Source organism: Triturus cristatus, chromosome 11 (genome assembly GCF_964204655.1).
Source record: "Triturus cristatus chromosome 11, aTriCri1.1, whole genome shotgun sequence".
NCBI classification, from domain to species: domain Eukaryota; kingdom Metazoa; phylum Chordata; class Amphibia; order Caudata; family Salamandridae; genus Triturus; species Triturus cristatus.
The window spans coordinates 794,283,414-794,355,167 of record NC_140594.1 but is presented as its reverse complement, the minus strand read 5'-3'; the positions used below and the strand labels follow the sequence as shown (position 1 = coordinate 794,355,167).

Below are 71,754 nucleotides of genomic sequence, written 5' to 3'. Positions count from 1 at the left end.
AACATACTCGAGAATTTAACCAAAGTGCATCTGTACTTGCGCAAAACGTGGGCTCTGACAACACGTTTGTTCGCCAAGATTTACACTTACTTCCTTTTGGAAGACCAGAAGGCCAAACAGCTTAATTTACATATATTGCTGGCCTAATGGTAAGCGAGTGAAGTGCAAGCCAGTTGCTCTTCAATTGCTTGTAGCTGGGACTCGGCGGTCCGTGTTGCTAGGCAAGTACGTAATCCCTTTGCGCTATGCGCTATCTTGGTGTAGCTTACTTTTGCAACATTTTTATCTGGTTGTGGATCCGAACCAGATGCAGGGTAGATGGGTGCAAGGGCCCGAATGATGTTACAGAACCATTGTGGATGAGCCTCATGTGGGGTGCAGGTGGCTCCATGCCCAAAGGGGCACGGGGATATCGTGCTCCCCTCCGATTCAGTATCTGGTCTTTAAGTGGTCTTGTGATGAAAAGGAGCTTCAGGCATTCTGCAGACAGTACTTATGCAGTAATAGGGCGCGGCTTCAAGTCCTGGCAGGGGCATTCAGTCCATCTTTCTGTAAAGGTTTCTTGATGGCAGATTATGCGATGCCATGTATGAAAGAATCCTATTTGATGTTCTTCCTTCAAGCAAGAGCCTTTGGGGTGCTATAATGCATGAAGTAATCTAAACATTCATCCCAAGGGCCACACTTACCAGTGGCCCGCAATGTAAGTAAAATAAGGAGCAGTTGGCAACGTAGAAGGTTCAAGCGTTTATTGGCCACAACAGAACTCTACATAGAGGAGCCTCGTCCAGCCTCACCCATCAGGTGCGCCGAGGAAGACTGCTGGCTCCTTGACAGAACCACACTTTTATACATTAACAGTTCAGCATACAAAGCCTTAAAAGTGGAAAAGTACCAGCTAGCCCAGGCGCTCCTAATGAGCTCATACCGTATCTAGTTTTGGTTACACACAAAAGGGGTTACTATCTTTACAGAGAAGGTCGGCGGGGTGACTCCCTTCTCATCCCAGGTCTAGAGGAATTTGCTTGATACTCCCTTTAGCAGATGTGGCCTTGGGTCTCGGTCGTAAATACAATTCAGCCTGTCTCTTAACTGGTGCATGCTAAATTAAGCAGATGGTGGGCAGAGAGAACCACATGATCAGTTTAACAAGGCAAGTCATAATCCAAGATGGCCGCAGTCCTGCTTTCGGCCCTTTCTATCGTATCAGGGAAACCTGGGAGAATAGGCCTCATCTTATGCGCATAACTAACGTGGCTGAAATTAGATACACTGTGCTAACTATATATATTAGCTCGATTCCTTCATGCACTAGGACTCACTGCGCCGGAGCGTACTGTAAACGTGCAAGAGGACCTTGGGAATGGTGCGTGTTAACCATTTTCGAATGTCTATCCTGCCTCAGTGAGAGGGGATGTGCGAATAGCTGATACTGCTCTTTTAAGTCTCTTGGCTTGGTATCTGTTAATGAGTATTTTGTTGCAGATAGAAGGGGGAGTTGCCAAATATCTGATACGCCCCCTTTCTAATAGCCTTTGAGTTGATACTCGGTCATGCCCAGCTTGTTGAGGTACATGGGACATGGCTCAATTTCCGGTAATTTATCCTTTAAATTGATGTTTTATGCCTCAGACACGTGTGGATTGGTATGCTTGTATGACCCCTTGATTGTGATAGATGCGCTGCATGCGTAAAAACGGATTTAATATTGTGCCACCTGGAGAACAGTGGTTTAGGGTTGGAGATGTCGCCAGAGAGGCAAATAACCCAAATGGTTCGACATGCCAGTTTAGGTGAAGATACTCTGTTGATTTAGGTTCTTCCTAAAGAGATCGGAGCTGTGCCTAAGGGAAGTGTTGATCAGGATATGTGGTAGGAGTGGTTTCAGACCATTAGTTTAATTTCAAGTGACATCATTGTCGAGCAATATTAAACAGCGCCTTTAATTTAACCCCTTGTCTAGTACAGGTATAACAGCGGAGTTCTTAGGATAGAACATGGCGCTTAGTAAACCTAGATTGAGCATGGGGAGATTCATTGTCAGCAGGTCCACAGCAATCCCCCAGTTCGCACCCTAGCACTGGTATTAAGGTTACCCCAATTTATTATTAGGATAATGGAAATTCATAGTATCACTGCGCCATATGGATCAACAAACTCACATTGCATCATAAGAAGCCATTAGCTTCAGCTTCTAAAGTAAATGCCTCTATATATGCCTTTATAATTTAGTGGCTCAGAGTTCCCCGGCGGGTGCAGTCTGTACGCCATATTTATTATGACCTAGGAAAAGTAACTGGGCTGCATCCAGGACCTGCAGCTCAGAGGCAAGGCATTTCACACCTGATGTCACAGGCCATGTCCAAGTCAAGGTTTTCAAATCCCAGAAGTATGGGCAAGGGCACCTTTCAGTGATCACCTGACTGCAGCACTTTCACCCAAATTCCATGCAGCAGGCTTGGGATACGATTCCACCTGTCTGAACTACAGCTGGCTGTTCTTTTTTGGGGGGGGGGGGCTCCATAACAGGGTGTATCACGTTGGCCTAGAATGCAAAAGTCCCAATGGACATAGTAGAGCGCACACTGGTTCTCCATTTCCTGCTCTTTCCAGGTTCCCACAGAGGCACCATCCAGCTGCATGCTTTACACCTGGAGGTTCCTTTGGGAAAATGCCACAAGTTTATGCTTCAATTGGCTAGAAGCAGAGATTAGAAGGGGCATGTTCTTCAGCCTGTGTAGGAAGGTAGAATCTGACTGCATGGTCACCCCCACTGTTTTGCTGGTTTTTGACGAGTCTGACTGGGATCCTGCTAATCAGGACCCCAGTTTATCTGCTTTCTTCCTAAATTGGTTGTGCATGTACTTTAAGTACACTACAGATTGGATTTTGGGGTACCCTTATCAGTTCCTAGAATATGATACCCTCTGTACCCAGGGCATAGGTACCCCAGAGGCCTCCCAGGGGTTTAAGCATGTATTGTGCCACCCCTGAGAGGCCATTCAAAATGACACCACAGGTCTGCTACTGCAGCCTGTGTTAGGTGGTGCATGCACCACTTACTTAGATATAGGTTACCTATATCTATTCTAAATCACTGCACATATAAACCTACACTGGTACATCGGGTACCAGCTTTCTCGACCTGGGCATCACAAAATGGATGCTGCCAGCCACAGACACAAGTCTGCCCTCCTGCTGCTGAGCCAAGCTCGAGCAGAGGAAGGCCTGACAATAGGTTTCCTGTCACAGGGAGGTGTGACCACCTTCCAGACAGGCTTTAGTGTATTGGGGCTGGGTGGGTGCACTCTTAAGAGTGCCAGAAAGTCTGCACTGGGGACACATTTGGTGTCCCCATGCACAGTCCAGCTCAAACCGGTTGCAGGAGCCATTTGCTCCTGCTCTGGCACAAAACTGGACAAAGGACATGGGTGTAGCCACCCCTCTGTCCTGACCCTCCCCTAGGTGGGTCCCCAGAGTTAGTCTAGCTCCTTCCTTGGGTATAAAGTAGGAAACCTGACTACAGGACTTTGGATTTTACCTGGACTAAACTCTACACGCAGAAACCACGTACTTCGACAATCTACACTTCGCTGGACGACAGAAGAATCTCCCTTGGAGTAAAGGAGTTACTCCCCTGCAGCAACAGGCACCTAAACGCATCTGACCGGTTTGCATCTCCTGAGGACTCCGAATATTTCTGCAACACAGGAGGTGGGTTCCAGAGCGTCTCTGAGGTCGATCTGCTATCTCAGGAATCCTGAGGCCAGTATCCCTCGCGGGGACCGTGCAACCCAGACCCCTGTGCACCGTGTACCTTTGCAGCAGCATATGCTTTTTGGGGTAAATATCCTTCACATCAAGTATTTTATTACGAATACTTTTACCCCACATACAATTTCAACGCATGGTGTTTAACAACGCAGTCTTTTACCCCGCATACCATTACAACGAAAATACTATTAGCACGCATCCTTTACTACGATTTCTCGTTGTAATGGTATGCAGAGGCAGTTGAGGTGTTTGTCGCTTACCTGAAGTTCAGAACTGCATCTGCACTGCAAGTACATGAAGGTGGGTTGCACCGAGTGTGCGGTGCCGATTGGTGGAGGATGTTGCCTCATTCTACATTTGCTCTGGAACCCTGCTGATGCCTTTTCATCCTCTTCAGCACGTCTCGGGCAGAAGGATCGACGAAATGGCCCAGTATGGAGGACTCTGCACCCCCACTCACACATGAATACTGGCATGCAGTATACTAAACTATTGTGTGCACAGGAACCGCATTGTAATGGTATGCGGAGGCAGTGCTCAGTGGCAGTATGTCCTTTTTTTACGTTTATGCCTGAAAATGACGAAAGCACTAACATGCATAATACTTTTAATTACGGAGCGTCTCGATAAAGAACGCCAGCAAGAGAGATCTGAAGGTAAGAAAAAATTAAATTGGAGAGTAGGAGAGTAAAAGAATAATGCGAAAATGAAATGTGATAAAGTGTATTGATTTATTAAAATATTTTTATTGATTTTAACATTTCATAAAATATGACATTTTGTCACTGAATATTTTACAAAGACATTTAATAAAAAAGATAGTATGTATGTTTATTTGATGAAACTATAATACATTTCAAAATATTTTTGAAAAACTGCAAATGTCCTTCTTATTTATTTATCAGTTGGCAAAGACGGATTTTTGTGAGAATCTTCGTTTTAATTCGGCGACCGTCACAAGCAAGTTCAGACAGAAGAGAGAACTGCGCCAAGGTAAGTCAAAATTAAATGATATCTAAGACAAAATAGCAGGCTTCCAATTTTGTTGTACTTTCATGCATTTTTAAATTATGCGTTGTAAATGTACTTTTAATAGATTAAATACAAATTTCGTTGTATTGGCTTCGTTCTAATAACTTGCGGGGTCATTGCATTTGCGTGGTGAAAAATTTGTAGTAATGGTATGCGGAGTGTTTGCGGGGTAACGTCGTATATTCACTTTTTAGCGATCCCGGAGGCTGTGCTTTGGACTATGTGTAGTCTCGACCCCGAGCAGTATTTCCACTGAAGATATCCGGCCTCCACTCCACGAGTGCTCTGTGGGCTGGTGCTTTGTGATTCGGCTCGAGGTCCCTTTGCGATCCCTGGTCCGTTGGCCTGTGGGTCCTAGCGAGGGTCACTTTGAATTTCCTTGGGCTTCCCTGGTTGCTCCAGACGTGCCTGACTCCCCATAGCTTGGAGAGTCCCCAGGACCTTGCTGGTCCTCACCGTAACTTGTTTCCTCTGCCCCCGTGGGTTGCCTTTGCCAAGGCTTGTGGGTGTTCAATCCAGACACCGACCCCTCAGAACATCCTTCGTGGGACAGCTCACCTCCGGACTTTGGTCAGCATCGACGTCTCCAGGTCCCCTTGGCTGCAGAGTCAAGCATCCTATCTTCACAAGTGAAGCATCCGACATCGGTGGGCATTCGTCTATCGAGCCCCTGGTCACCCTGAAGTGACCCAGAATCTGTCCCCTCTTCTTTCAGGTTCTTCTCACCTCAAATCCAGGCTTGGATTCCACCGGACACTTTTCATTTTCCCGGCAGCAGCACTTCTTCGCATCACTCCATTGAAAACAACGAGGGTTTCCGACACCACTTGACCCCTATGCACCCGGCTTCTCTGGGATAGGTAACACAGGTACCTCAGTACTCACAGGGGTGCCTGCCCGAGAACCTTCTATGTTCCAAAGGGTTTGCTTGAAGTCCTCTCCGAAGTGTCCTTAAACTGTAATTTTCCAACCGCGACTTTCCCATAGAGTTGTACGGAGCTCGCGTCTGTGTTCCCATACTGCAACCGTTCTCCGTGGGCTCCCTGTATCACTCCTTTTGGTGGTTCCTTGGGGTCCCAGTGATTCTACGTGCTCTAGGCACTGTGTCTAGTGAGGTTGTTGTTATACAATTTATTTAGTATATGGATCGGTCTCCCTCTGGAGCCCGCTGTGTATTGTGCTATTTACTGTTGTTCTATTGATTAAGTATTGTGTACTTTGTGCTCTAATCTCATATAGAGATTAGTAGAGAGTATTTTGTAATAAATACATATATTTTAAATAACACTTGTGTAGTACTCCTTTCATTTGGTCACTTAGGAGGTTCTGATCTGGTAAAACAAGCTGCTTTACATTCCTTCAAGATTAAGCCTGAAGGCGGCTCTCCATAGCTACCACTAGGATAGCTTTCATAAAGGTTATCTTTAACCTAATCACCATAAGGGTTGTTTGGACTGGAACAAGATGCCCACTTTAATTAGTGGACAGCATATACCAGGTCAACTTCTCACAGCCTGTGTCCCAGAAAAATGGTAAATTAATAAGTCTGTTTTCGAAGTCAGGTATTAGTCCCCCCACCCTCCTCAAGTTCACCCAGGCGCTAAATGATGGGATAAAAAGTACTTTCAACAGCCCTAGGCAAACAATTGTAATGCATTTAGTCGCAGCTTCACCAGCTGATCTCATACTGAAATGTAGAGGGTGAGGGGTTGTTGCCTCCATGCAAAATGTTCCCAGTTCAGGAGCAGGGGAAGGGAGATTTTGGGGCAGGTTAGCATACCCCAAAGGTGTCTGAAGGTTTGATGTGTCTTTCTGGTCATTATGGCTGAGTAGAGCCATTCTCATTGTGCATCCTGCCTGCCTTGTGTTCTTCAGCTGCCCCACCTCAGACTTTGAGAGAATGGTGCTTATTATTAAGGTTTTCATGACCAAAGCAGATTGTTGTATCTTTTCAGGGTGGATTCAGGCTGAAGATTACCTGAAAGTAGAAGGGACAGTGTTCACAGTCACTTGCCAGTGAGCCGGGGCCAGGAAGATGGATGCCCACGGATGTCGGGTGATTTCAGGCGATCAAGGGTGTTTTGACTCTTCGCTCACGAGGACCAGGAGGGATCAACGATGACCAGCAGCTGGATTCAGAGTGTCCCACGACGTCTGCAGCTGACTGCGGTGTCGGCAACCGGATTGGAGCCAACAAGCCTTGGCAACAGCAAGTCTCGTGAAAAGTGAATTAAGTCAATGGTGCAGACCAGCAGGGTCTGAGGGACTCACCCAGCGAGGGTAAGTGAGGGCAGGCCTGGAGCAACCAGGGGAGCCCCTTGGTTTGATAAGGAAGTCTTCAGGGGACCAACAAGCCAACGGGCAAGGGATCGCGAAGACACCTCGTGAGGAAATGCTTCACAGAAGCCCACGGTCACTCGGGACGGGGTAGGCCTCTGATTTTTGGCACACAACCTGCTGGAGGCTTGGGCCACAAATGGTCCAAAGCACAAGTTTGTTGAACGTCGTGAAAGGATTGCACTCGACAATAGTGCACGGGACCCGGGTATTGCTGTTCCTCGTCACTCGTGGGGTCCACTCGCCTCAGCTCTTCTGGGGACTCACAATGGTCGTTCCGGGGCTGCAGGGACTTCCGGCTCTAGCGGGAAAGTTTGAGACCGTTGATTCAAAGTTTTGGTGCCTGCCAAGCAGGGGAGTCACTCCTTGACTCCAAGGGAGATTCTTCCGTCTTCCAAAGGTAGTGGAACGTCGATGGACCAGGATTCTTCTTGTAAAGCGTCATCCAGGGATATCTAACTTGGAATGGCAAGGGTTCCCTATCTTATACTAAAAGACAGGGAGGGACTAGCTCTATGACCACTCCTCTGGGAGGGTCAGGGTAGGGGGTGGTTACACCCACTTCCCTTTGTCCAGTTTCGCGCCAGAGCAGGGACAGGTAGCCCCTGAACCGGTTTGAGCTGGCATATGCACAGAGGAGCCTACTGCTCCCCCAGTGCAGGACTTCAAAGCACTCTAGGAGTGCACCCACCCAGCCCCAATACACTAAATCCTGTCTGGAAGGTGGTGACATCGCCCTGTGACAGGATGCCTATTGTTGGGCCTCCTCCACTGCGAGTTTCAGTCAGCAGCAGGAGGGCAGCCCAGTGTCTGTGCTGGTGGCATCCATTTTGTGATGCCAGAGCTCTTTCAGATTTCTACCGTGTTACCACAGTAGGTACATGTCATCCCCTCTAGAAGGGTGGGATCATACTCCCACACCAGTTACTGGTGTGGGGGTATGATTCCAAGTTGTTTGACACCAAACATGACATGTTTTGATGCAGTCATTCCAAAGTTAGCATTTACCGGGAGGTTATAATGCACTTAAGAGTATATGGTTTAACCGCATCCACAAACAGCCACAGGGAATAGACCCTGCCAGCTGCAGAGGGGTCCTGCTCATGCAGAGGCACCCCCTCACATTGTAAACCAAGCACCCTGCCCTCAGGATTGATAGGGCCTGCCTTAGGGGTGACTGATAGGTTTATATGTGTGTGTATGGTGAGATATAGGAACCTATACCTCAGTGAGGCGTGCTAACACTACCTCACCCAGGCTGCAGTAGTAGGCCTGAGGTGTCAGATTTAGTCTGCTTCCCAGGGGTGGCATAATACATGCTTCAGCCCCTGGTAGGCCTGTGAAGTACCTATGCCCTTGGTACCCAAGGTACCATATACTAGGGACTCCTAAGGTACCACAGTATCCAATCACTAGTGCATCTAATATGCACTCCAAGTTGTTTAGAGAGAACAGAGAGACTGGGGCCCTGATTAGCAGGGACCCAGCCAGACTATGGTCCAGATGCAAAGGGTTTTGCTCATTCTGTGTCTATGGGAAAATGTGTTGATGCATATGGCCCTATAGCCATAAACCAGTGTTAACATCAGAAAAAAAGTGGGGGCAACATAAGTGCAGATCCTACTCTCCTACACTGGAACCAGACTTGAGACTATTAAGTGTTCCCCAGAGTTTACCAATATATCGGACTGTGCAAACATCTGTTCACCCAGGAGAAATGTGCACCCTGTAAACCAGTGCATGTTACAGGTCGCTTCAGCTAGCGAAATATTGCTCGCTTCATATCTGGCAGATGCTCAAGGGATAAACATTCACTGAAACCAAATTTCACACTATTAAGTCGTTCTCCGTAGTTTTAGCTATAAAACTGTCTGAAAACGTCCAGTAATTTCAGCTGAAAATGTGCACTACATAAACCAGTGTAGTGGTTGCTTCAGTTAAGCTAAATTTCACTTGCCTTATCGCCCGTGCAGCCAGGCGGGTTGTGTAAGTTTGTTATTTAACTTGTTGCTGTGGTTCCAAAGCTGGGCAAACACTGGGTTAGAGCACAAATGGTCACACATTTTAAAACACATTGGACATTCCCATTATCCAAAAAAGGGCAGGTATCTGTACATATTGGTCTCTTGTCCACCATCCCTAAGCTTTTCCATCCAGTCTGCATTATGGGACCCATTAGCAGAAGTATAGAGCCGGATGACTTGCCCCAGGGTGGTGACAGTCAGCAGGGGACACAGCAGCTATAGATTGCAGTCAGAAGGGGAGGGGCTTACAGGCAAGAAGGCCACATAATAAAGCAGAACCTAAGAGTACAGACGCCCACCGGTTCGCACAATGATGCTAGGGCGGTGGGATTCGCAATGTTACAGGCGTTGTATTCACCCATACAGGGGCAGAAGGGTAAATTGCAGGAATCTGTGTAAATAGAGTGGAACCCAGTCCTATAGATGTGCACCGGGTAAACATGATAGTATGGGGATCAGATCACAATCTCTCAGCGGCCATTCAGCCAGGTGGCTTGCGTTAGTTTGTTATGCCAGAAAGTGTGCCGTGGCTCCAATAGCGTCAAGACATATGGGTTTGGAGCACAACTGCTGACAATTCCAGAGCACATACTGCACTCCTATCTGGAAGGTGAAGGTAAATATGCTGATATAATTTACTCCATGTCCTCACAATCCAAAAGCATTGGCACCCTTTGTGGCTCCTGGGATACCTGCAGCAAAAGCTGGCTATTGGCCATATATGCTTGGTGGGGTCACCAGCTTGGCGACACAGCATCTGAACATTGCAGTCAGACTGATGGGTGGTGCAGGCAAGAAGGACATGAGATGTAGCAGATCATTTGGAGTACCCTTTGGGGACCCCAGGACCCACCCCTCTGTGATTAGATCACCTTTCTCTTGGTTATGTAATGTAATGTAAAAATTACTTATAAAGCGTGACATACACCGGACGGTTTCTTGGCGCTATTTACTTTATTCAGCAGGAGGCAGAAAACGGGGAGAAAAGAATTTATGAGTAGATGCCATGGAAGAGGTGGGTTTTTAGGAGAGACCTAAAATGAAGATGAGAGGGAGAGAGTCTCAGTTCCAGCGGCAGAGAGTTCCAAAAGGAGGGTGCCAGAAAGGAAAATCTGAGACCTCCGTGTTTTTTGCGCTTGAAGCGGGGAATCTGAAGGAGCGCAAGATGAGAGGAGCGGAGGTTCCTGGAGGGGGTATAGGGATGCAAGAGGGAGGAAATGAAGGACGGACCGGTGCCTGCCAGAGATTTATGAGTCAGGCAGCCAAGTTTGAACTTGCAGCGCTCCAAGACAGGAAGCCAGTGGAGGGCCTTAAGGAGAGGACGAACGTGGTGATGTTTTGGTTGGTGGTGGATAAGGCGAGCTGCCTGGTTCTGAATCAGCTGCAGTCTGTTGATTTGGTATTGTGGGATGCCAACGTACAGGGCATTGGCGTAGTCGATCCGAGAGATGACTAACGCCAGCAGAACCAGGGTGAGGGCTTCAGTAGTCAGAAAGTGGGCTATTTTCCGGATCTTCCGGAGTTGAAAGAAGCAGGAGGACACAGTGGCACTGACCTGGTGCTTCATTGAGAGGTCTTGGGAGATGTAAACCCCAAGGCTTTTTACTTTGTCAGCAGGGTGGGGGGGAGGGCCGAGGGAGAGGGGCCAAAAGGTGGAGTTCCAGGGGTTGGATAGGCCTCCGACAAGAACGAGCTCAGTCTTGTCGGGATTGAGTTTAAGATGGTGAGTGCTCATCCAGTTGCTGATATGGCAAAGGGTGGACTGGAAATCTTGAGCCGCTTCGTCCGAGGAGTCGAGATTGAAAACGAGCTGTATGTCATCTGCACAATTAAATGCAGTGACATTCCTGCCACGGAGGGAGCGTATCAAGGGGGTAAGGTAAAGGTTAAAGAGAAGGGGTGACAGGGATGAACCCTGCGGCACACCGCAGGTGACTCTCGTCCGGGTTGCCGTAAACTGGGAAAGACGGACCGATTGATGGCGGTCCGCAAGGAAGGAACAAACCCAATTGAGGGCCGTCCCGCTGATGCCTGCCTCTTTGACACGGTCGACTAAGATGGTATGATTGACCGTGTCAAAGGCCGCTGACAGATCTAAGAGCACCAAGGCTTGGCTGATGTTGGAGTCAGCGCCTCTGCGAAGTTCCTCCATAACAGAGAGGATAACCGCCTCTGTCGAATGGGCAGGTCTAAACCCAGCTTGCTGGGAGTCCAAAAAATTGGAGTCCTCGATGAAGGAGCTGAGGGCGCTGGTCACATGCGTCTCAAGTACCTTGCTCAGGTAAGGTAGAAGGGAAATAGGGCGGAAGTTGCCCAAGACCGTAGGGTCGGCGTTGGGTTTTTTTAATATGGGGACCACTTCGGCGTTCTTAAACTGACTGGGGACCACGCCGAGCAGGAGAGAGTTTTTCAGGAGGGCCAGTGGAGGGCCAGGGCAGGTCGAAAAGGCGGTCCGGAGAATTGCCGGAGGACAGCAATCAGTGGGGGAACCAGATGAGACTTTGTGGAGCAGGGGGAAGAAGTCTTCTTTGGGTATAGGAGGGAGCTGTGTCAGGGAGCAAGAGTTGAGAAAAGGGGCGGCCTCTGGGAGGGACATTGCTGGGGCCCCAGAAGAGATGCTATTTTTGATTTTACTAATTTTGTCCACGAAGAAGTGGTTGAGGGAATCACAGAGTGCCTGAGAGGGAAGGGGTTTGATGGTCACTCTGTCCGGATGTGAGAGTTCCTCCACAATAGCAAAGATGTCTTTAGATTTTTGCGCAGAGTTGAGAATTTTTGTGGAGAAATAGGCAGATTTTGCAACTGAAATTGCATGTTTGTATTCTCCGGATAGATTTAGGAAGTGGGCTTTTGCTAAGGGGTCGTAGTTTCGGCGCCAGCGGCGCTCGGCTTGGCGAAGTCTCAGTTTAAGAGATTTAAGGCTGTCGGAGAACCAGCGATGTGCATCATGAGGGCGCTTACATCGAATAGACTTAAGGGGGCGACTTTGTCGCTGGCAGATTCCAACCAGTCGACGAGTGCGGCTTCCTGAGAGTCTAAAGGACCTAGGCCGGGCGGGGCCGAAGATGTTAAGGAGGAGAGAAAGAGGTCGAGGTTAGCTTTGTTCCAGTTACGGGCCAGGAGGCTAACGCCTCGACTGCGAGGAGGCGGTGGAGGGACCAGAAGAAGGAGAGAGATTAAGAAATGGTCCGACCAGGAGCAAGGAAGAATCGTGAGTGACTGGATTTCAAGATTGTAAGTCCAGACCTGATCCAGGGTGTGGCCTTTGGAATGAGTGGCTGTGTGGACATGTTGATGGCCATTAAGGCCACTTAATAGATCGGTGAAAGCCAAAGAGTGAGGGCTTTCATGTGGGTCAGATGGCCAGTAGTTAAAGTCTCCTAGGACCAGGAGTTTGGAGTTATTGAGTGTGAGCTGGGATAGAAGGTCGCCAAAGAGGGAAGGGAAGTTAGGCATGGGTTGAGGGGGACGGTATACCAAGACACAGGTAAGAGGGGACACCGAGGATTCGAGTCTAATAGCCAGGCAGTCAGCCTGGGTAATGGTGAGTAAAGCGAGGGAAGAGAATCTGAGAGAGAGTTTAATAATAGCGGCTACGCCACCTCCGGGTTTGCCAGTTGGTCGGTTGGCTTGGAGAATATAATACCCCGGAGGAATAGCTGCCAAAATGTCGGGGGGAGGAGTCCTCATTCAGCCAGGTCTCAGTTAGGAACAAGATGTCGGGACGATCTGAGTCCAAAAGATGGTAAATGTCATGTTGGTGACTGACAAGAGACCGGGTGTTGAGGTATGCAACTGCTAGCTCCAGGTTGGCAGGTGACTTAGCAGGCCGGGTTATAGAGGGTGGGAAGGAGGCAATGTGCTCATGGGTAATGGAGGATGAAAGGGCCCTGAGCTCTGGAAAAACACTACGAGCGTTGAAAATCCCCAGTTGGAGTAGTTTAGAATGACTGGAGGGTTCCAGCGGCCAGAGAGAGTGTAAAGCAATCAGGTCCCTAGGGGCATAAGATGTAATTTGGGCAGAGTAACGGGCCCCGGGCCCCTGCCGGCCGCGGACCGGCAGGGGCCCGGGGCCCGTTAGGTGGGACTGGTTAGGTGGGAGGTTAACCTGTTGTCCTAGGGAGGAATGACAAAGCTTAAATTCGATGATCATCATACATTTCAGATGGGTGAGAGGGCCATGCCAAGGTGCTCGTTCAGGCAGGGAGTACCATCAGTCACAAGACTCCACACTGTCCTCGCCTAATGGCCCTCTCCAGGGGCTCCATAATTCACTGCTCGGGCAGCAGTTAGTTATCAGTTTGTACTCTCAAATTTGGGACTCGGGTGGGTGAACATGGCTTTATCCCCTCCCTAATGTAAATGCATATCCTTGCACACAGGGCACAACGGATTATATCACACAGGACTGGTTTCAAAGAGATAGCTCTTGGGGTCCTATCTCCTGTAGGCACTGCACTCCAATACAACTGGAGATCAGTGGGTAAAGATAAGGGTATTGGTTGGTCCCAAACAATAACTTGCAGGGTAAACAAGGCTGTGGTCAAAGAAGAAAACAGTAGTTCCCAACTTCTGGGTAGGCCATCGATCATTCATGCAAAAGGGTAAATAAAGCCATGTACAAGCCCACCAAGCAGGAGGGCTTGGTTCAGCTCAAATTCAATAGAAGGGCTTGGTAAATTAGGCGTGGCCTCTTTGGAGCAAACACCACACAGTACCCCGACAGGGATAGGGCAAACCTATCAGTGGTAGATAGGGAAGTGGTCTAACTAGAAAGATGGTAACTTCAGGTTGCAGGAGGATATGGGGCCTGCAATAAAGTGAAGGGTAATAAAGCTGTGGTTAAAGAAAAGAACAGTAGATCCCCCTCCCAGGGAGGCCATCACTTTCCGACAGAAAGGAAAATAAAGCCACGGAAAAGCCCACCAAGCAGAAGGGTATGGTTCAACTCAAATTCAATATAAAATAAGAAGGGCTGGATAAATTAGGTGTAACCTCTTTTGGGTAACACACATGGTACTTCGATAGGGGCGGGGCTCACCTGTCAGAGGTAGATAAGGAGATAGCCGACCTAGAAGGACTAACTACAGGTTGCAGGTGGTTATGGAGCATGCCATGGTGGGGGGCCCCGGAAATGACAGTGGCCCCGGGCTTTGGGGGAGTTACAGGGCAATCCAAAGGCTGATTGTGCTTCTGAAAGGGTATCCCTTTTTACCAGAGTGGTGCCTTATGCCAAAACCCAGGAGTTTTTACGGCAGGACCCTGGATGAAAACGTCGGTGCCCCGCTAGTCCTTGGGCGGTTGTAAGCCTGATCATCCGGGGGCTGGCCTTGCAACGCTCCACCCCTAATAGGCATGAGTAAAGTTATGGACTGGTGGACTGGTGGTCCATGGTACGTAAGGGGATAATCCCCACATAAATGGGTGCGCCACCTAGGTTGGCCACGGTGCAGTTTGGTTCATCAGGTGGGCAGGGCAGATTAGGTTAGTCACTGCTGCCTGCCGTTGGATCGCCCGTAAGTTAACCCACCACATTGGCATACTTCTTGTATGAAATAAACCAGCAGCAAAACTATTTCCCAACAAAATTTGTGTGGAATGATTATTTGTGTAGCTCGACCAATTTATTGCTAAGAGGGGGGGTTGCCGATATCAGCACTATATGGCTTCCCGAAGCGCACGCGGTGTGCCCTGTAAGAGAGCGGCCCCCTTAGGCACATCCCTGCTGACCAGCTGCCGGGACACCCTTCTCTACAGGAGTCCCACCTATGTCCAGCACCTCTGTTGCATCATTTCCGCTTAAAGGAATCGAGAGCTGAACTCTGTAGTGGAAGAAGCCTTCATGGACGATGGAAATGGTCTTAAATATTTGATTTGCTTGTGTGTAGAGAGCCAATGTTGACGTGTAAACCCCTGAGGTGAGTGGGGAGCGGGAATTGTTGTGTGGAAAATAGAAGGAATTTTACTCTATAAACGTTGGACTAGGTAACCTGAATATAATTCTGTTTTAACACATTATATATATATCACATAGTTCCCACTGGGTTAAAGGGGGTTGAAGATATTAACTGATTCCAAAGAGAACATAAGGTACTAACTAAATGCTGCATAAAATATTTCCCCGAACTCCCGCTAGTAGGCCATAACTCCCTGAGCAATTTCTTCCTTTGGAGTCCATGTTCCAAATCGTCACGTCATTATTTGAGCAATTGTCTAGACTGTACATTCCCAGAGCATGTTCTGATAATCCTTTTTCCTTTGCTTCCCCCTTAAAACAATATGATCTGAACATAATTCACCATACATCGGATTACCAACCCCATCAAGTGATAATTGGGAACTAAGCAGAAAAGCAGTAATTGCCTGGTGTCCTCTTTGATGGCATCCAGTGCTGCACCCGGCTCACTTTTTGATGCTAGAGAGAGCCCTTAAAGAGAGGGGTTATGCACACACACAGGAAAGAAAGCCAGACACTCATAAGTACAACATTATTTTAATTTAAATTATCAGTGTTTTTTGTTTCCTCAACTAGCAGTGTTACAATTATTTTGTTTTGTTCTTGTTCAAAAGTATAAGGACTACATACATTGTCCATCTTCTGCCATCGGACCAGTGGCGTCCGCTCTCCTGGACGCCAGGAGACTGGCGTCCGCTCTCCTGGACGCCAGGAGACAGGCGTCCGCTCTCCTGGACGCCAGGAGACAAATGCCTGTGTCTGCAGGGCATCACAGCTAAAGGGGAGGGGCGGAGATACAGCTTTCAGAACAAGCGGCGCAGCACCCTCTTCCACCCCGTCAGGTGAACCCAAGAGCTAGATCTTTGTCCTGAGAAGGAGGGCCTTGGGTACCTGTGTTTACCCCCAAACACTTGTGAATTTTCAACCATTTGCTTTGGATGTCAACTTATGCGCGATGACTTGAAGAAAAGACCCTAACGATAGTTGGGGGGTTTGACAGAGCTATAATTTATGAATTTTGCCTTTGAGATTCTGCGGTGCATTTTAATCAAGCCCCTCCAATTGTTGGGCATGACTGCTTTATGTTCTTCGGTTCAATGTAGGCCCTCATACCAGGACAAAGACTTAGTGCCAGAAATGTCCTTACTGCCGCGATGCATCTTTTCCTTCTACAGTATATAATATGAAATTATCCCGTTTCGCGATATTTACACTTACAATTGAGTGCTGCGAAAGTGGAATGCAGTGCAAGAGGGATAATCTTAAACACAAATGAGTATTCAACATGTAATACGAATTGTGAACGGGAAGAGTGAGTCAGGTTGCGTTTTGCATACGTGAGGGGCCCGAAGGACTGTCTAGGGCGCCAGGCAGGGGGTTGCAGTTTCAATGTTGGGAGCTCTCTAATCGCCAAGTTTAATGCGCCTGTAAATGAAGGAAACCGAAATACACTGTGCCGGGTCAGTTAAAACAAGAGCATACTGTAAACAGAACCTGATCAACACACTCGAAAATATACCAAGCCTCCTTTTTTTTTAATCACAATATTTAGGATCCAGATACAGATACACAAGATACTAGAGTCAAATATGTCAATAAACCCAAGCACAGAACACCCGAGAAAATGTTGAGCGATTGGGGCAGCGTGAGAGCGACAACTGGAATAAATAGATTTTACTTTTCTCCAGGATCACGTCCAATTTGCTTCAAAAAGAAAAATTGTCCATCCTAAAAGAATCATTTACAGGAAAACACTACAGGGGTTTCCTTGTATCTTGGATGCCACAGAACACACTACTTGCCTTCAGATTTGAATTACAGTGCTTTGCCGCCATCATGCGGAATTGGGCAGTACCTGCTCTCTCCGTCCCCAGACCTCCGGTGTAACCTAAACCAACCGCCACGTTATTTGAGAATTGAAGGACCGGTAGTGACCCTTACTGTTAGCAGTTGCAGTGCCGGTCTGACGGCAGAGCGCGGACCTCTAGGAGCCAAGTCGGCGATCGCTCCTCGCTGCAGCGCGTATTCTGATGTCTGACTGAGCTCCGTGCTTACGGACTGCACTGCAGCAGGCTGCTTGTGAGGCACCACCACTCCGACGGCGGTCGGGACCGGATCCCGCGGGGTCGACAGACTTGAGTGTCTGTCGCATTACGGCATGAATCACCTAGTCCGTTAACAAACGCGCTTTGCGAGCAGAGGCATCTGGACGCTCTTCTAACACTGACCAACTACCTTCAAGTCTGCCGCTCACGCCGGGCTGACCGGTAGCCATTGGCCAGTTTCAGGTCTGCCTATGCAGGGCTTGACCTGTCTCTCAGGAACAGGTATGGACTTTAAGCTCCGCCCATTTTACCACCCATCTTTTCAATTGGCTCCTGTTACTGTCTTTTGTGAATGGCTTTTGATTGTTATTAGGCATATTCGTCTCTGCTTTAAATGGGCCGGTACTCGCTGGTACTGAGTACCGCCACTTCCGAATTTTTTTAACGTCAGTACCGGCATTTCTCTGTAGCCAGGGAGAGTACCGATACCCTGTTCGGCGGCACAACAGGCTCAGGTTAGTTTTCTCCTCCAGTGCAAGGGCAGTAATTAACTCGGCTGAAGCAGCCTGTGCAGATTTGCTGGCAAAGATTCCAGCAGCGCCCATGTGAATGTCCCCACTCTGCAGGGGGGTGAGAGGGTTTGTGCCACGCTGTGTTTAACAGGACAGGGTCTCTAGACAGACCCTGCACTGTCAATCAGGTGCGCAGCGACCATTCGGGTGAAAGTGCCATCATGGCTTTCATTTTGTGTAATGAGTTAATCTTTTTTTTTTTTGACAAACACATTTCTCATGTGTTTTAATATTTGCTGCAACTGGTACAGAAGTAATTATGTATGATCATATTTTGCCCTTAGCCCCGCCCCTAACCCCGCCCACTTGCCACACCTCTATTTTAATGAGTACCTGCACTTATTTTTCCCCATTTAAAACAATCAATCAATCAATCACTGAATTTGTAAAGCGCACTACCTACCCATGAGGGTCTCAAGGCGCTGAGGGGGGGGGCGCTACTGCTCGAAGAGCCAGGTCTTGAGGTGTCTTCTGAAGGTGAGCAGGTCCTGGGTCTGCCGTAGGTGAGTGGGGAGGGTGTTCCAGGTCTTGGCGGCGAGGTAGGAGAATGATCTTCCGCCGGTGGTCTTTCGTTGGATGCGGGGGACAGCCGCAAGGGCGAGGTTTGCTGAGCGGAGCTGGCGTGTGGGGGTGTAGAAGTTGAGTCTGGCGTTCAGGTAGGCTGGTCTGGCGTTGTGGAGTGCTTTGTGTGCATGGGTGAGGAGTTTGAAGGTGATCCTCTTTTCAACGGGGAGCCAGTGCAGGTCTTTCAGGTGGGGGGTGATGTGGCTGTGGCGGGGTACGTCGAGGATCAGTCGTGCGGAGGCGTTTTGGATGTGCTGAAGTCGACACAGGTGCTTGGCTGGGATGCCTGCGTAGAGTGCGTTGCCATAGTCCAGCCTGCTGCTGACGAGGGCCTGTGTAACAGTTCTCCTTGTTTCGGGAGGGATCCACTTGTAGATCCTGCATAGCTTGCGGAGGGTGTTGTAGCAGGAGGAGGTGACGGCGTGGATCTGCTTCGACATGGAGAGGGAGGAGTCGAGGACGAATCCGTGGTTGCGTGCGTGGTCGGTGGGGGTGGGTGCCGTTCCCAGCGTTGTCGGCCACCATGAGTCGTCACAGGCCGAGGGGGTGGGTCCGAGGATGAGGACCTCCGTCTTGTCCGAATTCAGTTTCAGATGGCTGCTCTGCATCCAGTCGGCGACGGCCTTCATTCCCTCGTGGAGATTCATTTTGGCGGTGTGTGGGTCCTTGGTGAGGAAAAGGATGAGCTGGGTGTCGTCGGCGTAGGAGATGATGTTGAGGTTGTGCAGACGGGCCACTTGTGCGAGGGGGGTCATGTAGATGTTGAACAGCGTCGGGCTGAGTGATGATCCCTGGGGACGCCGCAGATGATGTCGGTGGCTTCGGATAGGTAGGGTGGGAGTCGGACTCTCTGGGTTCTGCCGGAGAGGAATGATGTGGTCCAGCTGAGGGCTTTCACGTGGATCCCGGCTTCTTGAAGGCGTGTTTTTAGGGTGCGATGGCAGACCCTGTCGAAGGCGGCTGAGAGGTCCAGGAGGATGAGGGCTGAGGTTTCGCCGTTATCGAGTTGGCGCCTGATGTCATCTGTGGCGGCGATGAGGGCTGTTTCAGTGCTGTGGTTTCGTCTGAACCCGGACTGGGTCGGGTCCAGGATGTTGTGGTCTTCGAGGTGGCGGGATAGTTGTGTGTTGACGATTTTCTCGATGACCTTCGTCGGGAAGGGGAGCAGGGAGCTGGGTCGGTAGTTCTTGAGGTCGTAGGGGTCCGCCTTGGGCTTCTTGAGGAGGGCGTTGATTTTGGCGTGCTTCCAGCTGTCCAGAATGTGGCTGTCTCAAAGGAGGCGTTGATGACCTTCCGTAGTTGGGGTGCGATGGTTGCGTCGGCTTTGTTGAACACGTGGTGAGGGCATGGGTTGGACGGTGATCCCGAGTGGATGGAGTTCATGACCATGCGTGTTTCTTCGTCGTTGACGTTGGTCCAGGAGGTCAGGTGGTTGACCCAGGTGGTGTTCGTGGGGGTGGAGTCTGGCGCGATCGGGTCGATCGGGGTGTTGAAGCTGTTGTGGATGTCTGCGATCTTCCGGTGGAAGAAGGTTGCCAGAGCGTTGCACAATTCTTGTGAAGGCGGGACGTTGTTCGCGTTGGCGTTGGGGTTGGAGCGTTCCTTCACAATGCTGAAGAGCTCTTTGCTGTCGTGTGCGTTGTTGTCCAGTTGGATTTTGAAGGAGGATCTTTTGGTCGTTCTGATGAGGTGGTGGTGTCTACCGGTGGCATCCTTGTGGGCTGCATGACTGTCTGGTGTGCGTTCGCGGAGCCATTTATTCTCCAGTTTCCGGCAGGCGCGTTTGGAGGTCTGTAGCTCGTCGGTGAACCAGGTGGCTTTCTTGCTGGCGTGGTTGATGGGGGGTTTCCTGAGTGGAGCGAGGGTGTTGGCGCAGTCTTCGATCCACTGTCTGAGGTTGCGGGCTGCTGTGTTTGGGTTGGTGGAGGCCTCTGGTGGGTTTTGGGCGAGGGTGGAGGTCAGTTGGTCTTCGGTGACTTTGCTCCAGCAGCAACGGGGGAGTTGTTGGGTGCGGTGGTGCGTGGTTGGTTTCTTGAAGGTGAAGTGGATGCAGCGGTGGTCGGTCCTTGTAACCTCCCATGAGGACTGCCCCATTACATGTGTTGTTACTCCCTTTGTTTTAATAAGTCTGTGAGCACTATTTTCTGAAATAACACGCTCTCCAGCAACCGCTTTTCCTTTTATCAAGCATGATGCATGCCGCGCTTTAGCTCACGTTTTTGGGCTTTAGCTGCAGTAATGGCGACAACACTTTTCTTTTCTTATTTGCGACTCGCAGAACTTGTTGTTGAAACTGCACACAACATAATATAGTTTCTTAAAATCAGCGCAGCACGCCACACATTATTTTTTATTTTTTCCAGCCACGCATTATTTCATGTTTTAATGTCTGCAGCGTGGCACACCGTGCATCAACTTCAACAATAGTGGCCACACCTTTCTTCTGCCTGGCTCCACCAACTTAATCTAGGAGTCCTTTTTCAGTGCTTACAGCTAGGGTCATGTCCTCCAACTGCAGCTGGAGTGATGAACAAAAACACAGGTTACCTTGTCTGGAAGCACAATGTTGCAACTGAGCTCCAGGCATAGCGAAATCAAGTCTGTTAATGCGTCCCTCCTTTTCTTCTCGTTTCTCAAATCCAGGTGCGAGACTGATGCTGGACTTCCTTTGCGGTGAGGTTGAAGTGTAAGGAACAAGGGAGCTGGCAGGACAGAGTCCTGGAATCTTTGAAACAGGTAAGTGGCAGGCAAAGAGGCTAAGCAAAGGAGGGTGGATGGTTTTTAAATAAGACTGCTTCAGAAAGTTCATAAAGGTCAAATTCTAATTTTTTGTAACAAGGAACAGGTGTGGATAATTAACTTAATGAGGCTGCCTTCTAGAAGATGCTTTAGAATGTTCACAATAGTCATGTTCTAATTGCTTATAGCAAGGAAAAGGTGCAGATGATTAATTTGATGAGGGATGTGTTCCGGAATGTTCACGTTGAGTTAATCTATGCCGCTTGCTTGATGTTTATTTGGATGTTTCTGTGGTGCCTTGCATATGCATTGGTAAAACATTTCTAAAAGCTATTAAGCCTTTTCAAACAAACCGGAGAACACCAGCTGCAGCTAGCTATTACCAACAGAATGTAATATGTGCAAGACATTTATTCATTCATAAGTGTTGGATGGAATGAAACGAGTCATGCCAGTAAATTGTGATAGTCAAGAGAGCTGAGCTGTGGCATGAATCCCGACATACTTATTTGCAGTATCAGTGTTTTTAAATGCGTTACACTCCTGTTTCCTACGTTAGGCCTGAATGTTCGATGTCAGCAACCAAGGGTTGAGCAAGAGGCTAATTTACTGAGAACTCTACTGGACCCTATACCGTGTTAGTGGCCTTATTACTAGCGGTAGGTGCATAATTATCACTGCGTACAATCCACTTTTCAACATTTTAGAATAGGGATTCTTTGCTTAGTGGAACAACCTGTATTGCAGTATTTCATATGACTTTTTCCAACTATATTTTACTATCAATTCTGTAATATAATTGATGCATTTTGAACTAATTTTAAAATAAGATAAATAACTTATGAAAACTTTTAATGAGCATAAAACCATTTCAACTATTCAAAACTCTTATTATTGACTGAACTTAGAAATAGGGATTGACAATTTTTGTGATATATAGCTGCTGATCTTCTCATACACAACAGCAAAGGTCTCTCGCAGAGAAGTGAAAAACACTGAGTGGGAGCAAGGACCAACTCTGGTTGGTGTGAGATAGAGATGCTAAACCGCTTTTATTTAAATTGATGCCCACTCCAGAAATATAGTGCATTTTTAATTCAGAATTCCATTATTTGTTTAACAGGAGCTTTAGCAAGGTCATTCTGAAGAAGACATTTTACCTCTGGGTGCTGTCTTTATTCAGCACTGCACACTTTTTTTTAATCCTTTAATGTTGTGCTTTGTAGAACAGAAGGCATGTAGCAAATCTAAACACAAAAATAAAACCATCATCCTCCAGATGCTGCACCAGCAAAGTGTGAACATCCATTTCAAGATCCAATAAAAACTTACACTACTATAAATACTCAAGCAAAACTTGCACGCAAAGTTAATATATATCAAGGTTTATGGCATATATCATCATCAAGTCACAAAAGGGCTTGCTGCATATCACAGACCAGGACAGCTGAGGGAGCTGCTTCAAGTGTTTCACACATCTCCCTTACTGCTTTATAAGGTGGCACTGGAACCTCACCTACTCATTAACTTCCTCTCCTTGCTTCTTAAATATTACTTGCTATTTGCTTTATTTCTTTGATAATCAGAATTAAGGGCCAGATGTAGTAAAATACTGGTTGCAAAAAGTGGTCCCAATTGGCAGCCCAACTTTCTGTGACCACTATCTAATTTTGCGAACCAATCTATGTACAAATAGGTTGGTTGGCAAAACAGTTATTCTCAGGGCATTGCCGAATGACCAATCTAATGAATATTCACTTGGCACGCCTCGATTTACAACCCCTGTGATTTGCTGCAATAATCGAGATTGTGGCCTGCAAGGGACAGCAATCGAACATCCCTAAGATTGTATTTTCTTTTATAGCAGGACAATTTCCTTAAAAGAAATGGTACTGCTTTAAAAAAAAAAAAAATCTATTTTGAAAAACTTCACCAAGAACAGGCCATGTGCGTACTTCCCATTAAGTTGCCATCCTGACTCCCAAAACAAAGAAGCACAAAGGGGGCCCTCCTCCTTGTGCTAATCCACCAACCTAACTTGGGACTCAGTAAATGGTCAACAGTTTATGTCCATAATTACAGTGGCAAAACTCTTGACACATATAGTACTGATTCGCATTGTGAAAGAACACCCAAAAACAAGATCCTCCCAAATTGTGAATCTATAATCATTTCCAACCCCATTTTGCAATTCTAAGAAATGATTCTAAATTGCAAAATGGGTTTAGTGACTAGGGAAAAGTGATTTAGCAGTCGCAAACGTTGAATTGCAGCAAATTGCAGGGTCCGAGACTCCTAAATCACGTAGTATATTTCGGCATATGATCCTAAACACTATCCAGTTGATGTTCAATAAATGGGCTCTGAATGGTATCGCTACTAAAAACAAGCATTGGTAATGCATCAGTTTCGCCTATGGGTTTAATAATGATCTAGAAATTGTTCCTTGAAACTTACTTAAGTGAGAAATGTTTCAGAATATATATATTTTTTATATAAACAAATAATGGCATGATGAGGGTGCAGGCACACCAAGCTGGAGAGAGCAAAAAGCATTTATCAATGGTTAGCAGTGGTAAAGTGCGGAGTCCCTAGGCAAACGAAAACCAATTTCAGCAAACGGGAGGGAAGAATGCAAAATGTTTGGTGGTAGACCACACCAAAGGCTGTCAGATCTAACAGAACTGCACAAGAACAATATACAACACAAAAAGAAATACAGTATTGCAACATCCTAGAAATAGCTAACACTCTTAGAATACAAAATTAAGCAAACTGTGAAATATAAACTGGAATGATATTGCTCACATGGGTCAACTTGACAATGAATGTTAAAAATGTTAATTAATCAATGAGTTTTTTCCAGTAAAATTAAGGACATGAATGAAGGGCCAGAAAGGAACCCTTTTCAATGCCCTTTTGAATCAAAACTAGCTGTTAGACGGAGAGGGACCCTGTCCACTTAAAACCCTGGTAGAGAGAGTCTGAAATTCTTTATTGTATAGTGAATTAAAACCTTTACAATATACCAAGACATACAAATATATTTCCTTCACATGCCATAATAGAATAAATATACACAATAAACAATGAATAAAAAAAATTAAAAACTAAAGAGGAATTATTAAATTATGGTTATGGCATATATTATTCTTTTGTTAAATTCCGAAATAGGATAAAAATGTAATTAGTTGACAAATTAATTGTGGGTCCTTTGAGTCCAGACTTTTTAGTATTGCTGATCTACAGGTGCGGATACCACTTTCATTGAACTTCCTCTTAAGCAAATCCCGGCGGTGGCATTCTAACGCCGGGCAAATGCATATTATATGTATTAAATCCTGTGCTAACGCTCCACATAGGTTACAGTCTTTTGGGCCGGTGGTCTTCCAAATAGGTTGATCAGCATTGGATGACAGTTTCCCCATGTGCAGCTCCAGGTACTTGTTTTTTAAATGGGGGGAAAGCAAGGCCCAGGTACGCCGCTGGCTCCGACCTCTTGTAGGATTGTAAAACCATCCATGCGTGCGTGCGCCGACTTAGGGTTGCTTTGTCATCAATCAATGAATGCGATTTTGCTGCTTTTTTCATAATCATCTGGAGTGATTTCAGAGGTAGTTTCCGTTGCCAGAGATCAGCCATCTTGGTTATTTTCAAAGAAGCATTTAAGTACTTTGCGTACTGTGATGTTTGATCATTTTGCAGGGCTTCCCAGAGTGCCACATTTATTTCTAGGTCACGATTTAGCCAAATTTTATACCAAAATGTAATCGTCTCATACCTTTTGCAGAGTGTTTGGTGTTGTAATCCGAACTCTAGGCGTACCTGTGCTGGTGAGGCATCGCATGGCAAGCGGAATACTCTTTTGTACACTCGTGTTTGGATTTTATCTAAGATTGGTGCACTATTTCCATGGTGGACCATGCTTCCATAGGCAATAGTTGGTAATAATTTTGCTTTCATGACTGCAAGCAGTGGAGTAAACAGTGGGCCTTTTAACGGTTTTGATATACTGCCGAATGCAAACAGCAAAGCTGTTCCCTTTTAATGGATTGCTTCATAATGCGTGACAAATGAAAACCTTCGGTCTAGACATATCCCCAAGTATTTGTAGCTATCGACTACTTCCAAAGTTGTATTGTCGATTACAAATTTCGGCTGTTTAGCCAGGCTATGTGTTATAATCATAACCTTGGTTTTTTTATATTTATTTCCATCAGATTAGTTTTGGCAAAGTCAGCTAACTCATTGATTGATCGTTGCAGACCGATTCTCGTCTGGCTTAGGAGTACAACATCATCTGCGTAGGACAAGTGTGTTAAAGGCAGTGTGCCCAGCCGAGGTGGGTGTGAATTGACCCCGTCTAGCCTTGGTGTTAGGTCGGCCATAAATAAATTAAACAAGTGCGGGGCCAAGACACAACCTTGTTTTAACCCTTCGTTAGTATAGATCTTCCTTGTGAGCCTCTGTCCATCGGCAATTTTGACCTGCATCCAGGTATTAGTATAGAGATCCATAACTGGGTTTAAGATAGAGTCTGGTAAGCCCTGATGCTTCAGTTTAGCCCATAATGTGTGTCGGCTAACACGGTCAAAGGCCGCTTTAAAGTCCACAAAGCATAGATGTAATGGCTGACGCTTTCGTAGGCTTTTGTCAGCGATTAGCCCTATTGCTAGTACATTTGCGATTGTGCCCGTGCACCGTCGAAAGCCTGACTGATTTAACGGGATTTTTTTGTTTTCGTCGGACCAATTAATCAAATCGGTTAAGATCAGAGATGCATAATATTTGGCCTCTGCATCTATCAGTACAATCAGGCGGTAGTTTACTGGAACTGCGCGCTCCCCGCCCTTATATATCGGATTGATAATTGCGCCTCTCCAGCTTTCTGGGATGAGACTGGTAGTGCCAATCACCTGAAACAGACTGCAGAGCTTATTTGCCCTGTAATTAGGATCTTGTTTGTAGATTGCCTGTGGCACACCGTTCGGGCCTGGTGTGCTATCAAGCCGACTTTTTTTATGATTTGGTAGAGAGGACTGTCCCATCTGAAGAATGACTGGAGGTATAGGAGCTGCGATTGCAGGGCCCCACCATCGCGTTCTGAACCTAGAGCTACCTGTCCAACAGGTTACGTATATGCAATGAAAGGACAGTATGCAGACACCAAGTGCACCGCACAATGACCAGAAACAGGCACCAGCATAGACTGCAAACAGACAACACTATCAGGAAAAAAAAGAGGTGGGTCCTGTGAGAGGGGTAGAGATTTGCACATAGACCTAGAAACACACCCTCAAGTTACACGAATAAAGAAAGAGGGTGAAAGGGGCATAATAAGAAACAGATCGCGCTGATCCTATTGAAGGAAATGACTCAACAGGAGGGGGACAGAGGCATGGCTTTAAATATTGTCCTAGAAAGAAACGGCCAGAGACAGCGAACACATCATTTTGAGATGGAATGTGCTCTTGGCTGACGGGAGCAGAGGAGGATGAGAGGTGTAACAGGCATCACTCCAGTGAATGAAGGAATGAGCCAACAAAGGGCCGAAAGCAAGTAAGTCCATGGCGAACAGCAGAAGTACGATACCTGGTTTAAAACTGCATGCGCACAAACTCATGGTGAACTAACTGAAATAAAAGTGTACTGCAAAGGACTGTGGGGTGAAGGGCCACTGAAAACAGAGTCTCCAGGGAAGGATCATAAGGCAACACTAAGAACAAGACAATGTCCTGAGAGGCGGCTATATTAAAGTCAGGCTGTCTATGTGAGCGCAAAGCTATTAATAGTAACAAGCCAACAAATAGAGGCGAGCCAACAGAAACCGATAGAAGACTGCATATTAGCAGAGCCGTGCACTCTGCTGAAAGTAAGCGTTGTGTGTCAAAATCCATTAAATAAATAATAAGTTCCACAAAAGCGGGTGGCAATAGTACTTTGCCGATGGGAAACTGATAAGAGAAGCACACAAGGAACAAGCATGGGTAAATGAAGGAAGTGTGTCACAGCTAATAGAAATGGGGGAAAGTAAGTGGCAAACACAGGAACCAATGAAAGCATGGAGGTGGGGTGCAAACCCCTTTGAAGTTTTATAGTAAATACAAAAGCATTTCACAAACAGCGCAAGCGCTGTGTAGGCGATACCTAAAAAGTATATCTCTGTGCACACTGCTAAAAGACAAACACAAAATGAATACATATTGATTGTAGTGTATAGATATTTAAACTGACCACGTGAGCAGAATCACTGTACACTGAAAAAGTTATTATGAGAATCCTAAGCTTTATTTGCTGTACACCCAACAGTATTGCATATCCCAAATTCAGATTACAAAAAAAACAAATCTTTTAAATGTATATTACATGTATCACACCACACATACTTACGCTGCCCTTCATATACTTATAATCTGAGAGACATGAGGGTCGAGTGATTTCACAAAGTACCGCATGTTAGGAGAAAAAGTGTATTTGGAAACCAATACCCCAAAACAGAGGCAGAGTAACTAAGGGTATCATTTAGAGTGGGGCGAGCAGCCTGCCAGAGTTCCAGTGCGGGTCTTCCCACATATCTTTTCATTGGCTTTTATTTTTCCAGGTCCTGCGCAGGATTCCAGAGGCAATGCAATAACCTTGGAAAACAGGTTTCATCTGATCAGCTTGTCACCACCTCCTGCACTTCTCCAGATTTCCAGAAGAATGAAGGGCTGGACTGAAAACCAAAACCAGCCCTGGCAAATACGTTCAAATCAGCCCCATACTGTATTATGCAATTACACTTGTCAAGTGAACCTGAACCACTCCAGTGTATGTGGGACAAGGAGCTCTTCCTCAATCAATGTTTTTGGAAAAATTGATTGTGAATGCACTTCAGAATTGTAGATTTCACCCTGGTGTGAAACTCAACCTTTCTTGAAAGCATGACCAAAGGTGTCTAAATATTCACTATAATTTGTGGGCCTATTGTGCATGTGCTGAATGAGTCGTGGCACTTTGGACAGAGGGACTTGCCCTCGTTTTTGTCCGAATAAAGATCATGTGAATTGTTTGTTGGGAGGGAATCGAAAAATGTACCAGCTATTGTGTAGGCCTGAGATTAACAGAGAATATGTAAGGAGCTCTAAGAGTGAAATGTAAATGTAAATGTATGGTTTCTTATATAGCGCTGATCACCACTACGGGTATCTCAGCGCTGTATTCATACCACTGAAGGAACCCTTCCTGGCTTTCCATGTGAGGTGTCCACTCCTGGGCACCTCCATGGTGAAGGCCAGGCATCCCAGCGCTGTTGGGGCCGTTGTGGAGATTAAGCAAGCTATTGCCTAGAGTTGCAGCATGGGACTCATGATTAGAATAGGCACTGAGGCGAGAATATCTGGTCCGGGGAATTTATAGCCCAAGACCCTGCCGCGACAGGAATCGAACCCTGGTCCCAGACCAGTGCTCTGCATCGAGAAGCTGCTCTAACCATTGAGCCACACTTCTCCACAACCATTGAGCCACACTTCTCCACAACCATTGAGCCCTGAAGAGGGCCTTGCTTCTGTGAATACAGATTATCTGCAGCCACAACACATAATTTAAAACCTTTGCCATGCTTGGTCTTAAATGTTCTATTCACGTCTTCACCCTTGGCTTGCACTGCGCTGTTTCTTCACTTGATACGACATAGCTGTGCATATATTGTGCACTGCTGTGAAAAAATAAAAAAAAAGTTCCTCGTTTGCCATATGCGTGGACTGTGGATATTCGCAAATTAGGTTTAATTACTTCTACCGTATGTTGGTTTTAAGATGCGCACATTCTGCCGCACGTGAGCAATTAACGCTACTTGCAAAGTGATTCCTAAAGAACTTCTCTGTGCTACACATTCACCTCGAGAAGCAGCTCCCTGGCTTCCAGCCCACTGGGACTGGCCAGAGTGAAAGTCCAATCCGGTCATGGGGAATGCAGGCACTCTACTAACTCTCTTTTACGATCAAGTAACGGGACGCAGGCAAAAACGTGGAATATTTTCCGGTTTACAATTCGAAAGTTAACTACGAAAGGGATGAAACAAAAGGGATTGAAACTCGTCTACTTTATCACCGGCAAAGAAAAATATAGATTTAAGAAAAGGTTAAGCTAAAGTGTCCTGAAAGGCATGACCTACCAAGCAGTCTCAGAACATGCTGCCTTTTGGTTCGTCGAGGCCTTTTGTAAGATCAAGGATCACACAGCTGAGCTCAGCCCACTGTGCAGAGGTCCATTGCTGCCCAACTCGGTTTGTCCTATAAAAGTACCACAGCATCCATAAATACAGACATATATAATGGCTTCTCAATGCACCTTAAATTATTGTTTACTTGCAAGTCTAGGCTTATAATAAACTAATTATCAATATTCATACAAAACGGGACTCACGCTGCATGGTTTCTTTGTACTTAACCATACCAATGGGTTACAAGTAATGGCAAGTTACACGCACATCTTTCCATCATGTGCACGAGCCACTGAGCTAACTTGCCTTGTTTTTAACTTGCGGCCTGCAGGTTACACTCAAAGCCCCGTGGCAAGCGCATTAACCCCGAGACTGTTCTGTGAATAAATGATTGTAACATGCAAATTAAGCCCACAATTCTCTGGTGTGGACGCCGTATCCTAAATTTTGCCTGGAATAGGTCGGAGGGTTAATGTCCCTACTGCCGCGATGCATCTTTTCCTTCTACAGTATATAATATGAAATTATCCCGTTTCGCGATATTTACACTTACAATTGAGTGCTGCGAAAGTGGAATGCAGTGCAAGAGGGATAATCTTAAACACAAATGAGTATTCAACATGTAATAAGAATTGTGAACGGGAAGAGTGAGTCAGGTTGCGTTTTGCATACGTGAGGGGCCCGAAGGACTGTCTAGGGCGCCAGGCAGGGTGTTGCAGGTTCAATGTTGGGAGCTCTCTAATCGCCAAGTTTAATGCGCCTGTAAATGAAGGAAACCGAAAAACACTGTGCCGGGTCAGTTAAAACAAGAGCATACTGTAAACAGAACCTGATCAACACACTCGAAAATATACCAAGCCTCCTTTTTTTTAATCACAATATTTAGGATCCAGATACAGATACACAAGATACTAGAGTCAAATATGTCAATAAACCCAAGCACAGAACACCCGAGAAAATGTTGAGCGATTGTGGCAGCGTGAGAGCGACAACTGGAATAAATAGATTTTACTTTTCTCCAGGATCACGTCCAATTTACTTCAAAAAGAAAAATTGTCCATCCTAAAAGAATCATTTACAGGAAAACACTACAGGGGTTTCCTTGTATCTTGGATGCCACAGAACACACTACTCGCCTTCAGATTTGAATTACAGTGCTTTGCCGCCATCATGCGGAATTGGGCAGTACCTGCTCTCTCCGACCCCAGACCTCCGGTGTAACCTAAACCAACCGCCACGTTATTTGAGAATTGAAGGACCGGTAGTGACCCTTACTGTTAGCAGTTGCAGTGCCGGTGTGACGGCAGAGCGCGGACCTCTAGGAGCCAAGTCGGCTTTCGCTCCTCGCTGCAGCGCGTATTCTGATGCCTGACTGAGCTCCGTGCTGCCGGACTGCACTGCAGCAGGCTGCCTGTGAGGCACCACCACTCCGACGGCGGTCGGGACCGGGTCCCGCGGGGTCGACAGACTTGAGTGTCTGTCGCATTACGGCATGAATCACCTAGTCCGTTAACAAACGCGCTTTGCGAGCAGAGGCATCTGGACGCTCTTCTAACACTGACCAACTACCTTCAAGTCTGCCGCTCACGCCGGGCTGACCGGTAGCCATTGGCCAGTTTCAGGTCTGCCTATGCAGGGCTTGACCCGTCTCTCAGGAACAGGTATGGACTTTAAGCTCCGCCCATTTTTCCACCCATCTTTTCAATTGGCTCCTGTTACTGTCTTTTGTGAATGGCTTTTGATTGTGATTGGGCATATTCGTCTCTGCTTTAAATGGGCCGGTACTCGCTGGTACGGAGTACCGCCACTTCCGAATTTCTTTAACGTCAGTACCGGCATTTCTCTGTAGCCAGGGAGAGTACCGATACCCTGTTCGGCGGCACAACAGGCTCAGGTTAGTTTTCTCCTCCAGTGCAAGGGCAGTAATTAACTCGGCTGAAGCAGCCTTTGCAGATTTGCTGGCAAAGATTCCAGCAGCGCCCATGTGAATGTCCCCACTCTGCAGGGGGGTGAGAGGGTTTGTGCCACGCTGTGTTTAACAGGACAGGGTCTCTAGACAGACCCTGCACTGTCAATCAGGTGCGCAGCGACCATTCGGGTGAAAGTGCCATCATGGCTTTCATTTTGTGTAATGAGTTAATCTTTTTTTTTTTTGACAAACACATTTCTCATGTGTTTTAATATTTGCTGCAACTGGTACAGAAGTAATTATGTATGATCATATTTTGCCCTTAGCCCCGCCCCTAACCCCGCCCACTTGCCACACCTCTATTTTAATGAGTACCTGCACTTATTTTTCCCCATTTAAAACAATCAATCAATCAATCACTGAATTTGTAAAGCGCACTACCTACCCGTGAGGGTCTCAAGGCGCTGAGGGGGGGGGGGGGGGGCGGCGCTACTGCCCGAAGAGCCAGGTCTTGAGGTGTCTTCTGAAGGTGAGCAGGTCCTGGGTCTGCCATAGGTGAGTGGGGAGGGTGTTCTAGGTCTTGGCGGCGAGGTAGGAGGATGATCTTCCGCCGGTGGTCTTTCGTTGGATGCGGGGGACAGCCGGTGGTCTTTCGTTGGATGCGGGGGACAGCCGCAAGGGCGAGGTTTGCTGAGCGGAGCTGGCGTGTGGGGGGTGTAGAAGTTGAGTCTGGCGTTCAGGTAGGCTGGTCTGGCGTTGTGGAGTGCTTTGTGTGCATGGGTGAGGAGTTTGAAGGTGATCCTCTTTTCGACGGGGAGCCAGTGCAGGTCTTTCAGGTGGGGGGTGATGTGGCTGTGGCGGGGTACGTCGAGGATCAGTCGTGCGGAGGCGTTTTGGATGTGCTGAAGTCGACGCAGGTGCTTGGCTGGGATGCCTGCGTAGAGTGCGTTGCCATAGTCCAGCCTGCTGCTGACGAGGGCCTGTGTACCAGTTCTCCTTGTTTCGGGAGGGATCCACTTGTAGATCCTGCGTAGCTTGCGGAGGGTGTTGTAGCAGGAGGAGGTGACGGCGTGGATCTGCTTCGACATGGAGAGGGAGGAGTCGAGGATGAATCCGTGGTTGCGTGCGAGGTCGGTGGGGGTGGGTGCCGTTCCCAATCAATCAATCAGTGACATTTATAGAGCGCACTACTTACCCGTTGGGTCTCAAGGCGCTTAGGGGGGGGGGGGGGGTGCCGTTACTGCTCGAACAGCCAGGTCTTGAGCTTCTTCCTGAAGGAGAGGTGGTCTTGGGTCAGGCGCAGGTCGGCTGGGAGGGAGTTCCAGGTCTTGGCGGCCAGGTAGGAGAAGGACCTTCCTCCTGTTGTCGCTCTACGGATGCGTGGGACGGTGGCGAGAGCGCGGCTGGCTGAGCGGAGGTGACGTTTGGGAGCGTAGAAGTTGATTCGGGTGTTGAGGTAGCTCGGTGCTTGATCGTGTAGGGCTTTGTGTGCGTGGGTGAGGAGACGGAAGGTGATTCTTTTGTTGACGGGGAGCCAATGAAGGTCTCTTAGGTGTCCGGAGATGTGGCTGTTTCGTGGGATGTCGAGGATGAGTCTGGCTGAGGCGTTCTGGATCCGCTGGAGTCTCTTCTGGAGCTTGGCGGTGGTTCCGGCGTAGAGGGCGTTGCCGTAGTCCAGTCGGCTGGTGACGAGGGCCTGGGTGACGGTCTTCCTGGTCTCCGTGGGGATCCACCAGAAGATCTTCCGTAGCATGCGCAGGATGTTGAAGCATGCTGAGGAGACGGCGTTGACTTGCCTGGTCATGGAGAGGGAGGAGTCCAGGATGAAGCCCAGGTTGCGTGCGTGGTTTGTCGGTTTGGGTGCGGTGCCCAGGGCGGGGGGCCACCAGGAGTCGTCCCAGGCGGTGGGTGTGGAGCCCAGGATGAGGACCTCCGTCTTGTCTGAGTTCAGTTTCAGACGGCTGGTCGTCATCCACTCGGCTACCTCCTTCATCCCTTCGTGCAGGTTGGCTCTGGCGGCGGCGGGGTCGTTGGTCAGGGAGAGGATCAGCTGGGTGTCGTCGGCGTAGGAGATTATGTTGAGGTTGTGGTGGCGTGCGATGGCCGCGACGGGGCTCATGTAGACGTTGAAGAGGGTAGGGCTCAGCGAGGATCCTTGAGGGACGCCGCAGATGACTTCGGTGGCCTCTGACTTGTACGGTGGCAGGCGGACTCTCTGTGTTCTTCCGTTGAGGAAGGAGACGATCCATTCCAGTGCCTTCTCCTGGACTCCGACGTTGCTGAGGCGCTGCACAAGGGTGCGGTGGCAGACGGTGTAGAAGGCCGCGGAGAGGTCTAGGAGGATGAGGGCCGCTGTTTCTCCGTTGTCCATCAGGGTTCGGATGTCGTCGGTGGCGGCGATGAGGGCGGTCTCGGTGCTGTGGTTGGCTCGGAAGCCGGACTGTGAGGGGTCGAGGGATCCGTTCGTCTCGAGGAAGGCGGCCAGCTGTTTGTTGACGGTCTTCTCGATGACTTTGGCTGGAAACGGGAGGAGCGAGATGGGGCGGTAGTTCTTGAGTTCGGTGGGGTCTGCTGTAGGTTTCTTGAGTAGAGCGCTGAGTTCGGCGTGCTTCCAGCTCTCGGGGAAGGTGGCGGTGTCGAAGGAGGTGTTGACAATGTCCCGCAGGTGGGGTGCGATGACAGCGTCGGCCTTGTTGAAGACGTGGTGAGGGCAGGGGTCAGTCGGAGATCCGGAGTGGACGGAGTTCATCATGCGGACGGTGTCATCGGTGCTGATCGGAGTCCAGGCTCGGATGGTGGTGGTGGGCGGCGTTGCTGTGGTTGTGGCGTGCGTCGGATGGGTGCTGAAGCTGTTGTGTATGTCCGCGATCTTGTTGTGGAAGTAGGAGGCGAGGGAGTTGCAGAGGTCCTGCGAAGGGGTGATGTCGTTGTTTCCGGCGTTGGGGTTGGAGAGCTCTTTCACGATGTTGAAGAGTTCCTTGCAGTTGTGTGCGTTGTTGTCCAGCCGGTCCTTGAATGTAGTTTTCTTGGCGGTGCGGATCAATTGGTGGTGCTTCCGGGTGGCGAGTTTGAGGGCGGTCAAGTTGTCCAGTGTAGGTTCCTTTCTCCAGACTTTCTCGAGGGCTCGGCAGTTCTTCTTGGAGCTCTTGAGTTAGTCGGTGAACCATGGGGCTTTCTTGCTGCCGGGTCTGCTGGGCGGGGTCCTCAGAGGGGCGAGTTCGTCCGCGCAGTTGCTGATCCACTTCGTGAGGTTGTCGGCAGCCTGGCTGGGGTTCTCTGAGCTGGCAGGAGGATGCTGGCTCAGGGAAGCGGCGAGCTGGTCGGCTGTGATCTTGTTCCAGTTTCTTCGGGCAACCTGTTGCTGGTGGTGGTAGATCGTCGTTCTTCTGAAGGTGAAGTGGACGCAGCTGTGGTCTGTCCAGTGGAGTTCCGTGGCGTGGCTGAAGGCGATGTCTTTGCTGGATGAGAAGACGGCGTCGAGTGTGTGTCCGGCGAGGTGGGTGGGGGTGTTCACCAGTTGCTTGAGTCCAAGGTTGGCGAGGTTGTCGAGCAGGGTGCTGGTGTTGCGGTCGTTGTTGTTCTCCAGGTGAAAGTTGAGGTCCCCTAGGAGGATGTAGTCAGCGGAGGGGAGGGCATGCGGGCTGACGAAGTCGGCGATGTCCTCGCTGAATTGAGTGCGTGGTCCCGGGGGTCGGTAGATCAGGGTGCCTCGGAGGGTGGTCTTCGGGTCGGTGTGGATCTGGAAGTGCAGGTGTTCGGCGGTTGTGAGGGTGTTGTCGGTGCTCGTCGTGATTCGGATGGTGTTCCTGTGGATGATGGCGATGCCTCCTCCCATCTGGTTGGCGGTGCGGTCCCTCCGGGTGATCTTGTAGCCCTCTGGGATGGCGATGGCGATGTCGGGCGCTGAAGAGGCGTTCATCCAGGTCTCTGTGATGAAGGCAACGTCAGGGGCTGTGGCGTCTAGGAGGTTCCAGAGTTCGATGGCGTGTCTGTGGACGGAGCGGGTGTTGAGCAGGATGCACTTGAGGTGGTTGCTGCTGGTGTTCGGCTTGGTCGGTGCTGGTGCCGGGCAGGTCCGGATGCAGGTGAACTTGCAGGCGTGGCAGCTGAAGGGTCCGTGGGTGCGTCTCGGGGTGGCTCGGTAGCATCCCGGGATTCGGCCGGGGTTGAGTGCGAAGAGTGTTGCGGCGTCGTAGGTCCGGCGGGTTGTCTTGCTTAGGCGGGGGCCAGGGGTCCTGGCACTGGGCGTGGTCCAGGCGCGGACGGGCGTAGACGGGCTTACCTTCGGCGCACAATCGGCGCACAATCGGCGCGCCCGCTGCACGTGACCGCTGCGCGTTCGCACGGTCGCCATATATGGCGAAGTGCGCGGGAGGGCGGAGCAGCTGGGAGCAGGGAGGGTACAGAAGGCAAAAGGGGCGGGGTTTCGCGGCGGTGGCGGGAAGCGGGGAGGGAGGGTGAACGGCGGCAAAAACAGCGGCAAACAGGAAGGAAATACACAATACAGAAAAAAACAGGCAATACAATTTAACAAAAGCAGATTGACAAGGCAAAACAGCAGGGGCAGGTTAGGAGAGCAGGGACCACGCCGCTCGGGGGCCGGGGGCGTGGTCACGCGCCGGTAGCGAGGCAGTCAGGCAGGGAGGGAGAGCACACGCAGCAGCTGGTGGCCGTGCGGCGCGGGGGTGTCCTAGAGCTAGGTCACACTCACCTGCGTCGCACGGTCGCCATATATGGCCAAGTGCGCGGGGGGGCGGAGCAGCTGGGAGGCGGGAGCGGGGAGGGTACAGAAGGCAAAAGGGGCGGGGTTTCGCGGCAGTGGCGGGGAGGGAGGGTGAACGGCGGCAAAAACAGCGGCAAACAGGAAGGAAATACACAATACAGAAAAAAACAGGCAATACAATTTAACAAAAGCAGATTGACAAGGCAAAACAGCAGGGCCAGCGTTGTCGGCCACCATGAGTCGTCACAGGCCGAGGGGGTGGGTCCGAGGATGAGGACCTCCGTCTTGTCCGAATTCAGTTTCAGATGGCTGCTCTGCATCCAGTCGGCGACGGCCTTCATTCCCTCGTGGAGATTCATTTTGGCAGTGTGTGGGTCCTTGGTGAGGAAAAAAATGAGCTGGGTGTCGTCGGCGTAGGAGATGATGTTGAGGTTGTGCAGACGGGCCACTTGTGCGAGGGAGGTCATGTAGATGTTGAACAGCGTCGGGCTGAGTGATGATCCCTGGGGGACGCCGCAGATGATGTCGGTGGCTTCGGATAGGAAGGGTGGGAGTCGGACTCTCTGGGTTCTGCCGGAGAGGAAGGATGTGGTCCAGCTGAGGGCTTTCACGTGGATCCCGGCTTCTTGAAGGCGTGTTTTTAGGGTGCGATGGCAGACCCTGTCGAAGGCGGCTGAGAGGTCCAGGAGGATGAGGGCTGAGGTTTCGCCGTTATCGAGTTGGCGCCTGATGTCATCTGTGGCGGCGATGAGGGCTGTTTCAGTGCTGTGGTTTCGTCTGAACCCGGACTGGGTCGGGTCCAGGATGTTGTTGTCTTCGAGGTGGCGGGATAGTTGTGCGTTGACGATTTTCTTGATGACCTTCGTCGGGAAGGGGAGCAGGGAGATGGGTCGGTAGTTCTTGAGGTCGTAGGGGTCCGCCTTGGGCTTCTTGAGGAGGGCGTTGATTTCGGCGTGCTTCCAGCTGTCCGGGAATGTGGCAGTCTCGAAGGAGGCGTTTATGACCTTCCGTAGTTGGGGTGCGATGGTTGCGTCGGCTTTGTTGAACACGTGGTGAGGGCATGGGTTGGACGGTGATCCCGAGTGGATGGAGTTCATGACCATGCGTGTTTCTTAGTCGTTGACGTTGGTCCAGGAGGTCAGGTGGTTGGCCCAGGTGGTGTTCGTGGGGGTGGAGTCTGGCGTGATCGGGTCGATCGGGGTGTTGAAGCTGTTGTGGATGTCTGCGATCTTCTGGTGGAAGAAGGTTGCCAGAGCGTTGCACAATTCTTGTGAAGGCGGGACGTTGTTCGCGTTGGAGCGTTCCTTCACAATGCTGAAGAGCTCTTTGCTGTCGTGTGCGTTGTTGTCCAGTCGGATTTTGAAGGAGGATCTTTTGGTCGTTCTGATGAACTGGTTGTGTCTACCGGTGGCGTCCTTGTGGGCTGCATGACTGTCTGGTGTGCGTTCGCGGAGCCATTTATTCTCCAGTTTCCGGCAGGCGCGTTTGGAGGTCTGTAGCTCGTCGGTGAACCAGGTGGCTTTCTTGCGGGCGTGGTTGATGGGGGGTTTCCCGAGTGGAGCGAGGGTGTTGGCGCAGTCTTCGATCCACTGTCTGAGGTTGCGGGCTGCTGTGTTTGGGTTGGTGGAGGCCTCTGGTGGGTTCTGGGCGAGGGTGGAGGTCAGGTGGTCTTCGGTGACTTTGCTCCAGCAGCGACGGGGGAGTTGTTGGGTGCGGTGGTGCGTGGTTGGTTTCTTGAAGGTGAAGTGGATGCAGCGGTGGTCGGTCCTTGTAACCTCCCATGAGGACTGCCCCATTACATGTGTTGTTACTCCCTTTGTTTTAATAAGTCTGTGAGCACTATTTTCTGAAATAACACGCTCTCCAGCAACCGCTTTTCCTTTTATCAAGCATGATGCATGCCGCGCTTTAGCTCACGTTTTTGGGCTTTAGCTGCAGTAATGGCGACAACACTTTTCTTTTCTTATTTGCGACTCGCAGAACTTGTTGTTGAAACTGCACACAACATAATATAGTTTCTTAAAATCAGTGCAGCACGCCACACATTATTTTTTATTTTTTCCAGCCACGCATTCATGTTTTAATGTCTGCAGCGTGGCACACCGTGCATCAACTTCAACAATAGTGGCCACACCTTTCTTCTGCCTGGCTCCACCAACTTAATCTAGGAGTCCTTTTTCAGTGCTTACAGCTAGGGACATGTCCTCCAACTGCAGCTGGAGTGATGAACAAAAACACAGGTTACCTTGTCTGGAAGCACAATGTTGCAACTGAGCTCCAGGTATAGCGAAATCAAGTCTGTTAATGCGTCCCTCCTTTTCTTCTCGTTTCTCAAATCCAGGTGCAAGACTGATGCTGGACTTCCTTTGCGGTGAGGTTGAAGTGTAAGGAACAAGGGAGCTGGCAGGACAGAGTCCTGGAATCCTTGAAACAGGTAAGTGGCAGGCGAAGAGGCTAAGCAAAGGAGGGTGGATGTTTTTTAAATAAGACTGCTTCAGAAAGTTCATAAAGGTCAAATTCTAATTTTTTGTAACAAGGAACAGGTGTGGATAATTAACTTAATGAGGCTGCCATCTAGAAGATGCTTTAGAATGTTCACAATAGTCATGTTCTAATTGCTTATAGCAAGGAAAAGGTGCAGATGATTAATTTGATGAGGGATGTGTTCCGGAATGTTCACGTTGAGTTAATCTATGCCGCTTGCTTGATGTTTATTTGGATGTTTCTGTGGTGCCTTGCATATGCATTGGTAAAACATTTCTAAAAGCTATTAAGCCTTTTCAAACAAACCGGAGAACACCAGCTGCAGCTAGCTATTACCAACAGAATGTAATATGTGCAAGACATTTATTCATTCATAAGTGTTGGGTGGAATGAAACGAGTCATGCCAGTAAATTGTGACAGTCAAGATAGCTGAGCTGTGGCATGAATCCCGACATACTTATTTGCAGTATCAGTGTTTTTAAATGCGTTACACTCCTGTTTCCTAAGTTAGGCCTGAATGCTCGTTGTCAGCTACCAAGGGTTGAGCAAGAGGCTAATTTACTGAGAACTCTACTGGACCCTATACCGTGTTAGTGGCTTTATTACTAGTGGTAGGTACATAATTATCCCTGCGTATAATCCGCTTTTCAACATTTTAGAATAGGGATTCTTTGCTTAATGGAACAACCTGTATTGCAGTATTTCATATGACTTTTTCCAACTATATTTTACTATCAATTCCGTAATGGAATTGATGTATTTTGAACCAATTTTAAAATAAGATAAATAACTTATGAAAACTTTTAATGAGCATAAAACCATTTCAACTATTCAAAACTCTTATTATTGACTGAACTTAGAAATAGGGATTGACAGTTTTTGTGATGTATAGCTGCTGATCTTCTCATACACAACAGCAAAGGTCTCTCGCAGAGAAGTGAAAAACACTGAGTGGGAGCAAGGACCAACTCTGGTTGGTGTGAGATAGAGATGCTAAACCGCTTTTATTTAAATTGATGCCCGCTGCAGAACTATAGTGCATTTTTCATTCAGAATTCCATTATTTGTTTAACAGGAGCTTTAGCAAGGTCATTCTGAAGAAGACATTTTACCACTGGGTGCTGTCTTTATTGAGCACTGCACACTTTTTTTTAAAATCCTTTAATGTTATGCTTTGTAGAACAGAAGGCATGTAGCAAATCTACACACACAAAAATAAAACTATCATCCTCCAGATGCTGCACCAGCAAAGCGTGAACATCCATTTCAAGGTCCAATAAAAACTTACACTACTATAAATACTCAAGCAAAACTTGCAAGCAAAGTTAATATATCAAGGTTTATAGTATATATCATCATCAAGTCACAAAAGGGCTTGCTGCATATCACAGACCAGGACAGCTGAGGGAGCTGCTTCAAGTGTTTCACACATCTCCCTTACTGCTTTATAAGGTGGCACTGGAACCTTACCTACTCATTTAACTTCCTCTCCTTGCTTCTTAAATATTACTTTCTATTTGCTTTATTTCTTTGATAATCAGAATTAAGGGCCAGATGTAGTAAAATACTGGTTGCAAAAAGTGTTCTCAATTGGCAGCCCAACTTTCTGTGACCACTATCTAATTTTGCGAACCAATCTATGTACAAATAGGCTGGTTGGCAAAACAGTTATTCTCACGGCATTGCCGAATGACCAATCTAACGAATATTCACTTGGCACGCCTCAATTTACAACCCCTGTGATTTGCTGCAATAATCGAGATTGTGGCCTGCAAGGGACAGCAATCGAACATCCCTAAGATTGTATTTTCTTTTATAGCAGGACGATTTCCTTAAAAGAAGTGGTACTGCTTTAAAAAAAAAAATCTATTTTGAAAAACTTCACCAAGAACAGGCCATGTGCGTACTTCTCATTAAGTTGCCATCCTGACTCCTAAAACAAAGAAGCACAAAGGGGGCCCTCCTCCTTGGGCTAATCCACCAACCTAACTTGGGACTCAGTAAATGGTCAACAGTTTATGTCCATAATTACAGTGGCAAAACTCTGGATACATATAGTGCTGATCCACATTGTGAAAGGAACACCCAAAAACAAGATCCTCCCAAATTGTGAATCTATAATAATTTCCAACCCCATTTTGCAATTCTAAGAAATGATTCTAAATTGCAAAATGGGTTTAGTGACTAGGGAAAAGTGATTTAGCAGTCGCAAACGTTGAATTGCAGCAAATTACAGGGTCTGAGACTAAGCCTGGGCAAAGCACTACGCTAAGCTTGCGTAGTTTGCGAAGTTCGCGCTACTTCGCACTACGCGAATTGCACGTAGCACAGTGCGAACACGCATAGCGTAGTGCTGCGGTCATTTTTTGCTTGCTCGCGGTCCTCAACGTCAAGTTGGCGACCGCGAGCAAGCAAAATGACATCCCGGCGAGACTTTTTGCTTGTTCGCGATCAGCAACATCAAATTGGCGATCGCGAGCATGGAAAATAAACCTCCCGGCGAGATTCCCAACGCGAGGAGGTCAGGTTTCTCATTGCGAGTGGTCGTGTATGCTTGCGACCGCTCGCGATGAGAAACTACCAGTTCGCGTTGAGAAAGCTGCCGCTCGAGTAAAAATCTACTCGAGCAGCAGAAAACTACAGCTCGCACTGTGCAAGATGCAATTTTCAATGATTGCACAGTGCGGACAAGCAACTGGCACTGTGCAATCATTGAAAACGACATCTGGCACAGTGCGAACAAGGTACTACGCAGTTCGCGAAGTGCTACACGTAGCTCGCATAGTGCGAACTGCACTTTGCGTAGCTTCGTGAAGTGCTACTTCGCGAACTACGCCCAGGGTTATCTGAGACTCCTAAATCACGTAGTATATTTTGGCATATGCTCCTAAACACTATCCAGTTGATGTTCAATAAATGGGCTCTGAATGGTATCGCTACTAAAAACAAGCATTGGTAATGCATCAGTTTTGCCTATGGGTTTAATAATCTAGAAATTGTTCCTTGAAACTTACTTCAGTGAGATGTGTTTCAGAATATATATTTTTTTTATACAAACAAATAATGGCATGATGAGGGTGCAGGCACACCAAGCTGGAGAGAGCAAAAAGCATTTAACAATGGTTAGCAGTGGTAAAGTGCGGAGTCCCAAGGCAAACGAAAACCAATTTCAGCAAACGGGAGGGAAGAATGCAAAATGTTTGGTGGTAGACCACACCAAAGGCTGTCAGATCTAACAGAACTGCACAAGAACAATATACAACACAAAAAGAAATACAGTATTGCAACATCCTAGAAATAGCTAACACTCTTAGAATACAAAATTAAGCAAACTGTGAAATATAAACTGGAATGATATTGCTCACATGGATCAACTTGACAATGAACGTTAAAAATGTTAATTAATCAATGAGTTTTTTCCAGTAAAATTAAGGACATGAATGAAGGGCCAGAAAGGAACCCTTTTCAATGCCCTTTTTAATCAAAACTAGCTGTTAGAGAGGGACCCTGTCCACTTAAAACCCTGGTAGAGAGGACTGTCCCATCTGAAGAATGGCAGGAGGTATAGGAGCTGCGATTGCAGGGCCCCACCTTCGCGTTCTGAACCTAGAACTACCTGTCCAACAGGTTACGAATATGCAATGAAAGGACAGTATGCAAACACCAAGTGCACCGCACAATGACCAGAAACAGGCACCAGCATAGACTGCAAACAGACAACACTATCAGGAAAAAAAAGAGGTGGGTCCTGTGAGAGGGGTAGAGATTTGCACATAGACCTAGAAACACGCCCTCAAGTTACACGAATAACATCATTTTGAGATGGAATGTGCTCTTGGCTGACGGGAGCAGAGGAGGATGAGAGATGTAACAGGCATCACTCCAGTGAATGAAGGAATGAGCCAACAAAGGGCTGAAAGGCAAGTAAGCCCATGGCGAACAGCAGAAGTACGATACCTGGTTTAAAACTGCATGCGCATAAACTCATGGTGAACTAACTGAAATAAAAATGTACCTGCAAAGGACTGTGGGGTGAAGGGCCACTGAAAACAGAGTCCCCAGGGAAGGATCATAAGGCAACACTAAGAACAAGACAACGTCCTGAGAGGCGGCTATATTAAAGTTGGGCTGTCTATGTGAGCGCAAAGCTATTAATAGCAACAAGCCAACAAATAGAGGCGAGCCAACAGAAACAGATAGAAGACTGCATATTAGCAGAGTCGTGCACTCTGCTGAAAGTAAGCGTTGTGTGTCGAAATCAAATAAATAAATAATAAGTTCCACAAAAGCGGGTGGCAATAGTACTTTGCCGATGGGAAACTGATACGAGAAGCACACAAGGAACAAGCATGGGTAAATGAAGGGAATGTGTTACAGCCAATAGAAATGGGGGAAAGTACGTGGCAAGCACAGGAACCAATGAAAGGCAAGCATGGAGGTGGGGTGCAAACCCCTTTGAAGTTTTATAGTAAATACAAAAGGATTTCACAAACAGCGCAAGCGCTGTGTAGGCGATACCTAAAAAGTATATCTCTGCACACTGCTAAAAGAAAAACACAAAATGAATACATAATGATTGTAGTGTATAGATATTTGAACTGACCACGGGAGCAGAAGCACTGTACCCTGAAAAAGTTATTATGAGAAGCCTAAGCTTTATTTGCTGTACACCCAACAGTATTGCATATCCCAAATTCAGATTACAAAAAGCCAAATCTTTGAAATGTATATTACATGTGTTAGACGGCGACCTCAGAGGAGCCCGGAAAGGGGGTCCTGGTTACCCTGAGACCCACCCTCAAAGTATCGCAGCCGGGCACTGGCGGGAGACTCCTCAGGAGGAGGAATCCCGTATCGAGGATCGTACTTCTGGCACCACACGACCGAGAAACACCACACCGTGCGTTCTTAGGAATCACTCTTTATCAAACAGGTTAGCACTGCAAATATGTACAAGGAGAGCGCGGGCTCAATGAGTCTCGGAAGGGATAGGGGGTAGCGGGACAGTCTCTGGTGAAAGGTTCAAGGCAAGGACGTACCCGGCGCACAGCTCATAATCCTCGAGCTGGGGGGTAGGCTTGTTGTCGTTGGGGTCCGGCGGGACCAGTGGAGTCGGTGGAAGCCGCGAGTCACTCAGCGGGCTCAGGTACAGTTCGGAGGTCTTACGATCTTCAGGGAGCCGCGAGTCACTCAGCAGGGCTCAAGTACAAGTTCGGAGGTCTTACGAACTTCGGGGAGCCGCGAGTCACTCAGCAGGGCTCAGGTACAAGTTCGGAGGTCTTACGATCTTCAGGGAGCCGCGAGTCACTCAGCAGGGCTCAGGTACAGTTCGGAGGTCTTACGATCTTCAGGGAGCCGCGAGTCACTCAGCAGGGCTCAGGGGGTTCTAAGTTCCAGGAGCCGCGACCGCGTCAGCAGGCTCTCGTTGTTCCAGCGTCTAATCTGCCGGACAGTCTCAGAGCACCCCTTGTTATAGGTCGACCCCTCTTTGATGTCCGGAGTCTGTGCAGGCAGGGGTCTTGTCACCTGGGGGTCGCTTGTCGGGGTTTCCTGCCATTGTCTTTTGATCCTCTCAGGGCCGGGTCGGGAGGAGTCCCAGACACCCAGCAGGCGTGGAGCCAGCTCTCAGGGAGGCCGGAGGGCCGATCGAAACTCATCGTCCCAGGGGAGTTCAGAGGTGCGATAGAAACTGCTCCTCCCTCTCTCATCCCCTGGCAAGCGTGGTGTCCTCCAGCCGGAGTGGCGCCGCTAGGCCCGGGTCGCGCTGGGGCCGGGCGGCCATCTTGGTGCATGAAGTGGGCACGCGGGCCCGGGGTGGCCGAAGGGAGAGAGGCCATGGACGAGGATGTCCGGGTCGGTGCGTGTGTTCTGGTGGAAAGGATCGGCTAGGCCGTGGGCTCGGGGCTGCAGGTACCAGGTTAGGTGGTGCGGGGACCAGTAGAGCCATGCTACGAGGCCGGGTCCAACACGCGTCCCCCCCCAGCTGAAAGCCGGAGAGAACTGCCCATCATCTTGGGGGGTTCTCTTCGCTGAGGCGGAAGAACCGGGAGAGGCCGTCAGCGTTGGCGTGGTCCGTACCAGGGCGATGTTCTACGGTGAAATCCATCCCCTGGAGGGAGATTGACCACCGCAGTAGCTTGGGGTTTTCTCCTCGCATCTGCATGAGCCATCGCAAGGGCCGATGGTCGGTTTGGACTTTGAAATGGGTGCCGAACAGGTAGGGGCGTAGTTTCTTGAGTGCCCAGACCACGGCAAAGGCTTCGCGCTCAATGGTGCTCCATCTCTGTTCTCTGGGCAACAGCCGCCGGCTGAGGAAGGCGATGGGCTGGTCTAGGCCTTGGTCATTCACCTGGGACAGGACGGCCCCAATGCCATGCTCGGAGGCATCGGTTTGCACTACAAACTCCTTGGAGTAGTCGGGAGCCTGGAGGACGGGGGCAGTACACATGGCCTTCTTTAGGGCATCGAACGCCTCCTGGCAGGCAGTCGTCCACTGCACCTTCTTTGGCTGTTTTTTGGATGTGAGGGGGCCGACAAGACTGCCATACCCCCGGATGAATCTTCGGTAGTAGCCAGTGAGGCCCAGAAAGGCTCGGACCTCCGTTTGGGTGGTGGGGGGTTCCCAGGCCAAGATGGCGTCGATCTTCGGCTGTAGAGGGGCGACCTGGCCACTCCCGACCTAGTGCCCTAGGTAGACTACTGATCCTTGCCCAATTTGGCACTTGCTGGCTTTTACTGTGAGGCCTGCCTGGCGCAGGGCGGTTAGCACCCTCCGGAGGTGCTGGAGGTGCTCACTCCATTCGGAACTGAAAACGGCGATGTCGTCTAGATAGGCCGCGCTGAACTGTTCCAGCCCGGCCAGGACTCTATTCACCAGTCGCTGGAAGGTGGCCGGGGCATTTTTCATTCCGAAGGGCATTACGCGGAAGCGGTAATGCCCATCTGGGGTGGAGAAGGCGGACCGCTCCTTGGCTCCCTCGGTGAGCGCAATCTGCCAGTATCCGCAGGTGAGGTCGAATGTGCTGAGGAACTGGGCTGCCCCGAGTCGGTCAATGAGCTCGTCGGCCCGTGGAATGGGGTGGGCATCGGCTCGGGTGACGTCATTGAGCCCCCGGTAGTCCACACAGAATCGGAGCTCGGGGGCAACACCGGGGGCCGCTGCCTTCGGGACCAGGACCACGGGGCTGGCCCAGGGACTGTCAGATGGCTCGATTACCCCCATGGTCAACATCTTCGAGACTTCAGCTTGAATGCAGGACCGGACCCGGTCAGGGACCTGGTATGCTCGGTGTCGCACCGGCGGGCTGTCCCCGGTGTCCACGTCATGGACACACCAGTCGGTGACTCGGGGGATCAGGGAGAAGAGGTCGGCAAATTGTCCTAGGAGCTAGCGGCAGTCCTCTTGTTGCTGGACAGTGAGAGCTGGGGAGAGGTTCACTCCTTCCACGGAGCCATCCTGCTCCTTGACACACAGGAGGTCCGGGAGGGGATCGGACTCATCTTCGGCCCCGTCATCGGTGGCCAGCAGGAGGCTCAGTTCTGTCCGCACGAAGTGAGGCTTGAGGCAGTTCACGTGAAGGACCCGAAGGGGATCCCGAGGCGACTGGACGTCCACCAAGTATGTGACTTGACTCTTCCGCTCAATCACTTTGTAGGGCCCGGTCCACCTGTCCTGGAGGGCGCCTGGCTTCACGGGGGCCATGACCCATACTTGTTGGCCCGGCTGGAACTCGACCAGAGTGGCATTCTGGTCGTACCAGCGCTTCATCTCTTCTTGGCTTGCCTCTAGGTTGGCCTCGGCCAGTGCTCGGAACTTCCTGGTCTGGTTCCGGAGGGTCAGAACATATTGGAACACATCTCGTGGGGTGGTCTGGGGTGCCGCCTCCCACCCTTCCTTAACCAAACTGAGGGGACCTCGGACGGGGTGTCCATAGAGCAACTCAAACGGGCTGAACCCTAGGGACTTCTGGGGGACTTCTCGGTAAGCGAACAAGAGGCAGGGGAGCAGGACGTCCCACTTACGCCGGAGGGGCTCTTCTAGGCCGGTGATCATCCCTTTCAGAGTCCTGTTAAACCTCTCTACTAGGCCGTTCCCTTGGGGATGGTACGGGGTGGTGAACTTATAGGACACTCCACATTGTTGCCACAGGGACGTCATGTACTTCGAGATAAAATTAGTGCCGCGATCGCTCACGACCTCGCGGGGAAAACCCACCCGGGAAAAGATCCCCATCAGGGCCCGGCCCACCACGGGGGCCGTGACGGTGCGTAGGGGGGATAGCCTCAGGGTATCGGGTGGCGTGATCCACTAGGACCAGGATGAAACGGTGACCTTGGGAGGTGGGGGGGGTCCAGGGGCCCCACGATGTCGATCCCGACTCGTTCGAAGGGGGTACTGACGACCGGGAAGGGTTGGAGGGGAGCCTTGCGCTTCCCCCCACTCTTCCCACTAGCTTGGCACGTGGGACAGGACTTGCAGTGGGCTTCTACAGTTGCTCTCATTCTAGGCCAGTAAAAATGGGTCACGAGACGGCTGTAGGTCTTGTCTTGACCCAGGTGGCCGGCGAGGGGGACGTCGTGGGCTAAGCCCAGGAGGAAGTCTCGGAAGCGGAGGGGTACCACCAGCACCCGTCCGGATCCCAGCTCCACCGACTTCTGCTCACTGTAAAAAATGTTATTTTCGCAATAAATTCGGTGCGTTCCAGTTTGGTCGCCTGCGGCTTGGCCCTCGGCCTGGCGCCGCAGTCCGACCAGGGAAGGACAAGTGGCTTGCTCCCGGCAAAATTCCTCCCGGGTGGGCCCGCCCTCGTGGCGCCATTGGGCCAATTCGGGTAGATCGCCTAACTCGGGGACCGGGGCGGTGTCGGACGGTGAGGGTTCGTCGCTGGCGACGGGCCCTTCCGATGGGGGGACGGGAGGACCCTCAGGGGTTACTGTTCTGACTTCTTCGGTCGAGGCGTCTTCGACTTCTCCCAGGGGGGGAAGTCGAGCTGACATAGATCGGGTGGTGGCGCACACCCACTCGGGGAGCCCCATCATTCCTAGGTGGGCCTTGCGCTCGACGTGCTTCCAGGGAGAACTCTCCAGGTCGTTCCCTAAGAGGCAGTCGACCGGCTGGGACGTTCTTACGGCAACCCTCAGTTTACCTGTCACCCCACCCCACTCAAACGGCACCAGGGCTACCTGACACATACTCTCTCTATTATCTGCGGAAATTACCGGGCAAAAGACGTTGGGGAGGATCTGCTCCTCGGGGACTAAGTGCCTGAGGACACCGGTGATGCTGGCCCCGGTTTCCCGCAGGGCCTCTATTTGGTGGCCATTGATCTTGACGAGCTGCCCGTATTTCTTCGTGTTGGAGGGCAGGAGGCTACCAGGGACCATCTCTCTATCTCCCAGCGATACTAGGGCCATAGCTGCGGGTTCCCACTCCCCGGTTTCCTCAACCTCCTCCCCCAGAGCTATGTTGGCTATCTGTCTTGCAGGGGTGATTTGGGTGGCCATGGGGCACTCTGGGTCATTGGCGTAGTGCCCGGGCTTCTGGCAACGAAAGCAAGTGACGGTTACCCGGTGTCCCCGTCTCCCGGGGGGTCCGGTTACTGGTGGGGGGGCGCTGGAAAAGGTGGAGGTTGGGTCTTTGGGGGGCTAGGCTGGGACTCTCGCTGCCCTCCCTGGTTCCCTCCTCCTCTCTGGCGGGGTGGTCCCTGACTGGCTCGGGGGTATTCTCCTACCATGCCCCGGGGGACCCGGGTGTTGGTCCAGCGGTCTGCTTCCACCGCCAGCTTCCTGGGATCGGTGAGTTTGCTGTCAAGCAGATGCTGGCGTAGTTCCACAAAGCAGTTCGCAGCCAGGTGTTCCCACAACATGAGGTTGGTGAGTTCCTCAAGGGTGGTGACTTTGCTGCCCTTGATCCACCCATCGAAGGCCCGACTGAAAAAGTTTGCATATTCCACCCAGGTGGTGCCCGGGATTTTCCTGCAGTCCCGGAATCGCTGAAGGTACATCTCAGGGGTGAGACCGTACCTTGTGAGTAGAGCCTCTTTCATGTGGCTGTAGGAGGTCTGCAGAGAGATGGGTAGGTCGAGCAGGGTGTCTCTTCCTTCGCTCAGAAACCGTCCCCACAACCCCGCCCCCCAGTCCTTCTGCGGGACCCGATGGGAGGTCATGGCGACCTCGTAGGCCCTGAACCATTGTTGAATGTCATCGTTTTTATAATATTCTTTGACCACGTCCTTGGGGATGTGGACCTTCTGCTCCGCTGGGGAGGCCGCCTCTCGGTTTCCCGGGGGCCTCCCTTCCTCGCTTCTGGCCTTGAGCTCGATTTCCTTCAAGCTGCGTTCGTGCTCTAGTTGGAGCTTCCTTCCTTCGTGTTCCCATTGGAGCTTCTTCTCTTCTAGCTCGCCTTGCACGCGCATTTGCTCTACTGCTAGCTTTTTTTCCGCTAACTTTAATTCGCCTTCGATTTTGAGTTTGGCTAACTCGAGTTCGTGATTGCGGCTTCTCTCTCTGTCCGCGAGTTCTTCCGGGGATAGGCCCCCGTCTGGTACGATGCCTCGCACCTGATTGCTGCTGCTTTCGCCTTGGGGGGGGGTTCGGCTTCGTCGGGGCGCTCCCCCGTGCCTTCCGGGCGGGAGGCCCCGGCATCCACCAAAGCTTTCAGTGCTTTCTGCAAATCTTCTTTGGTGTTGAGACCAGTGGTAGCGATTTTAAGTTCTTTGCACAATTGCTTTAGTTCTTTGTGCGTGTATTCTTCTAGTTGTTCCACCTGGAACACCCTGTTGGCGTTGGTTTCTGCGGAGATCATGACGTTTCCTTCTGCCATCTTTGTCGGTAGTGCGTCCGTCTTTCACGGTACGATCTCTAGGTGATGGGCCCGAATCCCGTCGCTTGCCACCAATGTTAGACGGCGACCTCAGAGGAGCCCGGAAAGGGGGTCCTGGCTACCCTGAGACCCACCCTCAAAGTATCGCAGCCAGGCACTGGCGGGAGACTCCTCAGGAGGAGGAATCCCGTATCGAGGATCGTACTTCTGGCACCACACGACAGAGAAACACCACACCGTGCGTTCTTAGGAATCACTCTTTATCAAACAGGTTAGCACTGCAAATATGTACAAGGAGAGCGCGGGCTCAATGAGTCTCGGAAGGGATAGGGGGTAGCGGGACAGTCTCTGGTGAAAGGTTCAAGGCAAGGACGTACCCGGCGCACAGCTCACAATCCTCGAGCTGGGGGGTAGGCTTGTTGTCGTTGGGGTCCGGCGGGACCAGTGGAGTCGGTAGAAGCCGCAAGTCACTCAGCGGGCTCAGGTACAAGTTCGGAGGTCTTACGATCTTCAGGGAGCCGCGAGTCACTCAGCAGGGCTCAGGTACAGTTCGGAGGTCTTACGATCTTCAGGGAGCCGCGAGTCACTCAGCAGGGCTCAGGGGGTTCTAAGTTCCAGGAGCTGCGACCGCGTCAGCAGGCTCTCGTTGTTCCAGCGTCGAATCTGCCGGACAGTCTCAGAGCACCCCTTGTTATAGGTCGACCCCTCTTTGATGTCCGGAGTCTGTGCAGGCAGGGGTCTTGTCACCTGGGGGTCGCTTGTCGGGGTTTCCTGCCATTGTCTTTTGATCCTCTCAGGGCCGGGTCGGGAGGAGTCCCAGACACCCAGCAGGCGTGGAGCCAGCTCTCAGGGAGGCCGGAGGGCCGATCGAAACTCATCGTCCCAGGGGAGTTCAGAGGTGCGATAGAAACTGCTCCTCCCTCTCTCATCCCCTGGCAAGCGTGGTGTCCTCCAGCCGGAGTGGCGCCGCTAGGCCCGGGTCGCGCTGGGGCCGGGCGGCCATCTTGGTGCATGAAGTGGGCACGCGGGCCCGGGGTGGCCGAAGGGAGAGAGGCCATGGACGAGGATGTCCGGGTCGGTGCGTGTGTTCTGGTGGAAAGGATCGGCTAGGCCGTGGGCTCGGGGCTGCAGGTACCAGGTTAGGTGGTGCGGGGACCAGTAGAGCCATGCTACGAGGCCGGGTCCAACAACATGTATCACACCACACATACTTACGCTGCCCTACATATACTTATAATCTGAGGGACATGAGGGTCGAGTGGTTTCACAAACTACTGCATGTTAGGAGAAAAAGTGTATTTGGAAACCAATACCCCAAAACAGAGGCCGAGTGATTAAGGGTATCATTTAGAGTGAGGCGAGCAGCCTGCCAGACTTACAGTGCGGGTCTTCCCACTTCATTTATAGGACTGCACAATATGGGTGGATCATTTTTTCAGAATTGCTCTCACTGTCTGAATGCCAGGCAGGTTACTATGTTGCTTGAGTCTACTCAGTATTTCGTTTTATTTCAGAGACAACCCACAACACTGGGAATTTGTTTCTGCGTTTGCATGTTTAACTAGATTATACCACCCGTTCAATAATTTGCTCTGTAATATTATTAGATTGGGAATATCTCATACTTGGCACTTACCTTTTCATTGGCTTTCATTTTTCCAGGTCCTGCGCAGGATTCCAGAGGCAATGCAATAACCTTGGAAAACAGGTTTCATCTGATCAGCTTGTCACCACCTCCTGCACTTCTCCAGATTTCCAGAAGAATGAAGGGCTGGACTGAAAACCAAAACCAGCCCTGGCAAATACGTTCAAATCAGCCCCATACTGTATTATGCAATTACACTTGTCAAGTGAGCCTGAACCACTCCAGTGTATGTGGGACAGGGAGCTCTTCCCCAATCAATGTTTTTGGAAAAATTGATTGTGAATGCACTTTAGAATTGTAGATTTCACCCTGGTGTGAAACTCAACCTTTCTTGAAAGCATGACCAAAGGTGTCTAAATGTTCACTACAATTTGTGGGCCTATGTATGGGCTTCTTTCCACTTCCTGAGCCCATATTCCACATTGTGCATGTGCTGAATGAGTCGTGGCACTTTGGACAGAGGGACTTGCCCTCGTTTTTGTCCGAATAAAGATCTCATGTGAATTGTTTGTTGGGAGGGAATCGAAAAATGTACCAGCTATTGTGTACGCCTGAGATTAACAGAGAATATGTAAGGAGCCCTAGAGTGAAGAGGACCTTGCTTCTGTGAATACAGATTATCTGCAGCCACAACACAGAACTTAAAACCTTTGCCATGCTTGGTCTTAAATGTTCTATTCACGTCTTCACCCTTGGCTTGCACTGCGCTGTTTCTTCACTTGATACGACATAGCTGTGCATATATTGTGCACTGCTGTGAAAAAATAAAAAAATAAGTTCCTTGTTTGCCATATGCGTTGACTGTGGATATTCGCAAATTAGGTTTCATTACTTCTACCGTACGTTGGTTTTAAGATGCGCACATTCTGCCGCACGTGAGCAATTAACGCTACTTGCAAAGTGATTCCTAAAGAACTTCTCTGTGCTACACATTCACCTCGAGAAGCAGCTCCCTGGCTTCCAGCCCACTGGGACTGGCCAGAGTGAAAGTCCAATCCGGTCATGGGGAATGCAGGCACTCTACTAACTCTCTTTTACGATCAAGTAACGGGACGCAGGCAAAAACGTGGAATATTTTCCGGTTTACAATTCGAAAGTTAACTACGAAAGGGATGAAACAAAAGGGATTGAAACTCGTCTACTTTATCACCGGCAAAGAAAAATATAGATTTAAGAAAAGGTTAAGCTAAAGTGTCCTGAAAGGCATGACCTACCAAGCAGTCTCAGAACATGCTGCCTTTTGGTTCGTCAAGGCCTTTTGTAAGATCAAGGATCACACAGCTGAGCTCAGCCCACTGTGCAGAGCTCCATTGCTGCCCAACTCGGTTTGTCCTATAGAAGTACCACAGCATCCATAAATACAGACATATATAATGGCTTCTCAATGCACCTTAAATTATTGTTTACTTGCAAGTCTAGGCTTATAATAAACTAATTATCAATATTCATACAAAACGGGACTCACGCTGCATGGTTTCTTTGTACTTAACCATACCAATGGGTTACAAGTAATGGCAAGTTACACGCATATCTTTCCATCATGTGCACGGGCCACTGAGCTAACTTGCCTTGTTTTTAACTTGCGGCCTGCAGGTTACACTCAAAGCCCCGTGGCAAGCGCATTAACCCTGAGACTGTTCTGTGAACAAATTATTGTAACATGCAACTTAAGTCCACAATTCTCTGGTGTGGACGCCGTATCCTAAATTTTGCCTGGAATAGGTCGGAGGGTTAATGTCCCTACTGCCGCGATGCATCTTTTCCTTCTATAGTATATAATATGAAATTATCCCGTTTCGCGATATTTACACTTACAATTGAGTGCTACGATAGTGCAATGCAGTGCAAGAGGGATAATCTTAAACACAAATGAGTATTCAACATGTAATAGGAATTGTGAACGGGAAGAGTGAGTCAGGTTGCGTTTTGCATACGTGAGGGGCCCGAAGGACTGTCTAGGGCGCCAGGCAGGGTGTTGCAGGTTCAATGTTGGGAGCTCTCTAATCGCCAAGTTTAATGCGCCTGTAAATGAAGGAAACCGAAAAACACTGTGCCGGGTCAGTTAAAACAAGAGCATACTGTAAACAGAACCTGATCAACACACTCGAAAATATACCAAGCCTCCTTTTTTTAATCACAATATTTAGGATCCAGATACAGATACACAAGATACTAGAGTCAAATGTGTCAATAAACCCAAGCACAGAACACCCGAGAAAATGTTGAGCGATTGTGGCAGCGTGAGAGCGACAACTGGAATAAATAGATTTTACTTTTCTCCAGGATCACGTCCAATTTGCTTCAAAAAGAAAAATTGTCCATCCTAAAAGAATCATTTACAGGAAAACACTACAGGGGTTTCCTTGTATCTTGGATGCCACAGAACACACTACTCGCCTTCAGATTTGAATTACAGTGCTTTGCCGCCATCATGCGGAATTGGGCAGTACCTGCTCTCTCCGACCCCAGACCTCCGGTGTAACCTAAACCAACCGCCACGTTATTTGAGAATTGAAGGACCGGTAGTGACCCTTACTGTTAGCAGTTGCAGTGCCGGTGTGACGGCAGAGCGCGGACCTCTAGGAGCCAAGTCGGCGATCGCTCCTCGCTGCAGCGCGTATTCTGATGCCTGACTGAGCTCCGTGCTTAGGGACTGCACTGCAACAAGCTGCCTGTGAGGCACCACCACTCCGACGGCGGTCGGGACCGGGTCCCGCAGGGTCGACAGACTTGAGTGTCTGTCGCATTACGGCATGAATCACCTAGTCCGTTAACAAACGCGCTTTGCGAGCAGAGGCATCTGGACGCTCTTCTAACACTGACCAACTACCTTCAAGTCTGCCGCTCACGCCTGGCTGACCGGTAGCCATTGGCCAGTTTCAGGTCTGCCTATGCAGGATTTGACCTGTCTCTCAGGAACAGGTATGGACTTTAAGCTCCGCCCATTTTACCATCCATCTTTTCAATTGGCTCCTGTTACTGTCTTTTGTGAATGGCTTTTGATTGTTATTAGGCATATTCGTCTCTGCTTTAAATGGGCCGGTACTCGCTGGTACTGAGTACCGCCACTTCCGAATTTTTTTAACGTCAGTACCGGCATTTCTCTGTAGCCAGGGAGAGTACCGATACCCTGTTCGGCGGCACAACAGGCTCAGGTTAGTTTTCTCCTCCAGTGCAAGGGCAGTAATTAACTCGGCTGAAGCAGCTTTGGCAGATTTGCTGGCAAAGATTCCAGCAGCGCCCATGTGAATGTCCCCACTCTGCAGGGGGATGAGGGTTTGTGCCACGCTGTGTTTAACAGGACAGGGTCTCTAGACAGACCCTGCACTGTCAATCAGGTGCGCAGCGACCATTCGGGTGAAAGTGCCATCATGGCTTTCATTTTGTGTAATGAGTTAATCTTTTTTTTTTTTGACAAACACATTTCTCATGTGTTTTAATATTTGCTGCAACTGGTACAGAAGTAATTATGTATGATCATATTTTGCCCTTAGCCCCGCCCTTAACCCCGCCCACTTGCCACACCTCTATTTTAATGAGTACCTGCACTTATTTTTCCCCATTTAAAACAATCAATCAATCAATCACTGAATTTGTAAAGCGCACTACCTACCCGTGAGGGTCTCAAGGCGCTGAGGGGGGGGGCGCTACTGCTCGAAGAGCCAGGTCTTGAGGTGTCTTCTGAAGGTGAGCAGGTCCTGGGTCTGCCGTAGGTGAGTGGGGAGGGTGTTCCAGGTCTTGGCGTCGAGGTAGGAGAATGATCTTCCGCCGGTGGTCTTTCGTTGGATGCGGGGGACAGCCGCAAGGGCGAGGTTTGCTGAGCGGAGCTGGCGTGTGGGGGTGTAGAAGTTGAGTCTGGCGTTCAGGTAGGCTGGTCTGGCGTTGTGGAGTGCTTTGTGTGCATGGGTGAGGAGTTTGAAGGTGATCCTCTTTGACGGGGAGCCAGTGCAGGTCTTTCAGGGGGGGGGTGATGTGGCCGTGGCGGGGTACGTCGAGGATCAGTCGTGCGGAGGCGTTTTGGATGTGCTGAAGTCGACGCAGGTGCTTGGCTGGGATGCCTGCGTAGAGTGCGTTGCCATAGTCCAGCCTGCTGCTGACGAGGGCCTGTGTAACAGTTCTCCTTGTTTCGGGAGGGATCCACTTGTAGATCCTGCGTAGCTTGCGGAGGGTGTTGTAGCAGGAGGAGGTGACGGCGTGGATCTGCTTCAACATGGAGAGGGAGGAGTCGAGGACGAATCCGTGGTTGCATGCGTGGTCGGTGGGGGTGGGTGCCGTTCCCAGCGTTGTCGGCCACCATGAGTCGTCACAGGCCGAGGGGGTGGGTCTGAGGATGAGGACCTCCGTCTTGTCCGAATTCAGTTTCAGATGGCTGCTCTGCATCCAGTCGGCGACGGCCTTCATTCCCTCGTGGAGATTCATTTTGGCGGTGTGTGGGTCCTTGGTGAGGAAAAGGATGAGCTGGGTGTCGTCGGCGTAGGAGATGATGTTGAGGTTGTGCAGACGGGCCACTTGTGCGAGGGGGGTCATGTAGATGTTGAACAGCGTCGGGCTGAGTGATGATCCCTGGGGGACGCCGCAGATGATGTCGGTGGCTTCGGATAGGAAGGGTGGGAGTCGGACTCTCTGGGTTCTGCCGGAGAGGAAGGATGTGGTCCAGCTGAGGGCTTTCACGTGGATCCCGGCTTCTTGAAGGCGTGTTTTTAGGGTGCGATGGCAGACCCTGTCGAAGGCGGCTGAGAGGTCCAGGAGGATGAGGGCTGAGGTTTCGCCGTTATCGAGTTGGCACCTGATGTCATCTGTGGCGGCGATGAGGGCTGTTTCAGTGCTGTGGTTTCGTCCGAACCCGGACAGGGTCGGTCCAGGATGTTGTTGTCTTCGAGGTGGCGGGATAGTTGTGTGTTGACGATTTTCTCGATGACCTTCGTCGGGAAGGGGAGCAGGGAGATGGGTCGGTAGTTCTTGAGGTCGTAGGGGTCCGCCTTGGGCTTCTTGAGGAGGGCTTTGATTTCAGCGTGCTTCCAGCTGTCCGGGAATGTGGCTGTCTCGAAGGAGGCGTTGATGACCTTCCTTAGTTGGGGTGCGATGGTTGCGTCGGCTTTGTTGAACACGTGGTGAGGGCATGGGTTGGACGGTGATCCCGAGTGGATGGAGTTCATGACCATGCGTGTTTCTTCGTCGTTGACGTTGGTCCAGGAGGTCAGGTGGTTGGCCCAGGTGGTGTTCGTGGGGGTGGAGTCTGGCGCGATCGGGTCGATCGGGGTGTTGAAGCTGTTGTGGATGTCTGCGATCTTCCGGTGGAAGAAGGTTGCCAGAGCGTTGCACAATTCTTGTGAAGGCGGGACGTTGTTCGCGTTGGGGTTGGAGCGTTCCTTCACAATGCTGAAGAGCTCTTTGCTGTCGTGTGCGTTGTTGTCCAGTCGTATTTTGAAGGAGGATCTTTTGGTCGTTCTGATGAGGTGGTGGTGTCTACCAGTGGCGTCCTTGTGGGCTGCATGACTGTGGTGTGCGTTCGCAGAGCCATTTATTCTCCAGTTTCAGGCAGACGCGTTTGGAGGTCTGTTGCTCGTCGGTGAACCAGGTGGCTTTCTTGCTGGCGTGGTTGATGGGGGGTTTCCTGAGTGGAGCGAGGGTGTTGGCGCAGTCTTCGATCCACTGTCTGAGGTTGCGGGCTGCTGTGTTTGGGTTGGTGGAGGCCTCTGGTGGGTTCTGGGCGAGGGTGGAGGTCAGTTGGTCTTCGGTGACTTTGCTCCAGCAGCGACGGGGGAGTTGTTGGGTGCGGTGGTGCGTGGTTGGTTTCTTGAAGGTGAAGTGGATGCAGCGGTGGTCGGTCCTTGTAACCTCCCATGAGGACTGCCCCATTACATGTGTTGTTACTCCCTTTGTTTTAATAAGTCTGTGAGCACTATTTTCTGAAATAACACGCTCTCCAGCAACCGCTTTTCCTTTTATCAAGCATGATGCATGCCGCGCTTTAGCTCACGTTTTTGGGCTTTAGCTGCAGTAATGGCGACAACACTTTTCTTTTCTTATTTGCGACTCGCAGAACTGGTTGTTGAAAATGCACACAACATAATATAGTTTCTTAAAATCAGTGCAGCACGCCACACATTATTTTTTATTTTTTCCAGCCACGCATTATTTCATGTTTTAATGTCTGCAGCGTGGCACACCGTGCATCAACTTCAACAATAGTGGCCACACCTTCCTTCTGCCTGGCTCCAACAACTTAATCTAGGAGTCCTTTTTCAGTGCTTACAGCTAGGGACGTGTCCTCCAACTGCAGCGATGAACAAAAACACAGGTTACCTTGTCTGGAAGCACAATGTTGCAACTGAGCTCCAGGCATAGCGAAATCAAGTCTGTTAATGCGTCCCTCCTTTTCTTCTCGTTTCTCAAATCCAGGTGCGAGACTGATGCTGGACTTCCTTTGCGGTGAGGTTGAAGTGTAAGGAACAAGGGAGCTGGCAGGACAGAGTCCTGGAATCTATGAAACAGGTAAGTGGCAGGCGAAGAGGCTAAGCAAAGGAGGGTGGATGGTCTTTAAATAAGACTGCTTCAGAAAGTTCATAAAGGTCAAATTCTAATTTTTTGTAACAAGAAACAGGTGTGGATAATTAACTTAATGAGGCTGCCTTCTAGAAGATGCTTTAGAATGTTCACAATAGTCATGTTCTAATTGCTTATAGCAAGGAAAAGGTGCAGATGATTAATTTGATGAGGGATGTGTTCCGGAATGTTCACGTTGAGTTAATCTATGCCGTTTGCTTGATGTTTATTTGGATGTTTCTGTGGTGCCTTGCATATGCATTGGTAAAACATTTCTAAAAGCTATTAAGCCTTTTCAAACAAACCGGAGAACACCAGCTGCAGCTAGCTATTACCAACAGAATGTAATATGTGCAAGACATTTATTCATTCAGAAGTGTTGGGTGGAATGAAACGAGTCATGCCAGTAAATTGTGATAGTCAAGAGAGCTGAGCTGTGGCATGAATCCCGACATACTTATTTGCAGTATCAGTGTTTTTAAATGCGTTACACTCCTGTTTCCTAAGTTAGGCCTGAATGCTCGTTGTCAGCTACCAAGGGTTGAGCAAGAGGCTAATTTACTGAGAACTCTACTGGACCCTATACCGTGTTAGTGGCCTTATTACTAGTGGTAGGTGCATAATTATCCCTGCGTATAATCCACTTTCCAACATTTTAGAATAGGTATTCTTTGCTTAATGGAACAACCTGTATTGCAGTATTTCATATGACTTTTTCCAACTATATTTTACTATCAATTCCGTAATAGAATTGATGTATTTTGAACCAATTTTAAAATAAGATAAATAACTTATGAAAACTTTTAATGAGCATAAAACCATTTCAACTATTCAAAACTCTTATTATTGACTGAACTTAGAAATAGGGATTGACAGTTTTTGTGATGTATAGCTGCTGATCTTCTCATACACAACAGCAAAGGTCTCTCGCAGAGAAGTGAAAAACACTGAGTGGGAGCAAGGACCAACTCTGGTTGGTGTGAGATAGAGATGCTAAACCGCTTTTATTTAAATTGATGCCCACTCCAGAAATATAGTGCATTTTTCATTCAGAATTCCATTATTTGTTTAACAGGAGCTTTAGCAAGGTCATTCTGAAGAAGACATTTTACCTCTGGGTGCTGTCTTTATTCAGCACTGCACACTTGTTTTAAAATCCTTTAATGTTATGCTTTGTAGAACAGAAGGCATGTAGCAAATCTACACACACAAAAATAAAACTATCATCCTCCAGATGCTGCACCAGCAAAGTGTGAACATCCATTTCAAGGTCCAATAAAAACTTACACTACTATAAATACTCAAGCAAAACTTGCAAGCAAAGTTAATATATCAAGGTTTATAGCATATATTATCAAGTCACAAAAGGGCTTGCTGCATATCACAGACCAGGACAGCTGAGGGAGCTGCTTCAAGTGTTTCACACATCTCCCTTACTGCTTTATAAGGTGGCACTGGAACCTCACCTACTCATTTAACTTCCTCTCCTTGCTTCTTAAATATTACTTGCTATTTGCTTTATTTCTTTGATAATCAGAATTAAGGGCCAGATGTAGTAAAATACTGGTTGCAAAAAGTGTTCCCAATTGGCAGCCCAACTTTCTGTGACCACTATCTAATTTTGCGAACCAATCTATGTACAAATAGGCTGGTTGGCAAAACAGTTATTCTCACGGCATTGCCGAATGACCAATCTAATGAATATTCACTTGGCACGCCTCAATTTACAACCCCTGTGATTTGCTGCAATAATCAAGATTGTGGCCTGCAAGGGACAGCAATCGAACATCCCTAAGATTGTATTTTCTTTTATAGCAGGACGATTTCCTTAAAAGAAGTGGTACTGCTTTAAAAAAAAAAATCTATTTTGAAAAACTTCACCAAGAACAGGCCATGTGCGTACTTCTCATTAAGTTGCCATCCTGACTCCTAAAACAAAGAAGCACAAAGGGGGCCCTCCTCCTTGGGCTAATCCACCAACCTAACTTGGGACTCAGTAAATGGTCAACAGTTTATGTCCATAATTACAGTGGCAAAACTCTGGATACATATAGTGCTGATCCACATTGTGAAAGGAACACCCAAAAACAAGATCCTCCCAAATTGTGAATCTATAATAATTTCCAACCCCATTTTGCAATTCTAAGAAATGATTCTAAATTGCAAAATGGGTTTAGTGACTAGGGAAAAGTGATTTAGCAGTCGCAAACGTTGAATTGCAGCAAATTACAGGGTCTGAGACTAAGCCTGGGCAAAGCACTACGCTAAGCTCGCGTAGTTTGCGAAGTTCGCGCTACTTCGCACTACGCGAATTGCACGTAGCACAGTGCGAACACGCATAGCGTAGTGCTGCGGTCATTTTTTGCTTGCTCGCGGTCCTCAATGTCAAGTTGGCGACCGCGAGCAAGCAAAATGACATCCCGGCGAGACTTTTTGCTTGTTCGCGATCAGCAACATCAAATTGGCGATCGCGAGCATGGAAAATAAACCTCCCGGCGAGATTCCCAACGCGAGGAGGTCAGGTTTCTCATTGCGAGTGGTCGTGTATGCTTGCGACCGCTCGCGATGAGAAACTACCAGTTCGCGTTGAGAAAGCTGCCGCTCGAGTAAAAATCTACTCGAGCAGCAGAAAACTACAGCTCGCACTGTGCAAGATGCCATTTTCAATGATTGCACAGTGCCAGTTGCTTGTCCGCACTGTGCAATCATTGAAAACGACATCTGGCACAGTGCGAACAAGGTACTACGCAGTTCGCGAAGTGCTACACGTAGCTCGCATAGTGCGAACTGCACTTTGCGTAGCTTCGTGAAGTGCTACTTCGCGAACTACGCCCAGGGTTATCTGAGACTCCTAAATCACGTAGTATATTTTGGCATATGCTCCTAAACACTATCCAGTTGATGTTCAATAAATGGGCTCTGAATGGTATCGCTACTAAAAACAAGCATTGGTAATGCATCAGTTTTGCCTATGGGTTTAATAATCTAGAAATTGTTCCTTGAAACTTACTTCAGTGAGAAATGTTTCAGAATATATATTTTTTTTATATAAACAAATAATGGCATGATGAGGGTGCAGGTACACCAAGCTGGAGAGAGCAAAAAGCATTTAACAATGGTTAGCAGTGGTAAAGTGCGGAGTCCCAAGGCAAACGAAAACCAATTTCAGCAAACCGGAGGGAAGAATGCAAAATGTTTGGTGGTAGACCACACCAAAGGCTGTCAGATCTAACAGAACTGCACAAGAACAATATACAACACAAAAAGAAATACAGTATTGCAACATCCTAGAAATAGCTAACACTCTTAGAATACAAAATTAAGCAAACTGTGAAATATAAACTGGAATGATATTGCTCACATGGATCAACTTGACAATGAACGTTAAAAATGTTAATTAATCAATGAGTTTTTTCCAGTAAAAATAAGGACATGAATGAAGGGCCAGAAAGGAACCCTTTTCAATGCCCTTTTTAATCAAAACTAGCTGTTAGAGAGGGACCCTGTCCACTTAAAACCCTGGTAGAGAGGACTGTCCCATCTGAAGAATGGCAGGAGGTATAGGAGCTGCGATTGCAGGGCCCCACCTTCGCGTTCTGAACCTAGAACTACCTGTCCAACAGGTTACGAATATGCAATGAAAAGACAGAATGCAAACACCAAGTGCACCGCACAATGACCAGAAACAGGCACCAGCATAGACTGCAAACAGACAACACTATCAGGAAAGAAAGAAGTGGGTCCTGTGAAAGGGGTAGAGATTTGCACATAGACCTAGAAACACGCCCTCAAGTTACACGAATAAAGAAAAAGGGTGAAAGGGGCATAATAAGAAACAGCTCGCGCTGTTCCTATTGAAGGAAATGACTCAACAAGAGGGGGACAGAGGCATGGCTTTAAATATAGTCCTAGAAAGAAACGGCCAGAGACAGCGAACACATCATTTTGAGATGGAATGTGCTCTTGGCTGACGGGAGCAGAGGAGGATGAGAGATGTAACAGGCGTCACTCCAGTGAATGAAGGAATGAGCCAACAAAGGGCTGAAAGGCAAGTAAGCCCATGGCGAACAGCAGAAGTACGATACCTGGTTTAAAACTGCATGCGCATAAACTCATGGTGAACTAACTGAAATAAAAATGTACTGCAAAGGACTGTGGGGTGAAGGGCCACTGAAAACAGAGTCCCCAGGGAAGGATCATAAGGCAACACTAAGAACAAGACAATGTCCTGAGAGGCGGCTATATTAAAGTCGGGCTGTCTATGTGAGCGCAAAGCTATTAATAGCAACAAGCCAACAAATAGAGGCGAGCCAACAGAAACAGATAGAAGACTACATATTAGCAGAGCCGTGCACTCGGCTGAAAGTAAGCGTTGTGTGTCAAAATCCATTAAATAAATAATAAGTTCCACAAAAGCGGGTGGCAATAGTACTTTGCCGATGGGAAACTGATAAGAGAAGCACACAAGGAACAAGCATGGGTAAATGCAGGAAGTGTGTCACAGCCAATAGAAATGGGGGAAAGTAAGTGGCAAGCACATCAACCAATGAAAGGCAAGGAAAGCATGGAGGTGGGGTGCAAACCCCTTTGAAGTTTTATAGTAAATACAAAAGCATTTCACAAACAGCGCAAGCGCTGTGTAGGCGATACCTAAAAAGTATATCTCTGTGCACACTGCTAAAAGACAAACACAAAATGAATACATAATGATTGTAGTGTATAGATATTTGAACTGATCACAGGAGCAGAAGCACTGTACACTGAAAAAGTTATTATGAGAAGCCTAAGCTTTGTTTGCTGTACACCCAACAGTATTTCATATCCCAAATTCAGACTACAAAAAAAAAAACCTTTGAAATATATATTATATGTATCACACCACACATACTTACGCTGCCCTACATATACTTATAATCTGAGGGACATGAGGGTCGAGTGGTTTCACAAACTACTGCATGTTAGGAGAAAAAGTGTATTTGGAAACCAATACCCCAAAACAGAGGCAGAGTAACTAAGGGTATCATTTAAAGTGAGGCGAGCAGCCTGCCAGACTTACAGTGCGGGTCTTCCCACTTCATTTATAGGACTGCACAATATGGGTGGATCATTTTTCCAGAATTGCTCTCACTGTCTGAATGCCAGGCAGGTTACTATGTTGCTTGAGTCTACTCAGTATTTCGTTTTATTTCAGAGACAACCCACAAAACTGGGGATTTGTTTCTGCGTTTGCATGTTTCACTAGATTATACCTACCGTTCAATAATTTGCTCTCTAATATTATTAGATGGAAATGTCTCATACTTTGCCCTTATCCTTTCATTGGCTTTCATTTTTCCAGGTCCTGCGCAGGATTCCGGAGGCAATGGAATAACCTTGGAAAATAGGTTTCATCTGATCAGCTTATCACCACCTCCTGCACTTCTCCAGATTTCCAGAAGAATGAAGGGCTGGACTGAAAACCAAAACCAGCCCTGGCAAATACGTTCAAATCAGCCCCATACTGTATTATGCCAGAACACTTGTCAAGTGAGCCTGAACCACTCCAGTGTATGTGGGACAGGGAGCTCTTCCCCAATCAATGTTTTTGGAAAAATTGATTGTGAATGCACTTTAGAATTGTAGATTTCACCCTGGTGTGAAACTCAACCTTTCTTCAAAGCATGACCAAAGGTGTCTAAATGTTCACTATAATTTGTGAGCCTATGTATGGGCTTCTTTCCACTTCCTGAACCCATATTCCAAATTGTGCATGTGCTGAATGAGTCGTGGCACTTTGGACAGAGGGACTTGCCCTCGTTTTTGTCCGAATAAAGATCTCATGTGAATTGTTTGTTGGGAGGGAATCGAAAAATGTACCAGCTATTGTGTACGCCTGAGATTAACAGAGAATATGTAAGGAGCCCTAGAGTGAAGAGGGCCTTGCTTCTGTGAATACAGATTATCTGCAGCCACAACACATAATTTAAAACCTTTGCCATGCTTGGTCTTAAATGTTCTATTCACGTCTTCACCATTCACTTGCACTGCGCTGTTTCTTCACTTGATACGACATAGCTGTGCATATATTGTGCACTGCTGTGAAAAAATAAAAAAATAAGTTCCTTGTTTGCCATATGCGTTGACTGTGGATATTCGCAAATTCGGTTTCATTACTTCTACCGTACGTTGGTTTTAAGATGCGCACATTCTGCCGCACGTGAGCAATTAACGCTACTTGTGCAAAGTGATTCCTAAAGAACTTCTCTGTGCTACACATTCACCTCGAGAAGCAGCTCCCTGGCTTCCAGCCCCACTGGGACATGCCAGAGTGACAAAATCCAATCCGGTCATGGGGAATGCAGGCACTCTACTAACTCTTTTACGATCAAGTAACGGGACGCACGCAAAAACGTGGAATATTTTCCGGTTTACAATTCGAAAGTTAACTACGAAAGGGATGAAACAAAAGGGATTGAAACTCGTCTACTTTATCACCGGCAAAGAAAAATATAGATTTAAGAAAAGGTTAAGCTAAAGTGTCCTGAAAGGCATGACCTACCAAGCAGTCTCAGAACATGCTGCCTTTTGGTTCGTCAAGGCCTTTTGTAAGATCAAGGATCACACAGCTGAGCTCAGCCCACTGTGCAGAGCTCCATTGCTGACCAACTCGGTTTGTCCTATAAAAGTCCCACAGCATCCATAAATACAGACAGATATAATGGCTTCTCAATGCACCTTAAATTATTGTTTACTTGCAAGTCTAGGCTTATAATAAACTAATTATCAATATTCATACAAAACGGGACTCACGCTGCATTGTTTCTTTGTACTTAACCATACCAATGGGTTACAAGTAATGGCAAGTTACACGCATATCTTTCCATCATGTGCACGAGCCACTGAGCTAACTTGCCTGGTTTCTAACTTGCGGCCTGCAGGTTACACTCAAAGCCCCGTGGCAAGCGCATTAACCCCGAGACTGTTCTGTGAATAAATTATTGTAACATGCAACTTAAGTCCACAATTCTCTGGTGTGGACGCCGTATCCTAAATTTTGCCTGGAATAGGTCGGAGGGTTAATGTCCCTACTGCCGCGATGCATCTTTTCCTTCTACAGTATATAATATGAAATTATCCCGTTTCGCGATATTAACACTTACAATTGAGTGCTACGATAGTGGAATGCAGTGCAAGAGGGATAATCTTAAACACAAATGAGTATTCAACATGTAATAAGAATTGTGAACGGGAAGAGTGAGTCAGGTTGCGTTTTGCATACGTGAGGGGCCCGAAGGACTGTCTAGGGTGCCAGGCAGGGTGTTGCAGGTTCAATGTTGGGAGCTCTCTGATCGCAAAGTTTAATGCGCCTGTAAATGAAGGAAACCGAAATACACTGTGCCGGGTCAGTTAAAACTAGAGCATACTGTAAACAGAACCTGATAAAAACACTCGAAAATATACCACGCCTCCTTTTTTTAATCACAATATTTAGGATCCAGATACAGATACACAAGATACTAGAGTCAAATATGTCAATAAACCCAAGCACAAAACACCCGAGAAAATGTTGAGCGATTGGGGCAGCGTGAGAGCGACAACTGGAATAAATAGATTTTACTTTTCTCCAGGATCACGTCCAATTTGCTTCAAAAAGAAAAATTGTCCATCCTAAAAGAATCATTTACAGGAAAACACTACAGGGGTTTCCTTGTATCTTGGATGCCACAGAACACACTACTCGCCTTCAGATTTGAATTACAAGTGCTTTGCCGCCATCATGCGGAATTGGGCAGTACCTGCTCTCTCCGACCCCAGACCTCCGGTGTAACCTAAACCAACCGCCACGTTATTTGAGAATTGAAGGACCGGTAGTGACCCTTACTGTTAGCAGTTGCAGTGCCGGTGTGAAGGCAGAGCGCGGACCTCTAGGAGCCAAGTCGGCGATCGCTCCTCGCTGCAGCGCGTATTCTGATGCCTGACTGAGCTCCGTGCTTAGGGACTGCACTGCAACAAGCTGCCTGTGAGGCACCACCACTCCGACGGCGGTCGGGACCGGGTCCCGCGGGGTCGACAGACTTGAGTGTCTGTCGCATTACGGCATGAATCACCTAGTCCGTTAACAAACACGCTTTGCGAGCAGAGGCATCTGGACGCTCTTCTAACACTGACCAACTACCTTCAAGTCTGCCGCTCACGCCGGGCTGACCGGTAGCCATTGGCCAGTTTCAGGTCTGCCTATGCAGGATTTGATCTGTCTCTCAGGAACAGGTATGGACTTTAAGCTCCGCCCATTTTACCACCCATCTTTTCAATTGGCTCCTGTTACTGTCTTTTGTGAATGGCTTTTGATTGTTATTAGGCATATTCGTCTCTGCTTTAAATGGGACGGTACTCGTTGGTACTGAGTACCGCCACTTCCGAATTTTTTTAACGTCAGTACCGGCATTTCTCTGTAGCCAGGGAGAGTACCGATACCCTGTTCGGCGGCACAACAGGCTCAGGTTAGTTTTCTCCTCCAGTGCAAGGGCAGTAATTAACTCGGCTGAAGCAGCTTTGGCAGATTTCCTGGCAAAGATTCCAGCAGCGCCCATGTGAATGTCCCCACTCTGCAGGGGGATGAGGGTTTGTGCCACGCTGTGTTTAACAGGACAGGGTCTCTAGACAGACCCTGCACTGTCAATCAGGTGCGCAGCGACCATTCGGGTGAAAGTGCCATCATGGCTTTCATTTTGTGTAATGAGTTAATCTTTTTTTTTTTTTGACAAACACATTTCTCATGTGTTTTAATATTTGCTGCAACTGGTACAGAAGTAATATGTATGATCATATTTTGCCCTTAGCCCCGCCCTTAACCCCGCCCACTTGCCACACCTCAATTTTAATGAGTACCTGCACTTATTTTTCCCCATTTAAAACAATCAATCAATCAATCACTGAATTTGTAAAGCGCACTACCTACCCATGAGGGTCTCAAGGCGCTGAGGGGGGGGCGCTACTGCTCGAAGAGCCAGGTCTTGAGGTGTCTTCTGAAGGTGAGCAGGTCCTGGGTCTGCCGTAGGTGAGTGGGGAGGGTGTTCCAGGTCTTGGCGGCGAGGTAGGAGAATGATCTTCCGCCGGTGGTCTTTCGTTGGATGCGGGGGACAGCCGCAAGGGCGAGGTTTGCTGAGCGGAGCTGGCGTGTGGGGGTGTAGAAGTTGAGTCTGGCGTTCAGGTAGGCTGGTCTGGCGTTGTGGAGTGCTTTGTGTGCATGGGTGAGGAGTTTGAAGGTGATCCTCTTTGACGGGGAGCCAGTGCAGGTCTTTCAGGGGGGGGGGGTGATGTGGCTGTGGCGGGGTACGTCGAGGATCAGTCGTGCGGAGACGTTTTGGATGTGCTGAAGTCGATGCAGGTGCTTGGCTGGGATGCCTGCGTAGAGTGCGTTGCCATAGTCCAGCCTGCTGCTGACGAGGGCCTGTGTAACAGTTCTCCTTGTTTCGGGAGGGATCCACTTGTAGATCCTGCGTAGCTTGCGGAGGGTGTTGTAGCAGGAGGAGGTGACGGCGTGGATCTGCTTCGACATGGAGAGGGAGGAGTCGAGGACGAATCCGTGGTTGCGTGCGTGGTCGGTGGGGGTGGGTGCCGTTCCCAGCGTTGTCGGCCACCATGAGTCGTCACAGGCCGAGGGGGTGGGTCCGAGGATGAGGACCTCCGTCTTGTCCGAATTCAGTTTCAGATGGCTGCTCTGCATCCAGTCGGCGACGGCCTTCATTCCCTCGTGGAGATTCATTTTGGCGGTGTGTGGGTCCTTGGTGAGGAAAAGGATGAGCTGGGTGTCGTCGGCGTAGGAGATGATGTTGAGGTTGTGCAGACGGGCCACTTGTGCGAGGGGGGTCATGTAGATGTTGAACAGCGTCGGGCTGAGTGATGATCCCTGGGGGACGCCGCAGATGATGTCGGTGGCTTCGGATAGGAAGGGTGGGAGTCGGACTCTCTGGGTTCTGCCGGAGAGGAAGGATGTGGTCCAGCTGAGGGCTTTCACGTGGATCCCGGCTTCTTGAAGGCGTGTTTTTAGGGTGCGATGGCAGACCCTGTCGAAGGCGGCTGAGAGGTCCAGGAGGATGAGGGCTGAGGTTTCGCCGTTATCGAGTTGGCACCTGATGTCATCTGTGGCGGCGATGAGGGCTGTTTCAGTGCTGTGGTTTCGTCCGAACCCGGAAAGGGTCGGTCCAGGATGTTGTTGTCTTCGAGGTGGCGGGATAGTTGTGTGTTGACGATTTTCTCGATGACCTTCGTCGGGAAGGGGAGCAGGGAGATGGGTCGGTAGTTCTTGAGGTCGTAGGGGTCCGCCTTGGGCTTCTTGAGGAGGGCGTTGATTTCAGCGTGCTTCCAGCTGTCCGGGAATGTGGCTGTCTCGAAGGAGGCGTTGATGACCTTCCGTAGTTGGGGTGCGATGGTTGCGTCGGCTTTGTTGAACACGTGGTGAGGGCATGGGTTGGACGGTGATCCCGAGTGGATGGAGTTCATGACCATGCGTGTTTCTTCGTCATTGACGTTGGTCCAGGAGGTCAGGTGGTTGGCCCAGGTGGTGTTCGTGGGGGTGGAGTCTGGCGCGATCGGGTCGATCGGGGTGTTGAAGCTGTTGTGGATGTCTGCGATCTTACGGTGGAAGAAGGTTGCCAGAGCGTTGCACAATTCTTGTGAAGGCGGGACGTTGTTCGCGTTGGGGTTGGAGCGTTCCTTCACAATGCTGAAGAGCTCTTTGCTGTCGTGTGCGTTGTTGTCCAGTCGGATTTTGAAGGAGGATCTTTTGGTCGTTCTGATGAGGTGGTGGTGTCTACCAGTGGCGTCCTTGTGGGCTGCATGACTGTGGTGTGCGTTCGCGGAGCCATTTATTCTCCAGTTTCAGGCAGACGCGTTTGGAGGTCTGTAGCTCGTCGGTGAACCAGGTGGCTTTCTTGCTGGCGTGGTTGATGGGGGGTTTCCTGAGTGGAGCGAGGGTGTTGGCGCAGTCTTCGATCCACTGTCTGAGGTTGCGGGCTGCTGTGTTTGGGTTGGTGGAGGCCTCTGGTGGGTTCTGGGCGAGGGTGGAGGTCAGTTGGTCTTCGGTGACTTTGCTCCAGCAGCGACGGGGGAGTTGTTGGGTGCGGTGGTGCGTGGTTGGTTTCTTGAAGGTGAAGTGGATGCAGCGGTGGTCGGTCCTTGTAACCTCCCATGAGGACTGCCCCATTACATGTGTTGTTACTCCCTTTGTTTTAATAAGTCTGTGAGCACTATTTTCTGAAATAACACGCTCTCCAGCAACCGCTTTTCCTTTTATCAAGCATGATGCATGCCGCGCTTTAGCTCACGTTTTTGGGCTTTAGCTGCAGTAATGGCGACAACACTTTTCTTTTCTTATTTGCGACTCGCAGAACTGGTTGTTGAAACTGCACACAACATAATATAGTTTCTTAAAATCAGTGCAGCACGCCACACATTATTTTTTATTTTTTCCAGCCACGCATTATTTCATGTTTTAATGTCTGCAGCGTGGCACACCGTGCATCAACTTCAACAATAGTGGCCACACCTTCCTTCTGCCTGGCTCCACCAACTTAATCTAGGAGTCCTTTTTCAGTGCTTACAGCTAGGGACGTGTCCTCCAACTGCAGCGATGAACAAAAACACAGGTTACCTTGTCTGGAAGCACAATGTTGCAACTGAGCTCCAGGCATAGCGAAATCAAGTCTGTTAATGCGTCCCTCCTTTTCTTCTCGTTTCTCAAATCTAGGTGCGAGACTGATGCTGGACTTCCTTTGCGGTGAGGTTGAAGTGTAAGGAACAAGGGAGCTGGCAGGACAGAGTCCTGGAATCTATGAAACAGGTAAGTGGCAGGCGAAGAGGCTAAGCAAAGGAGGGTGGATGGTTTTTAAATAAGACTGCTTCAGAAAGTTCATAAAGGTCAAATTCTAATTTTTTGTAACAAGGAACAGGTGTGGATAATTAACTTAATGAGGCTGCCTTCTAGAAGATGCTTTAGAATGTTCACAATAGTCATGTTCTAATTGCTTATAGCAAGGAAAAGGTGCAGATGATTAATTTGATGAGGGATGTGTTCCGGAATGTTCACGTTGAGTTAATCTATGCCGTTTGCTTGATGTTTATTTGGATGTTTCTGTGGTGCCTTGCATATGCATTGGTAAAACATTTCTAAAAGCTACTAAGCCTTTTCAAACAAACCGGAGAACACCAGCTGCAGCTAGCTATTACCAACAGAATGTAATATGTGCAAGACATTTATTCATTCATAAGTGTTGGGTGGAATGAAACGAGTCATGCCAGTAAATTGTGATAGTCAAGAGAGCTGAGCTGTGGCATGAATCCCGACATACTTATTTGCAGTATCAGTGTTTTTAAATGCGTTACACTCCTGTTTCCTAAGTTAGGCCTGAATGCTAGTTGTCAGCTACCAAGGGTTGAGCAAGAGGCTAATTTACTGAGAACTCTACTGGACCCTATACCGTGTTAGTGGCTTTATTACTAGTGGTAGGTGCATAATTATCCCTGCGTATAATCCACTTTTCAACATTTTAGAATAGGGATTCTTTGCTAAATGGAACAACCTGTATTGCAGTATTTCATATGACTTTTTCCAACTATATTTTACTATCAATTCCGTAATAGAATTGATGTATTTTGAACCAATTTTAAAATAAGATAAATAACTTATGAAAACTTTTAATGAGCATAAAACCATTTCAACTATTCAAAACTCTCATTATTGACTGAACTTAGAAATAGGGATTGACAGTTTTTGTGATGTATAGCTGCTGATCTTCTCATACACAACAGCAAAGGTCTCTCGCAGAGAAGTGAAAAACACTGAGTGGGAGCAAGGACCAACTCTGGTTGGTGTGAGATAGAGATGCTAAACCGCTTTTATTTAAATTGATGCCCACTCCAGAAATATAGTGCATTTTTCATTCAGAATTCCATTATTTGTTTAACAGGAGCTTTAGCAAGGTCATTCTGAAGAAGACATTTTACCTCTGGGTGCTGTCTTTATTCAGCACTGCACACTTGTTTTAAAATCCTTTAATGTTATGCTTTGTAGAACAGAAGGCATGTAGCAAATCTACACACACAAAAATAAAACTATCATCCTCCAGATGCTGCACCAGCAAAGTGTGAACATCCATTTCAAGGTCCAATAAAAACTTACACTACTATAAATACTCAAGCAAAACTTGCAAGCAAAGTTAATATATCAAGGTTTATAGCATATATTATCAAGTCACAAAAGGGCTTGCTGCATATCACAGACCAGGACAGCTGAGGGAGCTGCTTCAAGTGTTTCACACATCTCCCTTACTGCTTTATAAGGTGGCACTGGAACCTCACCTACTCATTTAACTTCCTCTCCTTGCTTCTTAAATATTACTTGCTATTTGCTTTATTTCTTTGATAATCAGAATTAAGGGCCAGATGTAGTAAAATACTGGTTGCAAAAAGTGTTCCCAATTGGCAGCCCAACTTTCTGTGACCACTATCTAATTTTGCGAACCAATCTATGTACAAATAGGCTGGTTGGCAAAACAGTTATTCTCACGGCATTGCCGAATGACCAATCTAATGAATATTCACTTGGCACGCCTCAATTTACAACCCCTGTGATTTGCTGCAATAATCAAGATTGTGGCCTGCAAGGGACAGCAATCGAACATCCCTAAGATTGTATTTTCTTTTATAGCAGGACGATTTCCTTAAAAGAAGTGGTACTGCTTTAAAAAAAAAAATCTATTTTGAAAAACTTCACCAAGAACAGGCCATGTGCGTACTTCTCATTAAGTTGCCATCCTGACTCCTAAAACAAAGAAGCACAAAGGGGGCCCTCCTCCTTGGGCTAATCCACCAACCTAACTTGGGACTCAGTAAATGGTCAACAGTTTATGTCCATAATTACAGTGGCAAAACTCTGGATACATATAGTGCTGATCCACATTGTGAAAGGAACACCCAAAAACAAGATCCTCCCAAATTGTGAATCTATAATAATTTCCAACCCCATTTTGCAATTCTAAGAAATGATTCTAAATTGCAAAATGGGTTTAGTGACTAGGGAAAAGTGATTTAGCAGTCGCAAACGTTGAATTGCAGCAAATTACAGGGTCTGAGACTAAGCCTGGGCAAAGCACTACGCTAAGCTTGCGTAGTTTGCGAAGTTCGCGCTACTTCGCACTACGCGAATTGCACGTAGCACAGTGCGAACACGCATAGCGTAGTGCTGCGGTCATTTTTTGCTTGCTCGCGGTCCTCAACGTCAAGTTGGCGACCGCGAGCAAGCAAAATGACATCCCGGCGAGACTTTTTGCTTGTTCGCGATCAGCAACATCAAATTGGCGATCGCGAGCATGGAAAATAAACCTCCCGGCGAGATTCCC

General features: G+C 48.7%; 2 long non-coding RNA genes across 2 annotated transcripts in view; both read left to right on the top strand.

The window, feature by feature from the left end:
- Positions 1 to 31,075: 31,075 nt before the first annotated feature.
- On the top strand, positions 31,076 to 51,839 carry LOC146785453 (uncharacterized). Its single transcript, XR_014970417.1, has 3 exons — positions 31,076 to 31,140; positions 38,220 to 38,312; positions 50,848 to 51,839. It is a non-coding gene; the product is annotated as an uncharacterized LOC146785453 (long non-coding RNA).
- A 13,890-nt stretch (positions 51,840 to 65,729) lies between these two features.
- Positions 65,730 to 71,754, top strand: part of LOC146785452 (uncharacterized) — a 16,991-nt gene continuing 10,966 nt past the window's right edge. The window contains exons 1-2 of the long non-coding RNA XR_014970416.1: positions 65,730 to 65,856; positions 69,105 to 69,197. This is a non-coding gene — a long non-coding RNA (uncharacterized LOC146785452). The remainder of the gene's footprint in view (positions 65,857 to 69,104; positions 69,198 to 71,754) is intronic.